Source organism: Brachycentrus maculatus, unplaced genomic scaffold (genome assembly GCF_059751285.1).
Source record: "Brachycentrus maculatus isolate JH-2025_06_01 unplaced genomic scaffold, ASM5975128v1 h1tg000633l, whole genome shotgun sequence".
NCBI classification, from domain to species: Eukaryota; Metazoa; Arthropoda; class Insecta; order Trichoptera; family Brachycentridae; genus Brachycentrus; species Brachycentrus maculatus.
The window spans coordinates 660,752-719,446 of NW_028281369.1; the positions used below are offsets into that span (position 1 = coordinate 660,752).

Consider the following 58,695-nt stretch of genomic DNA (forward strand, 5'->3'; position numbering starts at 1 on the left):
CTTAAAGGACGTGTAGTTTCCAGAGCTACAGATGTTCTCATTAACAGGTGAAAATATAAGCTAAAATTGATTTTTACTTGTAAATGAGAACATATAAAGTTCTCAAAACTAGTCGTGTTTACATCAATAAACTCAAAGATGGTATTCAAATCATCAATGAATAATATAAAAATTCCCGATAATTTCATCATTCACCTCGCAAAATTCTGTATCAAATTATCCTTCATCTGATATTCACACAAAAATAAAAACATTTCTTTTTGTATAATGTAATTTTTAATTTATTTTTGTTGAAATTGAATAAAAGTCATAAAATATAATAAACTTAATTAAAAATTGATAAAATCTCAAAGTGCACTTAAAAAAGATGGGCTGTTATTTTTATCGCAGTTTTTGTAAAACCTAAAATGTTTATAATTATGATTCATCTTTGTAACTGTGATTTTTGTTTAAATAACTTTTTTCTTGAAATATCAATAAATACAATGTTTAAATGACCACTCAAAATTCACAGTTATATATTGATGTTATCATTTCATTTAAACCACTTAGCAGGTTGACGTATCGTACCGACTTCTACATTCCCAAGAATTTAATAATTATTTTAAAAATAGCAATATTTTTACCTATTATTGGTAGCAAAATTATTATCTAATATGGCGCTCTCTGAGTATAGGGAATAAGTCAAGTTTTTTGACATACTAATTGATATCTATGGTGTAAAATACATAGATAAAAAAATCTTTAATTCAAATAATCAAAGATTTTTGTCATAGACAAAATATATTTTGACCATAAAGTTTGATATAGATGTACTCCTCAAGAATGGCATAGATGTGGACCACAGCTAAGTGGTTTAAAATTTGATATAAGATATCAAAATTAACAAATATCAAATATTTTCTACAAACAATTAACTGCTATATGTATTTCCGATGAAATATTTTTTTCAATGAGAAGAAATAAAATCTTGATAATTTTAAATTATGGATAATAAGCGTTTCAATTCATCGGCTGAACTAACAATGTGATATAGCTGGTTTCCAATTAACCGGGAACAGATTAGCCGGATAGCGGAATTTCAGGGGGATTATGAAAAATTTCAAATATTCCTCAATTTTGATGGTACTGAAAATTATACTATTTAACTTCTTTATTAAAGTTTTTTGCTGTGTATTTTAAGGTTTTTCGTCCAGTTTTATCCCGGTCTTGTCTGTATTGGGACACCGACAAATTGTCTAAAGGAAGGTTGCTTAAAACCTTAGATTGTTATAAAATATGGGCATCGATCTTCACAGTTATATGAACAATGTCAACACCACATTTTTTTGAGTGATACCATGTATTTTATTTATATTTATTTATTTATTTCAAATAGATACATTGAGACTACATTCTGTAAGGCTATAATGTGCGCTGTGTTGAGTTGGGACCTTAGTTGTAAAGAAAACCATTTAAAAATTAAAAGTAACCTTTGAAAGTGGTTAAAAATCTAACCACGCAAATAAAATTTGATACAGTGTTTGCAGTATATTTCTTCTAGCTCATTTTCCCATTAACTGGTGTATAGGGCACTGTATTCGCTTGGTGCATTGTAATGCAACAGATAATTCAGTGATGCTATTTAACACACTGTTTGCGGGAAACTCTTAAAAGCGTCTTTAACATACTGTTGGTAGAGAGCAGGAGACGCTTATAAACGCTCTATTTGCTTACTTTTGGTAGAGCGCGAGAGATGCCAAAAAACATTGTACAGATCAGACTTGGATTTGGGGTTACTTGTGATTAGTATACGACCCTAATTACCGCCCGACAACAATGTGTTAATGGAATGAATTCAATCTTTTCCACTTTTTCTATTGTCCAATCCTTAATGGTTATAATCTTTGATTTGCGTCACTGCAAACAAAAAATTTAAGAATATCATTGAAATACGCAACACAATTTTATTATATAGTAAATACGTCTTAAATACCATCCGCTCTATGGCAAGGTTTGTAGTATTTTTTGTCGGCCTTTAAAATAATAAAACTTAACGAATATAGTAAAGTGATAAGTTGGAATTCGGGGTGCTATGTAGAGGAGATGAGTAGCTTGATGACAGCTATTTTTAAATGCCGTTGTCTATATTTTAGACTGGAATACATGAGCAATTTTTAAACTTAAAAAAATACCTTGGTCATTTAGAAAACAATGTCCTACATATTTGAACAAAGCAGGAAGTAGAAACCATATTTTTGTTAATTTGTAAAATAAAATCAGTAAAAAAAACAGGAATGATAAATAATATAGCTGATGGCAATATAAAATGATTTGTATATTAAATGTTGAAATCAAACATCGATTTTTAGAGTCTACTAAATTGTATTTTATCGTTAAAAACACATAAAAATAAAATTTGTGACAATTGTTTCGTCTTGTTAGGGCATTTTCAAACTAATATCATTTAACAATTTTCAAACATTATTAATGTTTTACTTAGTAATTACCATTATGTCTTGAAATCTATTGTGACACGTCTTTCGATGCATCCCGCATCATTTTCAAACGCCAGGTCAAGGGATCTTGCATCCCTTATGTCACTGCGACCATATTAGGTCTGTTGTGACCTGCCGAAACGCCGACCTTACCCTCAACTATTGTTTTCTCCCTTAAATTATTACTGCACATGTTAAAACTATTACTAAGTACCTAGAATTGTATAGCTGCATATATAAGGACCCTCAGTCCTTTAAATCTTCACATTAGTTTGAAAATGCCATAAAGGCGAAACAATTGTCACAAATTTTATTTTTATGTGGTTTTAACGATAAAATACAATTTAGTAGACTTAAAAAATCAGTGTTTGATCTTAACATTTAATATATTAATTTTTTAATATTTTTTAATTTTTTATATTTGGAGTTCTGCAAATTAAATGCCAAATCTATAAATATAAAATGATGTTTGTAAGTTTGCGTTTCTATGGTTTGTGACAGAGATTGATGGAGAATCGTCTATGGGCTAAAATAATTGCAAAAATTTCTGTATAGTCCCCTTTTTATTTTTGGAATAATCATTAAAATGACAGAAATAGAGGGATATTTTTGTTCCAGACATATTTTATATGGCAACACGGTGTCTTCTTTATAACTGCTTCAATTTTAATTAGAAAATCGTAACGCTTTAGCTGGAGGCCATGCTCTCCCGTTCAATTCAAAACACAGTAACACCAATCACAAAATAAAGTTTAATAAATAATAAAATGTATTTAAGAAATACAAAAATGTTTAAAACTTATGACATGTAAATATATTATAAATAACACTTGATCTTTGGTTCTGTCAAAAATTACATTTTTTTATTTAGCAAAAAGTATGGATGTCATTTTCTAAATGAAAGACATAAATTCTATTAAAAAAAACTAATATTAGCGAACGTGTTTATAAAAATCTTTCTTTCTTACCCGTATCACCATCCAATGGTGCATAGGGCACTCCATCATGTAGAGGCGGTGTTATTTTGATTTATTATATATGAAGGCATGGTAATCAGTTCAGGGTTGTACCAAATAAAGAGTGAAAAATCGCCTTCATTTATCTTGACCCCCCCCCCTGGGAATCGAACCCAGGATTTCTAGCACGGTAGTCAAATACGCTAACCACTACACTACTGAGGCGGACAATAATAATGCTAACACTCTCCTTATCATTCATTGTTAACTTTGTATAATACCTATTATTTTAACACACTATGGACGATGTTTTTTACGCCTGCGGACAGCTGGCGATGGGATTTAAAAATTGTGTACGTATAAATAAGACCTTAACAAAGAGATTAGTACATAATATTCATAGAAAAATATTTAATTTCTTCTTTTATGGCTTTGAAATGAGGCCGGCGCAGAAGGTAAAAATACCCTTCCCATCCTTAAGCATCAATCGACCAAACGGGTAGAAATACCTTGCCCGTCCTTAGTGTGTTAAGTGGTATTACACAATGTGAATGATGAATGATGAGAGTGTTATATTACCATACCACAATGTTAACAATGCTAACAATGCTTGTAATATGTATAAATAATATCACTGGCCAACAATGATTTTGTAACTGAAATTTTGATGACTGATTCAGACTAAGTTAATCGTTCTTATTCAAAGTCCATATGGTGACAAGCTTGTATCACGTCAAGTTTTGATGTTACAGTCATATTATTGTTTGTATGGACCCCATACGTTGAAACCGTAATAGTGGTTGGTATCTAGACATGCTTTAGTCCAAGGTCTAAGGGATTCAAAAAAAGTATTGATAATTATGGAGTAACAGCGGAAATATATTAACTTATTAATATTGAATACGATAGCATTATATGATTGTTTATATTTATACATAAATAATAAAATAAACTTAGTCAATATCAGATTTTAAAATATCCATAGCTAAAAAAATCTGACATGCTACATTTTTATTGCTTTTGTTTTTGAATTCAGCTATGCAAAGTGCATAAAGATCAGGTATTTTCATGCCAGTTACAAAGTAAAAATCATCAAATTGTTAGCCGTGTATTTATTAATTTTATGAATAAAAAAACATGAGCTATCGTATGTCAAAGTATCTCGTAAATGGGAGCTATATCGCTCACTCCTTTCAAGAACGTCATAAATCAAAAATCGGCAATTTTCAGTTAGTCATGTTTTCGGAATGCCCAGAAAATGTACTATATCCTAGCAAAAGAGGCATATTTTTAACTTAATATTTACCCGCTACAGGGCAGAAAAAGTTGTTTTTGCATTTTGAAGAAAAGGTATAGTTTAATTATTTTTTAAATGTACTGAATATTTTTCAAATGGAAAAAAAAACCTTCAGGTTTTTACTACCTTAAAAGATCTGTGGCTTAGTAAAAAGTTCAATAACTGGCTTGATATTAATTTTTAATACATTATGTTATATTTTTTAAACTTTAAAAACATTCTCCTGAAAAATCAAGTTTTTTTTATTTATGACGTTCTTGAAAGGAGTGAGCGATATATGCCTTTTTTAAAGTCCAACATTATGTTCTCTTTAAGTCTCATATATTTTTTTTTGTTATTTGAAAATGTTACCCAATGTTTTTGTTAACTTGTTGATGTAAATAATTCATATGTATTTCTCTTAAATGTATAAAAGATATTGTTTGAAGATAATCAAAAAAAAAAAAAATAATGGTTGCTTGATTTTAATTTTTAAAAATGTACATACGAATTTGTCAATACCTTTTTGAATATTGGAAAGAATCTTTAATCGAGCGATTTGTGGCCTTAAATGTTTGAAGAATTGTTGAGTAAATTTTTTAAGAAACACATTGTTTATTTGTTGAATGATTCCGTATTTATCGGAGAGAATCAAAAATCACCTTTTGACGCAATTTTTTTTACCAACTTGATATATATATCGAACCTCTCAACCTACCGTTACAACTACATGTCAAAAATTTACCGCATATATCGTAAGCATACTGCGAAAACTGACCGAGGCAAATATTTTTTCATTAATTGATTCGGCAGTCACTTTGTGGTTACATGTATTCACTCTTAATTTAAGTTTTACTTGGTAAATACATACTATTATTTTTTTAAATCCATTGTGACACGTGTTTCGATGCATTCTGCATCATATGGTGTTTGTAAATGATGGGGAATGCATCAAAAAACGTGTCTCAATGGATTTAAAAAAAAAGAAATATTGGTATTTACCTAATAAAATTTATATTAAAAACAAAAATGTTTTTCGAGAATGATCCTATTTGCTCCAATTCAAAGAGTATCTTGCTTCAGTTTGAAACGTAACTGACGGTTAACAATTTTTTAATTCTAGATTACTAAACTATATTTGTAGATACATAGTAACTAAACATTCGTCAGGCGGACTACGCAATTAAAAATGTGAAAATTATCAAAAGTATTTATTGAAAATAGTAACTGGTTACATGACACTTAAGTTTACTTTATTAGGAATGAATGTAAGAGAAATTTAACAATAAATCAGTATTCCGTAAACAAAGCCTGGCGGGTGCGGGGTGTAGGGAAGTAAGTGCACTTGACTTGCACCCAGAAGGGCGTCGTCGCGTGGACGAATGTTTAGTTATCTAGGATCAATATATATTATTCAGATATTAAACACTGGTTTATTTACCCCACGGATGATATATCATTACATGTTATAGGTTTCCAGCTTGAGACGGAGCATCTATCGTTTTTGTACGCAAACAGATGGTCTGAGTATCCCAGAGCTGCATCAAAGTGATTACAGTTACAAAGATGCAGCTGTCTAGTTCACAAATGTCAAATATGATTGACGTACGACGCCATTTGCAAAGATTATAGCATTTTCCGATAGCGTGATTAATTTTGTGCCACCTGTATGTGTATATTTCTATATTTTTTATTTATTTAAAAACGATAGATGCTTTGTCCCAACTAATGTGCAAAGGCGAATAGCCGCAAGTTAAAAACAGTAGTTTTGAGATAAACGAGTTTAAAGTTAACATAAAGTGATGCTTTTCGCCAACACATGTATCAAATCAATACAATTTTGCGGCTATTTGGATAGTGAATATCTCGGTGAAGGAAAGAGATAGAGCAAAATCTACGATTGTATATGATAGAGGCCAGTTATAAGAATGATTTGATCGGTGTTACGCCAAACAGCCGCAACTTGAGTTATGGCTAGTTGCCTTTACACATTAGTCAAGTTGAGACACCTATGCTATATAAACTGAATGTGTTTAAGCTTTAAATTGAAATTCGACATCATTTTTGATTTGGTGTGAAAGCAAAAGGGAGCGGATTATATTTATCGAGTTTGGTAGAACCATGAAATATATATATTTATGTATCGTAAAAAAAATAGGTCCTAAGGCGTAGTAATAAATTTAGTTTTAATCCTGTTTGATTACGAATTGATTAAAACACATAAAACTATATCGAGGACCCATATTATATCAAATGCCTTAAATTTTACTATTGAGTACTGAGTTGTCACGTAGAATTACATAGTTTTACATAGTTCATACAAGTAATGAAAACTTACAAATTATTTTAGATTATAACCAATTCCGCAGCTTTTGACTGTAGTGCGGACGTAAAGAAACAGCCCGATAGGTTATTTTGTCTTTTATATCCTCTTTGTACTGTAAAAATCCACACGCAATATTTTCAAATATCAATAAGTGTTAATAGCTTTACCACTAACAAAATTCATGCGGTTTTCATTCATCAACATATCGACCCTTTTCTGTAAAAATATCGTCATTGACATCACTTAGATAAGGGTCATTTTATTTTTGCTAATTTAATCTGAATACATATTCACGCTTAAATTGAAGAATAAAATCAAATCTTTGGATATTCACAGCTCTAACCATTTACTTTTCTTTTACATATCGCTAACTCCTTTCAAGAACGTCATAAATTAAAAAACTCGATTTTTCAGGAGAACGTTTTTAAAGTTTGAAAATAAAATACAATGTTTTAAAAATAAATATCAAGATACTTATTAAACTTTTTTACTGTGCAACAGATCATTTTAGGTAAAACCTGAATGTTTTTTCTCCATTTAAAAAATATTTAGTATATTTAAAAAAATACCTTTTCTTCAAAATGCAAAAACAACACTTTCTGCCCTGTAGCGGGTAAATATTAAGTTAAAAATATGCCGCTTTTGCTGGGATATAGTAGGTACATTTTCTGGGATTCCGAAAACATGCACAAGTGAAAATTGACGATTTTTGATTTATGACGTTGTTGAAAGGAGTGAGCGATATATCGTATTTCAATCCTAGATGCGAAAAGGTGGAGTGCATCTTTATTTTATATTACAATTAGGAACTGGTTGACACCCCATTGATAGGATGGGTGTCTTATAGAAATAGTGTTTTTTGTTAGTGGTCAAGCTATACACCATAAGCGAATTCTATCGCTACCTCTCTTTATAACTTAGCAAATCTGGGCCATCTCAAATAGGTACCATAGAGAAACAATTGGATAAAGTTCTTATTTTTATACTTAAAAAGAATCGACTCTGGTTCTTTAAAAGTTTGATTTCTTTAGCTCAGTTTTAAACAATGTTCATTGATTTTGTAGAAAGGATTGTATGTAATTTTGTAATATTTAGGCGGCGTTGATAGTATTTAAATATCAAAAGAATATTTATATAACTAGAATTTAGGAAATTGAACGATAATAAGAGGGAAATATATATATTATATATAGCGAAGAAAAATAAAATGCCAAAAAATATGGTTATAAAATACATATAAATATATTTTTAAGTTTTTTTTAGGTATGTAATTATTTGGTTGATTTCTTTCTCCTTTTTTAATATATGTGAGAATGGTTGCTTCTCTGTTGTTGAAGATGGTTTCTTTATACGGAGTTTTGTTTGGTTTTCCGGATTGTTTTCCTGAAAATTTCCTTGTATTTTCTTGTTTGAGCCCCGGACAGGGATAAATAAATAAATTGAATTGTGGGATACGTGTTTCACAATGTTTAACCTGGTTATTTGTGTTTTATTACCGTGTTTCTTTTATCTGTCACCACCCTTCCTTCTTCATCTTGGTGTAGGCCATGTGGCCTGTTTTTAAGAGGGATTAGCCTCCTGCGATGTCGATTCCCAGCTGTCGATCCAACCCTTTGGTGGTCCCGATTCCTGGGCAGACCACCAAATTTTTATCTTGGGGTTGGCCGTACGTGGGAGGGGAGTCTGGTCTCTCACATGTGCATGTGAGGAGAATGGAACCATCCATTGTTGCCTTCCCCACCTAACGACACTCTTCCTTGATATTACAATATTGCACTATGAACCACCCTCCTCAGTGCAGAGGTTAGCACGATTGGCTACTGTGCTGGAAGTCCCGGGTTCGATCCCCGGATTCTGGATTATCGAAATAAATATTAGTGATTTTTCATGCTAATATTTATGTAACGCGTTAAATGCCAATACTAACATTTGTCAATTTTAAAATAAAAATAAAAACTTTTCAGTAAATTACGTATTTTAATGATATAATGTAACGTAGAACGGGGCTACTTGAACTTTGATGTGTTACTTAAGCCCAGTACAAAAAAGAGATTAAATCTGTATTTGGTCCACAATAATTCAATTCAATTTATTTTCAATTCAATTAAAAATTTTTTATCTATAGTTAATATACACATAACAAACTTAAATTTAAATTGCATACATTAACAAAAATAGAAAATAAGCAAGAATACTATTGCTAAAGGTGTAGAAGAATCCCGCTTTGGAAAACTCCTTCAGACACATGCAACAGATCAATATGCAATAAGATATTATTCAACATAGCGGTAGTTCTTCCTACAGGCATAACCATCGGCAGGTTGGTCCTGTGTATAGGAATGTGAAACAATCTATGTCGACGCTTTCTTAGGTAACTATCGGGAACATACGGACCAATGTTCCGGATAATTTAATGAACGTATCGTGACAATAAGTGTCACGATACGTTCATTATTGTAGACCAAATATAGATCAAAATTTTTAAAAAGTAACACATCAAGCTCAAGTAGCCCCCTTCCACGGTATTAAGTTTATTTAATTTTTTGATTTGACGATGGGTTCCATAGTTGAAGCATTTTGAATAAAGCTCTTGATTGAGGTCACTGGTGCTCACCATGGCGCTGCGATTCAACATAGGCTAGGTCACCGGTGCCCCCCATGGCGTTTAATGTGTTAATATTACCCTGGACTGGTACCTGAAGCAGAGCTGATCACCTTTTTTTTGTGTGTTTAATGATCAAGGTAACACTGCGTCTATGGAATGCAGTTCCTAATGCACCATTGGGTGCAGATATGGGTTAGAACATTGTTCCGCCGCGTGTGTGCTGCGGCACACTGGTGTACCGTGGTGATTAGTTGGTGTGCCGCGACAAAAAGTCTAGTTTTGTGAAGATATTACATAAACTTCTTTGATATTATATGTTTTCGCATCATATTTTGATAATAAATCAATATTTAATGAACTTGGTTTTTTTATCATTGGTATACCTCTGAAATTTCATAATTTGGCAGTTATACCTTGAACAGAAAAAGTTTGCGGAACACTGGATTAGAAAAACGTATGTATATACAAATAAGGATTCAAGCTGTACTTTGCAGACTTGCATATAAGACAAATTTATAATATCACTAGAAGAGTCACCTATATTTGTGAAATCGGGTTCGATTCTCAGGGAGGGTCAAATAAATATAGGTGATTTTTTCACTGTAATATTTATTCAATATTACCTTGGACTGGTACGTGAAGCGGTGGGCTGATTGCCTTCCATTCATGTGTTAACGATCAAGATAACACTGCATTTATATGATGCAGTGTCCTATGCACCATCATTTTTAAACCACATTATTAACTTTTTTACTCTAATATTCATTTCATATTACCCTGGATTGATACTTGAAGAGCAGGAGTAATCAACTTGCTTTCATCTAAGTAATGATCAAGATAACATTGCGTCAATACGATGCAGTGCCCTATGCACCATTGGCTGCGGATAAAGGTTAGAAAGAATTAACTTTTACCCCCTGTTTGATTTTAGTTAAAAGTACCTACTTTAAAAAACATTCTTACTGGCAACACTGAAATCAGCTGTCAAAATAAACGTCAAACACGATTTTTGACATTCGCCGATATCGCGAAAGTGTGTTTTTAGTTGCTGTTAATATCTCATTTTATGAGACAATGTCGGTTAATCTCGAAATAAAACTAAAAAAAGCCAACAGAATATACCACGAGGGGGTGAGCGCACATTTATATGGCTTCAGCCATACTAGTTTATACTAGTAATAACGTTTGCGATTTTTTTTTGTGTGAATTTTTTTATGTATATATTAGTGTCGGGTTGTGGTCTCGTGGTTAGTGTCGCGGACTTTTGAGTTAGTTTCTCGGTTCGAACCAACTCTACCGCAATTTGACACCTATTTCTAATAATGAGCCGCTGGGGCTCACAGAAATAGTATGAAATTGAAGTATTTTTGTAAATAATAAGAACAAACTTGTCGTCCGTTGCGTATACTAATTTATTATTCAGTATCGTTCCTTATTTCTAACTAACTAACTGACCATCACGCCGCTTCCCGCAGGGGTAGGCAGAGAGAATAGAACCCCACACCACTCTGTCTTTGCAAACATTCTTCGCCTCTTTCACGTTCATGCATCTCCTCATACATATCCGCCGATTATTACGAGTCCTAACCTGGCCACTTTCAAGTATTTGGCATACCTGATCGTGCCATGTTTTTCTCGGTCTTCCTCTGATCCTTCTTCCAATTAAATTCGCCTCATAAATTTGTTATACCGTTCTTTTTTTTCTTTCTTTTTTTTTTTCTTTATTTAAAATTCTTTTGCATTACATAAATTCAAAAACAAAAAATCAAAAAATATTTATAAAAAATAAAAATGAATACAAAAAAAGATCCCACAAAGGCATGGCCTGTGTGTGGGTATACAAAATAAATAGTCATAGTACAGGGTATAAGGGTATAGGGTTCTAAGTATAATTAGTTAATACAAAATACAAAAAACTTAATTTAAATACAAAAAAAAAAAAATACTTGACTCTCAGTGAGCAATTTTTTGTTCCTTATTTTACTATTTCTATATAACATAACATTCCCGAGTGTTGGTTTGAGAGATATCAAATATTTTGTATAATTTTGTATTATTTTGCAGGAGGTTGTGAGCGGTTTGGTGGTAGTCTCCAGTCCTTCTGATGTCCGACACGATGGTATATCTCTGCTCATGGAAGGAGTTGTTTCCCTACAGCTGAGTAATAAGAATATCGGTATGTTCGAAGCGTTCAGGAATTCCGTAAAGGTGAGAAAATATTACATCGGCAATCATGTATTTCTTTAAATTTTCTTTTGTGTGTATTTTACAGATTTCCAGGGCTTTTACCCCATGTAACATTGTGACACGTTTTGTGACATCATTTTCAAACACATTGAAACATGTGTCATAGTACATTTTAAAGTAAAACTTAAATTATGAATGGATAGATTTTACGTATAATATAAGTATAAGTGACATCCGAATCAATTAATGAAATAATTCCTGTGATAACCCTCTTCACCTTTCCTATGTATGCATTTTTTAATTTTTATTTATTTTAAATTCATTACTGTACATCATCTCTCTCTATGTAAACGCTTGCATGATGCGTTATTGATAAACTAATAATTACATCTACATATATCAATTCTTAAAAATAATATTACCAACAATTGTATTAAGCTTTAAAATATTAATTCTCCAAAATATGGCCATGTCAATAAATTCTTCCTTTCCCAGAAAATAAATATAAGGGTACATACCTACACCCCCCATTAGCTACTGTTGTCTCCCATAAATTATTGCTGCACGTGTTAAAACTGTCACTTAGAATTGTATAGCTACATAAGGACCGTAGTCCATTTGATCTTCACATTCGTTTGATAATGCCCTAACAAGGCGAAACAATTGTCACAATATAATTTTTTATGTGTTTTTGTTAATAAAATACAACTAAGTAGACTCAAAAAATCTGTGTTCGATTTAAAAATAATACATAAATTAAAATGGAGTTCTACAAATTAAACGCCAAATCAATAAATAAATATTTTAAATTCTTTTGCATTTCACAATACATTATAATTACAAGTACAAAAAAAGATCCCACAATGGCATGACCTGTGTGTAGGTATACATTATATTTTAGCTTATAATAAAGGCGCTGGCAAGAATACAGTAGATATTATCAGAAATAAAATTTGATTAATTAATTTATTAACATTCTCAGGAACCATTCCCTTAATTTATTTTTCTATGTTTCCACAGCCCATATCGCTGATCAACTGCACTCTGGACTTGCAACCCGGAGGGAAGTTGCCACTCGGAATGACAGAAATACCCTTCGAGTTCCCGCTCGCCACTCAGAGATCCCGACCGGCCTCCAACACCGGGTTGCCGACCGGGATGACACAGGCCTGCCTGCTGGAGACATACCACGGAGTGTTTGTCAGCATTACCTACGTCCTGAGATGCACCATGAAGAGGTCCTTCTTGAACAAGGATCTGGGGACGTCTTGCGAGTTTATGGTGCAGTATCGAAAGGTGAGAATCTTCAATGGGGTTCTTTAGGATACATTGTAATATATATCGCTCACTCTTTTCAACAACGTCATATATCGAAAATCGTCAATTTTCAATTGTGCATGTTTTCGGAATGCCCAGAAAATGTACTATACCCCAGCAAAAGCAGCATATTTTTAACTTAATATTTACCCGCTACAGGGCAGAAAGTGTTGTTTTTGCATTTTCAAGAAAAGGTATTGTTAAATTTTTTTTTTTTAATATTCTAAACATTTTTCAAATCAGGTTTTACCTTAAAAGATCTGTTGCACAGTAAAAAGTTCAATAAGCAGCTTGATATTTATTTTTAATACATTGTATTATATTTTTCTTTTCTTTTCTTTCTGAACTGAAAAAAAAAGATAAATTTTACCACAAAGTGACTGCCGAATCAATTATTGAATTGAATTAATGTGTTTTCAGTGTAAAGACAAGGTGGAGGCAAAACCTGTGAGGTGCGTTATAAGCCCCCAGACAATTCAGCATGCGCGCAGTTTGCTGGCAGGACAAGGCGACGGCACCCGGAACCACGCAATACCAAAGTTCAACATTTTGGCAGAACTCGACGCAACAGTATGTTCACTCGACAAACCATTCACGGGGCAGGTTGGTTTATTTATTTTATTTTCAATTTATAAAAATGTACAGCTTTTATGAGGTATTTAAGACGTTTTTGGGCGCTTGCCCACTACCTGGAATTTTACATCCGGCAGTCCGGTTTTGAAAAATGAAAGCGACTATGACAGTTAAGCGTGATAGAATTTACGCGCAATGTGTTCACACACCGATCAAGAGCTCCGATCCGAAGAAAGATGGACAAAAGTACAAACCAATCCAAGCCAATCATCGTTTTAAAACGCTAACTGACGTGCCGGACGGTAAAATTCCGTGTTGTGGACAAATGCCCTTATACAGGAGGCGAGTCCTCAGTCCATCAATTGGCGTTTGGGGGAGATTGTACCATAATCGTAATTACCAAGTTTTTACTGCTGTAGAGAGACTGTTTTTTGCTTATTATATTGCGATATTTAAGGTTTACAATGACATCTGTCAAATTTTCGTAAACTTTATTATAAAGCTGCTTGTGCACTACACGGAATTTGACTGTCCGGCAGTCCGGTTTTGAAAAATGAAAGCGACTATGACAGTTAAGTGTGATAGAATTTATGCGCAATGTGTTCACGCACCGATCCGAAGAAAGATGGGCAAAAGCACAAGCCAATCATCGTTTTAAAATGCTAATTGACGTGCCGGATGGTTAAATTCCGTGTAGTGCACAAACGCCCTAAGAGTATAGCTGACTGTCCTACTCTTACCATTGGTGCCTCTCTTACGCACAACTGAAAATACAAGTTTTTCACTTAAAATTTGACATTTTTCAAACCAAATTGAACGATTAACAAATACAATTTGGACGGTTTATTGTATTTTAGAAAAAAGTTGAATTTTTTAATTTATGGAATCTTTTTATTTGTATTTTAAACTTTCCGGGAGTATGGACGTAAATGAACGTCGGTGCGAATTTTCCTCAGAGTATCGACGTTAAAGAACGTCGAAGTCTATCTGTCAGTTGGTATGATGTAACTTGTATAGTAATGACATCTGTGGATATTTGTATTTAACTCATAAAAAAATACATATTTAATGTAAAAAAAACCACTCCCTAGAGAAAGTCGGACATCAATTATTGTACTCCTGGACAGGTTAAAAGCATTATTAACTTTGTGGTCTGGTAATATAACACCTCCTTATGAAATAGAATTTTCAAGTGGTAGTATACAAAGTGAATGATGAATGATAATTTTTTATTGAGGTAAATATTATGTGTTTTAACAGAGACAAAACATCTTTTAGTACCAAAGTAATATAGAAGTCTGAAGGCTTACGATCTGGATTTTCTAGCTTAAGTGATTATTGGAACATTCACCAATTTGCCTATTATAAATCCATGTTTTGCATCAATTTTCAAAAGTTGCATATATCGCTCACTTCTTTCAAGAAAGTCATAAATAAAAAACGGACATCAAAAATCATGAATTTTGAGTTGTGCATGTTTTCGGAATGCCCAGAAAATGTACTATATCCCAGCAAAAGAGGCATATTTTTAACTTAATATTCACCCGCTACAGGGCAGAAAGTGTTGTTTTTGCATTTTGAAGAAAAGGTATTGTTTAATTATTTTTTTAAATATACTATATATTTTTCAAATGGAGAAAAAACCTTCAGGTTTTACCATAAAAGATCTGTTGCAAAGTACAAAGTTCAGTAAGTTGCTTAGTATTTATTTTTAATGCATTGTATTATATTTTTAAACTTTAAAAACATTCTGAAAAATCAAGTTTTTTGATTTATGGTGTTCTTGAAAGAGTGAGCAATATGCAGTATCATTTGTGTTTTAGTTTGGAGAGCTGACAGATGAAACTGCCATCTGTTGAGAACTTTGTAAAATTAAAATGCTTTTATTATTGATTACAGGTAACAGTTAAAGAATGCTCTGTGCCCATCAAGTCGATAGAGCTGCAGCTGGTCAGAGTGGAGACATGTGGCTGTGCGGAGGGCTACGCTAGAGACGGTATGCCTCATAGCTAACTAACTATCATGCCGTTTACCGCAGGGGTAGGCGGAGAGAATAGAATGCCACACCAATCTGTCACTTAAAACCCTAAAAACGGACCATTTTTATTTATTTATGGGAATTTCATTTATTATTTAACTTGCTTATTATGTACAAGGTTTATAGATCATTAAGTGGATATTTGTTTGTTATAACTAAATAACTTTGTTTTTGTTTGAATCTGTGTTGGGAACAGGAGGGATAATCTAGTATGGGCCAAACAGGAACTTAAACAGCCCATTTATTTCGTATCCTTTCTTCTATAGCACAGGATTCCAAACTTTTTTTATCTGGCACCCCCCTATCGAAATTTCTCATCCAAGGGGAAAATAAAATGGGTAGAATGTCCCATCATAGAAAGAGGGAAGGAATAAAAGTATATATCTTGCTTCTTAGCGCTTCTAACTGTCTTTTTGGGCTTCTTATGCCCTGTGAAGTCTTCTAGAACAGAGGTGCCAAACTCAAAAGGCACCGAGGGCCGCATAAGGTATTTTGGGTATGCCAACGGTCCACATAAAAAAAAAACCTGAAAAATCTTATTTTCATTTTTATCTAACTTTGAGTGAATAATTTATTACCAAAGACAGTCATATGAGGTACATCCAATTTAATGATTTAGTAAAATAATATCAATTTTTATTTTATTTTTTAGCTTATAATTTGACCAGTTAATTCATTTGCAACATTTTGAGTGTCCAAATACTTTTCACAAATCTGGATGATCTCCAATTATAGGAGTTATTTTTCATATAAAAAATTACTCCTACAATTGGAGATCATCCAGATTCGTGAACAAGTATTTGGACACACTCAAAATGTTGTAAATAAATTTTACTTGTGTTCATTTTAAGCTGATTTTTTTACGCCTGTATCTCTCGGAACGGAACCCTGGTGTAAAAGGAGGTTTACCTGTATAATAATCCACTTTGTATGATATGTTCCAGCCACGGAGATCCAGAATATTCAGATAGGGGAAGGGGACGTTTGCAGAAACCTTCCTATTCCGATATACATGCTGTTGCCCAGACTCTTCACTTGTCCGACCACCCTAACTACTAACTTCAAAATAGGTAACATAACCAAACAATATGTATTTAAAAAAATGTTTTTATTTTTTTATTTCTTTAATTAGCTTATATTACACTAATATAAACTATTATTTACACTTAATTTACATCATAAATATATATTTACATCTTCTTACAGTAAACAAAACATTTATTTTTAAATTGTTTCAGACTCTTTTCATTCTTCATACATTCAGGCATCTCATCATACATTTTCAAACCCTTATACATTAACCTTTTAAACGCGTTAACTTTGCGCGGCGGTATTTCGCCGTTTTTTAAATGATTACTTTTATCATGTATTTAGTTAAGAAACAATTTATTTTCCTAAACAAAAATGTTCAATGGGATTCATTGTGCCTTTTTGGTACTCTATAATACACTTGTGTCACATTATTCTTGAAATATATCGTAATATAAACAAATAAGATTGTAACATAAATAAATCAAAGCATGCATCGTGTGTCACTCTTACCCACTGGCGATGCGTAGCGTCGAGAGTGAGACAGATATAGGGCATGATTATGGCGCGAACTAATTACCGACCGCAAGAAAAATCAGGGATCTGTTCTTTTAATATATCCTTGTGATGTTACAAATTATTAGTCAGATATTTCAACAGATGTTATAAGGCCAAGGATTGACGTATTATTTTATCCAAAGTTCCACACCATGAAAAAATCCCTTCAAGTTGAACTGAGGTTCGAAACTTGGAGCAAAGTTAAAATACATACGATTATGTCAGCCGCGTATGGGGCATGTTCTATGAAAACACATACGGTTATGCGAGCCGCGTGGATCCGGTTAAATAATTCCTCCGATAATAAGTGATAAAAACTGACACAAATTAAAGACACAAGTCCGATAATAAATAACTAAATAAGTCCGCCTCCGTAGTGTAATGGTCAGCACGCTCGGCTACCGTTCCGGAGGTCCCGGGTTCGATTCCCAGGGGGGGTCAAATAAATATAAGTGATTTTTTCACTGTAATATTTATTCAATATTACCCTGGACTGGTACCCGAAGCGGAGGGCTGATCACCTTTCCTTCATGTGTAAATGATCAAGATAACACTGCGTTTATATGACGCAGTGCCCTATGCACCATTGGGTGCGGATAAGGGTTTAAAAAAAAAAATACATTAAACAATTTTGTGACTCGGTTTTTTTCAACAATGGCAGTCTTATTTTATCCTTATTACTAGTAATATGTTCATGAAAATTTTTGTTTAACACTATTTTATCCTTAAAATATTTGAGTAATTTATCATTTAAAAATTTGTATAGAAAGATCAGCATATTTAATTGGAATTTGAATTTGTTTATTTCAGTTAGCTCATATTACATTTGGCACAATTAGGGTGTTTGTGCACTACACGGAATTTTACCATCTGGCACTTCAGTTAGCGTGATAAAACGATGATTGGGTTGGATTGGCTTGTGCTTTTGTCCATCTTTCTTCGGATCAAAGCTCTTGATCGGTGCGTGAACACGTTGTGTATAAATTCGATCACGCTAAACTGTCGTAGTCGCTTTTATTTTTCAAAACCGGACTGCCGGACTGTAAAATTCCGGGTAGTGGACAAGCGGCCTTAGGATGGGAAAGGTATTTCTGTCTGTTGGGTCAATTGATGCTTAAGGATGGAAAGGGTATATTTACCTTCTGCGTCGGCCTTACTTCAAAGTCAGAAAAGAAGGAATTATTTAATGTTTTTATTTGAATATTATATACTAATCTCTTTGTTAAGGTCTAAACTACTAAACAATTATCAAATCCCGTCGCCAGTGCTCCGCAGGCATAAAAATACCCATCTAAGTGTATATATTACTTTATATACTGAATATAATATGATCTAACTAAAGAAATAAAAGAAAAAAAAAGTTTTTTTTTAAACAAAGGAAGATAGAATTTAGTTTCTTTCATTTAAAACATGGTTGACATATCGCCCACTCCTTTCAAGAACGTCATATATCAAAAAAACTTGATTTTTCAGGAGATCGTTTTTTAAAGTTTAAAAATATAATAAAATGTATTGAAAATAAATATCAAGCCACTTGTTGGACTTTTTATTGTGGAACAGATCTTTTTAGGTAAAACTTTTGTGTTGTTTTGTGTTGTGAGTGTTTTTTCTCCATTTGAAAAATATTTAGTATATTTAAAAAAATAATTAAACAACACCTTTTCTTCAAAATGCAAAAACAACACTTTCTGTCCTGTAGCGGGTAAATATTGAGTAAAAAATATGCCGCTTTTGCTGGGATATAGTACATTTTCTGGGCATTCCAAAAACATGAACAACTGAAAATGTACGATTTTTGATTTATGACGTTGTTGAAAGGAGTGAGCGATATATGTAAATAAAAGTAGAATTCAATCCAATAACTGTGTTTTTTTGGATATTTTACCCAACAATTCAAAATGGAATTCTACCAACTCTCTGCAGTTACAAAAAATAAGTAATTTAAGGCGTTTTAATAAATATTTAATTTTAATGAAGCAAATAATCCAGTGATAGAACAAATAATACAAAAAAATCTTATTTTTGTCACTACTAGTCTTTGTAATATGATTACATTTTTTTTTCAGAGTTTGAGGTCAACGTGGCTATCATCTTCCAGGATGATTACTTGGTGACTGAGAACTTTCCCATAACGCTGACTCGGAGTTGAGGGCAATCCGGGCCAATGAGAACACTATAGACTCCATCACAATTATACATAGAAAAGAACGGCTGGCCGCGCCCAAATTCATCACACATCAGAACAGCAACGCACGGAATAATGGTGTCGGAATTCAATACCAAAATGTCCGAAGAATTGGAGATTAGTTGCTGTGAAACAGGCGATGACTTCTAACTGACAAAATTATGATAGTTTAATTTAAGTTGTGTCAGTTTTTATCACTTATATACATATTGTAGTCGTACAGGAGAAAGTGACCAACTAACAAAACGAAAAATGTTCAGGAGGGCCATTTAAGTCACTTTTGCTTGGCAAGAAAATAAACATCAATGCAGTTTGCCATTTTTAACAAGTGAATATATTGTACTTCCAAATTTAAAATCGCTTTGGGATTTTTACAGGGTAATATTGAACTAGTAAGATATTAAATAGTCAATGATCATATTTTTGTTATAAATGCACTTGGTCACTTTCTCCTGTATGACTACGATATATTAAAAATTAAAGCAAAATTTTTACTATTGCTGCATTAGGGATAGTCAAAATACAGTTTGAATTATTGTGACCTTTTTTTTAAATTTATCTTTTTTTAAACCTAGGGAAAATAAACGACCTAAAAGATTTAGAGGTATTTCAGAATATTTCACATTCCTTCATAGCGTATTTATTTATTTGAACTTCATGTACAGAAAATAAATATGTTCATTATTTCATATTAAAGCCTTACGCAATAAAATAATTCCGGACATCAGTTCATGACAATTTTTTTAAGAATAAATTTGAATTTTTTTTATTGAAAAAATATTTTTTATCTCCTCACCTTTCAATAATTCTTCTTTTCAATACTGTATATTTTAAAAAAAAATCAATACAAAAATGGTGTTTTAACCATGTCCTACCTTCGGGTTATTTTCTGAGTTAATTCTGTAGGAAAAAAAAAAATTCTGCAGAATTATGAAAATAATAATAATAATAAAACCCTTATCCGCACCCCAATGGTGCATAGGGCACTGTGTCTTATAAACGCAGTGTTATCATGATTGTTTACACATGAAGGAAAGGTGATCAGCCCTCCGCTTCAGGTACCAGTCCATGGTAATATTGAATAAATATTACAGTGAAAAAATCACTTATATTTATTTTTACCCCCCTTGGGAATCGAACCCGGGACCTCCAGAACGGTAGCCGAGTGTGCTGACCATTACACTACGGAGGCGGACAAAAAATGAAAATAGATAAAAGAATTATGAAAATAGATTTTTGAAAAAAAAGAATTATGAAAATAGATAGAAATAGAATTATGAAAATAGATTTTTTTGTTGCCATAATAGGTGCTTTAAGGATGGAACTGATGTACAGTAGAACAGGGCTACTTGAACTTTGATGTGTTACTTGAGCCCAGTACAAAAAAATAATTTAGATTGTGGTATCGATCAAAGTATCGTGACAATAAGTGTCACCTATCAGGAAAACAATGAATCATGTCAATACGTTCATTATTGTAGACCAAATACAGATTTCATTTTTTTGTACTGGGCTCAAGTAACACATCAAAGTTCAAGTAGCCCCGTTGCCTCTCTCTGTCTCGCATTAAATATTTTTGGCACGGGGTAGGCGCAATAGTGCAGAAAAAACTATGTGCATCACATGTGCTTCGTATGTGTAGGGGGGCTTAGAAAAAAATTCAATTACATCAAATGTTACCTGAGTTTAAAGAAAATTAAGTTGCGATTTATGGAATACTGGGCATGCAATCATATTATCTTGCAATGTAGTCATATTATCTTCTATGAAAATCCAAAAGTGTCTTTAAATTAATGTATGAAAATTCAATACATCCAATTTGAAATAGAGTCAACTTGATATACATCCTGGTTAGATACAATTTTTCACGTTTATAAGATCTTGGAACAGAATAGAACGTATACTGCAATATGTAGCACTGTATATTATACACATTTTGATATATTATTTGTATATATGTAAGTATATGTTATTATTATTACATATTATGTTATTCTCTAATAACACTGGCCAACAATGATTTTGTAACTGAAATGTTGAAGACTGATTTGGACTAAGTTAATCGTTCTTATTCAAAGTCTATATGGTGACAAGCTTGTATCACGTCAAGTTTTGATGTTACAGTCATATAATTGTTTGTATGGACCCCATACGTTGAAACCGTAATAGTGGTTGGTATCTAGACATGCTTTAGTCTAAGGTCTAAGGGATTCAAGAATAGTATTGGTAATTATGGAGTAACAGAGGAAATATATTAACTTATTAATATTGAATACGATAGCATTATATGTTTGTGTATATTTATACATAAATAATAAAATAAACTTTAGTCAATATCAGAATTAAAAATATTTATAGATAAAAAATCTGTGGTATTTTTTGAATTCAGCTATGCAAAGTGCATAAAGACCAGGTATTTTCATGCCAGTTACAAAATAAAAGTTGTAAATTGTTGGCCAGTGTTATTTATTAATTATTATATTGTGTAAATATATTTGTTATAAATATATTAATTGTATAATGTATTTTTTTAATAAAATTTCTTTATTCTATACACCTAAATGTTTTATTTTTGACCTAATAATTGACCCTACTCAGGCTTCAACTTTTTAAGTTTTATAGCCTATGCCTACCTGTGAGTGGATTTACTCTTTATGTTTAAAGTTACTGTAATTTCATGTAATTCATGAGTGAAAATTCTAGGCAAAAACACTCGCTCTCACTACTCAAATTCTTGGAACTTCTATATATATTGGTCAATTTCGAAACATAGTGCTTTAATCACTAGAATTTCACTAGAGACATCTATGGAAAAAAGTTTATTGTTGTATTTTAAGCCTATTTTTATTTAACGGGCTTTTGGCTTTAACGGACGCCCCCTCCCCCTTATTAGTCCGTTATATCGAGGTTTTACTGTATTATGTAATCCGAATGCGGTAATATTAGGAACTGAAAAAAGACTAGTTGACTTATATAAAAAGAAGGATCCTTTGTCAGACAGGAGGAATATCTAATTTAACAAACTTTACCCATAAAGGATTGTACTAGATTCGTTTTGTGTTTATAACAGCCGATATAATTAATTTTTCATTAATAATTTTCTTTTGGAAAATTCGCCTTCGAAAAAACGTTATTTTCGTAAGTTGGCAATGAATGACGTCACAGAAACGATTACAGCTCTATAAACCATACAAAATAAACCATATGACGTCATAAAACGTTCGATGACGGAAATTTGATGACGTATGCGTTTTATAAGAATATCACGATGTGTGATTATTGGCTAATAAATTGATATGAAAAATCACAAGTCTATCGGTAGCATTCTTATTGAAATCTGTAGGGAACTAAGGGAGATATGAAGGTTTTAACTTTAGATATTTTTATATTATTTTTTTTTTTAATAAAAAAAAATAGTAATATAAAAATATTTAAAGTTAAAACCTTCATATCTCCCTTAGTGCCCTACAGATTTCAATAAGAATGCTACCGATAGTCTTGTGATTTTTCATATTAATTTTTTAGCCAATAATCACAAATCGTGATATTTATCCCGATTTGACTCTAAAGCAGCGGTCGGGGAACTGTTTTTAACCATTACCCCAAAATATTTATACGTAAGTCGATATTACCCCCTCCCCAATTCGAAAAATGAATGCATATTTAAAATAAAACGTATTTATTTAATTACTTTACACGAAAAGAAAGTAACATGAAAATAGTAAGTACGTAATAGACAAACAAAATAAAATTCTCAAATTGGACGAAACGAAAATTCAGGTTTTCTGGTTTCCTTTGCAGTTTTTGGAGAAATGATGTTGCTTCATGTATGATAACAATTACTTAAAAATTGGGACTTTTTGATGTAAGAGCTATTTGAATAGTCTTCAGCGTTGAATCGCTTTCTAAATTGTTTAAATTTGTAAAAATACTAACACGTTAATGAAAAAGCAAACCAGAAATTTTTCCTTATTACCCCAAAAATTCATTTTACCCATTTGGGGTAATTTACTGCAGTTCCCCGACCGCTGATCTATGCAAATTCCTTGACTAAAGTTCACCTATGATCGCAAAGCAGACAATAAAACCCGGATTCTCCGCTCACAGTTAAAAAAGTGCTCCACAAATTCAAACTATTGAACTCCACAGTCTGCAGTTCAAGAAAACTACGGGTTTTAAAACAATGAATCATTTTTTCATAGCAATATTAATCATTTATTTCTCACGCTACCCTTTCCCATAGCCGACGTAACGCGAGCGAGCGGCGCGGATATATGCCTTCCATCACCGAAAGCACGAGAGAGAGAGAGACAGAGCGGCGTGTGAACAATATATGGTAACAGGTTTACATTACCGCAGTTGATGATACATAAGGTGATTTTTCCCTTTATTGTGTATTTATTTCGTCACGGTCCCCCGCCTTTCGTAGGATAATGACCGGTTCACAGATGAGACTCGTTTTTACTTTGGGTTAATCATAATAATCACTTGCTCATATGCGCAAAATGTCAACAAAAAACTGTCATTTCAAATCTGGCAACGCTCGGCCGCCATCTTATTTAGTTTGACAGAAAAATGCGAGGGAATTTTGAAACAAAATAGAATCCTGTAGCGATGTGCCACCTGAATTTGTGCACTGATTGGCGTTATATGACCAATAAAAAAAACAATTAAGTACCTACCTAACAACATCATTTTTTAATTTAAGTGGCATTTTTTTTAAATAAAAAAAGTTAGATAGATACTTGTAAAAGAAAAACAAGTGTTTTTTTATAATTGAGTTATATTTTATTTTTTCTATAACGACTAGTTTCGTAAGCTATGCTTCCATATTCAGATCTAAATATAAATTAAATGAATGCCGAAACAATAAATAAATAGGTAGATACTTAATTCGTTTTTTTTATTCGGTCGTTAACGATATATAACGCCAATCGGTGCACAAATATACTTGCGTATTTCTAGTTCGTAATATATTTGACAATTTGACATAAAAAAACATAAGAAAAATTTGACATAAGAAAAATATAAACCAAGAAAAAGCAACTAATACCATCACAATCGGGTAACCGAATGGTTGGAAATAGAAGCAGAGGAACACAGAGGAGAACTTGGCATGATCAAGTATTTAAAAAACCAGTCAACTCAAGGGCTATGTCAGGAGTTGGAATAATCGGCAAGTATGTATGAGGAGATGCATGAATGTGAGGATACGAAGATTGTTTGCAAAGACAGGGTGGTATGGCGTTATAATCTTTCTGCCTACCCCTGAGGAGAAGCGGCGTGATGGTTAGTAAGTTAGTTAATTAAAACCACCACCAAGCTTCTAGAAGAACCCCAGTGTAGGCAGTGAAAGGGGTTATTAGTTAGAAATTCAGTTTTTATTTTATTTTTTTATTTATTTAATATATTTACATTTTTACATACATACATATGGAGAACTTTTATATTTCGATTTGCAGAGCCTCTCCATAAAAGAGACTGTGCTCTTGTGCTTGGAGAGGGACTTACACTCGTGGTTTAATGTTTTATATTAAAAGATATAAAAGTCTTTTTTTGTATATTTTTTCAAGATTTAATGGTATAGAGCTTTAATTTTTTCTTAAGTATTTTTATATCATCTATTTTTTTTATTTCTTCAGGGAGTTTATTCAGCTAGATCCGATTCCAACCCGACGTTGGCCGGTACACAGACGCCTCCGCAGCCCCGATCAGCACAGAAGACAGACACGGAACAGTGCCGAGGCATTTGCAAAAATACGTTCAGTCATCGAATTTCCCACTCAACCATTATTCATCGACATTCTACTACGGATGCCTTTCACAAATTGGAAGCTACCTAATAACATAGTCCTTCGGAAAGGTCTCTACTGGGTCTTATGTAATAAAGGTGACATTTTACCTTCGACTGTTGTGGTTTCTGCTCTCTGGACGCCATTCGGGAGGGTCTGGAATAATTGCTTTTCTGATCAAAGGAGCGCGCTCTAATTGCTACAAAGGGTCTCACTTTGTAAAAAAGATCGACCATTCCTACGCTTCTTTCGTTAGATGTTTTACGATTGGTTTGCCCTTTCGCTTGTTTTTATAACCTTACTGTATTTGCGTACATATTAGGAATATATGAACTAGCCAACCATCACGCCGCTTCCCGGCAGGGGTGGTAGAGAGAATAGACCGCCACATCACTCTGTCTTTGCAAACATCATTCGCCTCTTCCCCACGTTCATGCATCTCTTATTAGCTTCCCTAATTTGTACTATTTTTATATACGAAGAGATACATGAATGTGTAAGAGGCGAAATATGTTTGCAAAGACAGGTTGGTGTGGCGTTTCTGCCTCCTGCTGCGTCATAGCTGATTCGTTCATTGACATCTGTCGGCGAATTATTTTACTTATATCGAGTAGATAGGTAGGTACCTTATTTTAGTAACCTACCCGGCATTTTATTTATTTAATTTTGGATGCTGTGCAATGGTTAAATCACATCAAAGAAAAATCATATTTATCTTGCGTTCATTTACCTTTTTTCTGATGCATACACGAAGGGCTTGTGTTTACAAAAGGTTTATTTATTTCATCGATCTAAAATAGACTGGATTTTAGAATATAAATAATAATATCCACACGTGTTTTCGAAAAAATGTGTGAAGACTGTTATTTCGTGGGTATACTGGCAAAAAGCGTTAACTCAAATGTTAACTAAAAATCCACTACTACTACCATCACGCCGTATCCCCGCAGGGTAAGGCAGAAAGGATGGAACGCCACACTCTTCTGTACTGACATACACTCGTCGCCTCCTTCATATACATACATCTAGTCATAAATGCCCTCCGATTACGCAGACTTTTGACACCATCAGATTTTAGGTTCTGATTGATCTGCTCGTGCCATGTCTTTTTCGGTCGTCCTCGTTCTGTTTTCCCGCTCACATTCGCCACATATATTTTCTTAGTCATTCTCTCGTTATCCATTCGCTCCACATGTCCATACCAACCTAAAGAACCCTTCCTTATCTTTTCAATTACTCCTTGTTCAGCATTACATTCCTTTCTTATATCTTCGTTTTTAATTCTGTCCTACAATGATTTTCCACACATTCGTCTAAGGGAGCGCATTTCAACAGCGTTCACTCTGCTTTCATCCTTCCTTTGCCAGTTCCATGTTTCGCTTCCATACATAAGTGTCGGTACCTTGGCTTCCATGGACATATTTTTATTTGCAATCACTCTGTTCAAAGCACCATTTATTCTACTCCCTGCATTCACTCTTCTCTCGATATCCTTATCCACTTTTCCATCCCTTGTGAACATGCTTCCTAGATATAAAATTCTTGCACCTGTTCCAGGGATTCATTGTGCACGATAATCTTGCATTCTGTCATATCTTTCTCTCTTTCAAACACCATGACCTTTGACTTACTTTCATTCATTGCCAGATCATCATCCCTATTTGAATTTACTGCAACTAAAAATCCCTGTTTGAATAATCCCTATAGAAAAAAATAACAACCATGTAATTTTTTCCATCTTAATTTTATTTGACCAGCAACCGGGTTTCGTCGTAACCGACATCATAGGACCAGTATGATGATGTCGGTTACGACGAAACCCGATTGCTGGCCAAATAAAATTCACGTGGAAAAAATTACATACTTAGTTGTTATTTCATTCTATAAAATGCAGTTCCACTAAGAAATGTAAGTAGAAAACTTATTTTTTATATTATTTTTTGACATCTCATCAAAAATGAAGAAGAATATGGAAGTCTGAGCATTTACGGGGCTGACGACCGTCACAGGCTAGTTTAAGCGATCACTTAACACACGTGTAACATTTTTTTTAAAATTACCTAACGTCCAAGTGACTCTGAAATCTAGCTACGGCTTATGCAACACCGTTTATCATGTCCCTCCTCAGGCTTCAACTTTATAAGTTTGATAGCCTATGCCTACTTGTGAGTGGATTTACTCTTTATGTTTAAAGTTACTATAATTTCATGTAATTCATGAGTGAAAATTCTAGGCAAAAACACTCGCTCACACGTGTAACATTCACCAATTCTACACATTATTGACAACCACACTACTCAAATACTTGGACGTTCTATATATATATGAACCAATTTAAAAACATTGTTCACAATCACTAGAACTTCGCTAGAGACATCTATTGGTGAGATGAGAAGCTTTTTATTTGGCAGTAACTCTTTCATTATTTTTTTTCAATAATCCCTGTTATTTAAAGCTTTAAGCCTGAATAAAATACCCGCTATTAAACTTAAAGTTGAAATTATTTTTAAACCACATACTTATATATGACATTTCAAACTACTTAGTGTATTTTGCCAGTTATATGCATCATAAAGTCAAATTTGCATATTTTCGAGTTAACGTTTTTTGCCAGTACACCAACGATTTTTTAATGTGTAGCTCTCTATGTGTTTAAGGGGATATTCGCTAACACAGAATTCAGTCCACCGAAGACTACCGGTTAGGTCATATCGCTCACTCCTTTCAAGAACGTCATAAATAAAAAATCGTCAATTTTCAGCTGTGCATGTTTTCAGAATGCCCAGAAAATGTACTACATCCCAGCAAAAGAGGCATATTTTTAACTTAATATTTACCCGCTACAGGGCAGAAAATGTGGTTTTTGTATTTTGAAGAAAAGGTATTTTTTAATTATTTTTTTAAATATACTAAATATTTTTCAAATGGAGAAAAAACCTTCAGGGTTTACCTAAAAAGATCTGTTGCACAGTAAGTGGCTTGATATTTATTTTTAATACATTGCATTATATTTTTAAACCTTAAAAACGTTCTCCTGAAAAATCAAGAATTTTGATTTATGACGTTCTTGAAAGGAGTGATCTGTTCATTCCAGATTTTTTTTAAAAAATTGTAAATTTTTTGTTTTTTAGAATATAAGTAAGTATGTAGAAAAAATATTTTTATTTATTTTTTTACTCCCTACCTTTCAATTATTTTTTTTTCATAACCATATATTTATTTTGAAGAAAAACTTATTATTATTTTTATTTATTTAAATACAAAAGGATATTTTGCTGTGTTATGGTTAGTGTGTTTCTTTGTGGAGGTCCCGGGTTCGATTCCCAGCGGGGGTAAAATAAATATAAGTGATTTTTTCAATATAATATTTATTCAATATTACCCTGGACTGGTATCTAAAGCGGAGGGTTGATCACCTTTCCTTCATTTATTGACGATCAAGATAACACTGCGTTTAATTCGTAGTCGTACAGGAGAAAGTGACCACTAACAAAACGTAAAATGTTCAGGAGGGCCATTTAAGTCACTTTTGCTTGGCGAGAAAATCAATGCAGTTAGTCATTTTTAACAAGTCAATATATAACATTTGGAGTGTGTCCAAATACTTGTTCACAAAATCTGGATTATCCCAATTACAGGAGTTATTTTCATATTATTTTTTGACAACTCATCAAAGATGAAGAAGAATATGGAAGTTTGGGCATTTACGGGGCTTACGACCGTCATAGGCTGGTTTAAGTGATCACTTTACACACGTGTAACATTCACCAATTCTACCCATTATTGACAACCACACTACTCAAATTCTTGGAAGTTCTATATATATGAACCAATTTAGAAACATTGTTCTTGAATCACTAGAACTTCACTAGAGACATCTATTGGTGAGATGTAAAGAAGCTTTTTTATTAAGCAGAAACTCTTATATTAGTATGTGAGATCCGAATCCTGGATTATAATCACACACATGAGAAACGCCAGAAAATACCATTTTCATTTTTATTATTAAGCTTATAATTTGACCAGATAATTTATTTACAACATTTTGAGTGTGTCCAAATACTTGTTCACAAAATCTGGATTATCTCCAATTACAGGAGTTATTTTCATATTATTTTTTGACATCTCATCAAAGATGAAGAAGAATATGTTACACGTGTGTAAATTGATCACTTAAACCAGCCTATGACGGTCGTAAGCCCCGTAAATGCCCAAACTTCCATATTCTTCTTCATCTTTGATGAGATGTCAAAAAATAATATGAAAATAACTCCTGTAATTGGAGATAATCCAGATTTTGTGAACAAGTATTTGGACACACTCAAAATGTTGTAAATAAATTATCTGGTCAAATTATAAGCTTAATAATAAAAATGAAAATGGTATTTTCTGGCGTTTTTCATGTGTGTGATTATAATCCAGGATTCGGATCTCACATACTAATATAAGAGTTTCTGCTTAATAAAAAAGCTTCTTTACATCTCACCAATAGATGTCTCTAGTGAAGTTCTAGTGATTCAAGAACAATGTTTCTAAATTGGTTCATATATATAGAACTTCCAAGAATTTGAGTAGTGTGGTTGTCAATAATGGGTAGAATTGGTGAATGTTACACGTGTGTAAAGTGATCACTTAAACCAGCCTATGACGGTCGTAAGCCCCGTAAATGCCCAAACTTCCATATTCTTCTTCATCTTTGATGAGATGTCAAAAAATAATAAGTCAATATATTATACTTCCGAGTTTAAAATAATTTGGGATTTTTTCAGGGCAATATCAAACAAGTAAGATATCAAATAGACAATGATCACGTTTTTGTAAAAAATACAAATGGTCACTTTCTCCTGTATGACTACGATATGACCCTTCCGGTGTTCTCCGGTAGAATGAATTATGTATTAGCGAATATCCCTTTTATCGCAGATTAGCGAAAACTTGCGATGATCGCATTGTATTAGGACGCCTCTTTAGGTGGTCAGGTGCCATTTGATTAGCGTCCCCGCGTTTGAGTACCACTGCCCTATCCAGAATACACCCCATATCCACAGGTCCCCAAACGTTCCGGATTTTTTCAGGGCAAAATATATCAGGGCTAGTAAGATATCAAATAGTCAATGATCACGTTTTTGTAAAAAATACAAATGGTCGCTTTCTCCTGTATGACTACGATATGACGCAGTGCCCTATGCCATATTGGGGTGCGGATAAGGGTTTGAAGATGTTTTATTAAAAAAATATTTTAAAAAAATATTAACCATGTATTTTGTTGATAGGTAATATGAAATTCATTCATACCTTCGGTAAGGATGTGTTGTCTCTTTCTATCAGGCAAGCAAAGTAGGGGAGAAGGTGCGACAGATGAACACCATACATCCGCCCTTCATATAACAACTGTCATCTGTATGAAAAATTATAAAGCAAATAAACATATATGGCTTCATCATATTATCAACATAGCGCAGTGGTTAACGTATTGTTTTACCACGTATAAGGTGCCGGGTTCGATATCCGGCAAGGTAAACATTATTTAACAGATAAATTTCGTCAACGATAGTAGTTTATGTAATAATTATAAAATCAAACAGATTTTTGAGTCTACTAAGTTGTATTATATTATTAAAAAATACATAACAGGACATGGAAGGAAAACACATATCGCTCACTCCTTTCAACAATGTCAAATATAAAAAAAAAGATTTTTCAGGAGATTGTTTTTAAAATTTTAAAATATAATAGAATGTATTAAAAATAAATATGAAGCCACTAATTGAACTTTTTACTGTGCAACACATTTTTTAAGGTAAAACCTGAAGGTTTTTTCTCCATTTGAAAAATATTTTGTAAATTTAAAAAATAATTAAACAATACCTTTTTTTCAAAATGCAAAAACAACACTTTCTGCCCTGTAGCGGGTAAATATTACGTTAAAAATATGCCGTTTTTGCTGGGATATGGTACATTTTCTGGGCATTCCGAAAACATGCGCACCTAAAAATTGAAGATTTTTTTATGTATGACGTTGTTGAAAGCAGTGAGCGAAATATGAAAATTCACAAATATCGATTAGCTCCAATCAGGAGTTATTTTACTAAGACGATCGTAAGCCCTGTAAATGCCCAGACTTCCATATTCTTCCTCATCTATGTTGAGATTTCAAAAAAATAACAAACGAATACTCACGTTTTTAAAAACATTTTGAGTGTGTCCAAATACTTGTTCACAAATCTGGATTATCTCCAATTATAGGAGTAATTTATCTTATTCAGCCTGTGACGGTCGTAAGCCCCGTAAATGCCCAGACTTCCATATTCTTCTTCATCTATGCTGAGATGTAAAAAAAAATATGTTAAAAAATAACGAAAACTTACATATTTATTTTATAGATTCTATGCATTTTTTATTACTAAATGAATGTTTTTTTACCAGATTTATTAATTCATTTGATGCGTTTAAGGGTTTTTGACTGATTTGAGTCTCAAAAACTTCTTCGTCTATGTCGAGATATGTATAGAAATCTTTATAAGATCACCCTATGCCCACGCAAGTACAATATTTACGACACATTGAAAATATTATGAAATAAAGATTATTGTCACATTTTGGGATTTTTCATATCGCTCACTCCTTTCAAGAACGTCATAAATCAAAAATCGTCAATTTTCAGTTGTGCATGTTTTCGAAATGCCCAAAAAATGTACTTTATCCCAGCAAAAGAGGCATATTTTTAACTTAATATTTACCCGCTACAGGGCAGAAAGTGTTGTTTTTGCATTTTGAAGAAAAAGATTGTTTAATTATTTTTTTAAATATACTTGATATTTTTCAAATGGAGAAAAAACCTTCAGGTTTTACTTAAAAAGATGTGTTGCAAAGTAAAAAGTTCAATAAGTGGCTTGATATTTATTTTTAATACATTGTATTATATTCTTAAACTTTAAAAACGTTCTCCTGAAAAATCAAGTTTTTTGATTTATGACGTTCTTGAAAGGAGTGATCGATATTACATAACACAGTGTAATAATATCGTTACATATTAAAATTATAGAAAATATATTTTTATATGGTTGACAATATTACATACTAATGTTGCAATGTTTAATTTTAATTCGTGTGTAATCTGAACTTAGAATTTTGTCGTGTCAATACCTCGCATCTCATTTAAGTCTTCTTCTTCTTCTTCTTCTTTTAGGGCTAGGTCCTGTCATTCTCGGGTCGCTCCTGGGAGGTGGAAGACCAGCTATCCTTCCATCGTTTAGGTGGTCTTCCTGGGGTCTGATCCCGCCTATGCTGCTGTCCGCTGCCACCCTCACCACTCGATCCGAACTCATTTAAGTATTAATATTAAATCAAGCACAGATTTTTTGTGCCTAATAAGTTGTATTTTATTAACAAAAACACATAAAAAAATAATATTGTGACAATTGTTTCGCCTAGTTATGGCATTTTCAAACGAATGTCATGTTGATTTAAATTTAATACGTAAATTTAAATAAAGTTCTACAAATTAAACGCAAAATTAATAAATACCTCGCGTCTCATTTATCATCAATCAATGGTAAGGTTTTTTTTTATTAATTTATTTAAATATCATTACATATGGGATCTTGTCGGATTGTGGTCCCGTGGTTTGTATCACGGACTCTTAAGTTAGAGCTTCTGGGTTCGAACCCACTCTACCGCAATAACTATTTTTAATAATAAGCCACTCAGGCTCATAGAAATAGAATGAAATATTTTTGCTAATAATAAAAACACTAATATTTCTCTTAAAAAAATATAATAAATAATGGAGTCTCTCTCTCTCTCTCTCTCTCTCTCTCTCTCTCTCTCTCTATCTCTCTCTCTATCTCTCTCTTTATATATATATATATATATATATATATATATATATATATATATATATATATATATATATATATATATTTATTTATTTAATAATAATAAAATAAAACCCTTACCGCACCCCGATGGTGCATAGGGCACTGCTTCATCTAAACGCAGTGTTATCTCGATCGTTTACACATGAAGGAAAAGTGATCAGCCCTCCACTTCAGGTACCAGTCCAGTGCAATATTGAATAAATATTAGAGTGAAAAAATCACTTATATTTATTAAACCCCCCTGGGAATCGAACCCGGGACCACCAGAACGGTAGCCGAGCATGCTGACCATTACACTACGGAGGCGGACAAAATATTTACATATTTACATTCATAAATAAATTCATGCCTTGATTTAAGTATTTGTTTGACGTATGGTGAAAAATATGAATTACATATATTTATTCTTCTATTTCTGCGTCTATTATATTTATAATGATAAACAAAAAGTATGTGAAAAGAACATCATCGACAAGATACATACATAAGGTGGCTTGGTGGGTCTCTGTAATTTTAATATTACCATGGACTGGTATCTAAAGTGGAGGGCTGATCACCTTTCCTTCATGTGTAAAACGATCATGATAACACTGCGTTTATAAGACACAGTACCCTATGCACCATTAGGGTGCGGATAAGGGTTTTAATAAATAATATAAATTAATTATGTATATGAAATTATATGTATACGGGTATGAAGTCGTACTCATACCATATATTTATTTAACAAATGAATGAAAAAAGAGTGTTTTTGAGTTTTGAATATTGTCATACCCATAGTTTCATAAATAAATAAATATATTTACATCTTTATCTAAGTATAATTCCAGACCTTGGATTTTAGTATGTTTTTTGACATTTTTATATGATACGATACGAGGTATTGCTTGACTACTGTTAGCGCCATTCGCCCAACGCGGACGAGTACAAAACTTCAGTTTCATCGTACTCGAATCGGGGGTGGACGTTTTCCTGGTACAGCGTGTCTTATAACAGTCTCGAATAACGAAAATAGTAAATTAAATAATTAAACAGTCGAACGAATTAAACTTTATATTAAATAAGAAGAGTTCAAATTAAAAATTTAATAAAAAAATGTGAAAACGGAGTAAAAATTCATGGGGAAATAGTGATTTTTTTAACTGTAATATAAACAAAAAAAAGTTCGTGTAATTTTGTGTTTTTTTTTCTCGTCTGGATCACGTGTGCTTTTTTATAGGTATGTCAATTTTAATTTATTTCATTTTATTTTATTGTTATATGATTCTTGATTTTAAAAACGTATCTGAGTCATTTTCTCATTTAATTATAGTAAGGATTTATTTATTTAAAAGAAATAAGTACATTGTCTGTCTGCCTCCGTAGTGTAATGGTCAGCCCGCTCGGCTACCGTTCTGGAGGTCCCAGTTTCGATTCCCCGGGGGGGTCAAATAAATGCAAGTGATTTTTTCACAGTACCTGAAGCGGAGGGCTGATCACCTTTCCTTCATGTATAAACAATCAAGATAACACTGCGTTTATATGAAGCAGTGCCCTATGCACCATTGGGGTGCGGATAAGGGTTTTATTATTATTATTACATTAGCGGGCTTATTGCTAAAAAGCAATATCTTGCAACCAACCAAAAACAGACTAGTGATATTGGTCAAAACGTTTGATACCATATATAGCTGTTTGTAATCAGAGGGTAGATAGTACTTGAACATTTAAAAAAACATAAAATACAAATTGATGATAATAAGGAGGGCAAAGGAAAAAGGGAGTTTAGGGAAGGAGGTAGAGGGAGAAACTAAGGGAGGAGGTTTGATGGATAGTTAGGATTCTAATGATAAGATAGTAATGTCTCAGACTTTTTAATTTATAATATGAAGAAGTTAATTTATAATATTACATTTACCTCGTTAAAAATAAAATACACATATGTTCTTCTAACCCTTATCCGCACTTAATGGTGCATAGGGCACTGCATCATATCGTCGCAGTGTTATCTTGATCGCCAACACACGAAGGAAGGGTGATCAGTCCTCCACTCCAGGGTAGTAAATATTTGAGTGAAAAATCACACATATTTATTTGACCCCCCCTGGGAATCGAACCCGGGATCTCCAGTACGGTAGCCGAGCGTGCTGACTATTACAGTACGGTCACTGAGTGGACAAAATTTATAATATTACGGTATATTAAAAAAATATTATTTTCTTAGTTTTTCATCGGGAAATTTCGGAAATACTTTATTTGTTGTTTGTTAAAATTGTATTTTTTTGGTGTTTTTCATTTTTAAATCCTATAATTTATATTTCATCCTCATTTCGTTATTATATTTTAGTTACTTTCCTCTTTTCAATAAAAAAAATCAGAATTTTCGGACCAAGATAATAATATTGAAAATTCAAAGGTCATTTTTGTTTAAAAGTTTGATATATTTTTTGTTTGTTTTATATCTTGTAACAAATGTTGAGTGGACACATCATCGAGTGGTGTCTGTGGCGGCCACATGTCGGATTTGTAAGATTCGCGAGCGTGAGACACGCTTTACATTTGGCAATCTATTCCTGAATCCTGTGTTACTCTGTGTGGCGCATGGCCCACATACACAACACCCTGTATCCCCACACTTATAGCTGCGTGGAACATTCTGCCCAATCAAGCTAGGGTTGTCACAACACAGCCTTGTCATAAGCTTTTTAAAGGTTTTTTATATTCATATTATTTTTTGATCATTTACCCATTCCTTTATTTTGCATTTGTTCCATATTTTATTTTGACCTCTAACATCCGTCGGCAACAAATTAAAAATGTTCGGAACGATATATTGCAGTGTTGGACTCCCATGTTTATTGTTAATTCTTGGGACTATCAAACCTTCATATGTAAAACAAATAAATACTTGCACATGACGTTGAGGTCTTAAATAAAAATGAACAACCATAAAATTATTGTGTAAGTAAGTAATTGATTTAAGTAAGCTTTTTTTCGTATCATAAAACCATTAAAATTGTATTTACAACATTTTGAGTGTGTCCAAATACTTGTTCACAAATTTGGATTATCTCCAATTATAGGAGTTATTTTTCATAATATTTTTTGACATCTCATCAAAGATGAAGAAGAATATGCTTAGTAAAAAGCTTCTTTACATCTCACCAATATATGTCTCTAGTGAAGTTCTATTTGTTGCGGACGTCTGGCCCTGAGCCATTAGTATTAGGAATAAAATAAGCGTTAATATTAAGGATAAAATGTATAAATTAAAATAAGCCTGTATCCTAGCTCATACATGTAATTTGATGTAGTCCGTACGAGGCAAATCGGTCGACTGAGCTCCGCTCGCCCGGAAGGGAAGGCGGGGAGCGGGGAGCGCGGTCGCCAGCAGAGAGGGGCCCGTACGGACAAGGCTCGGATAACGGTATAGTCCCGTTATCCGAGCAACGGTACTTTACCGTTATTCAGCGCCGAGAAGCGCCGACACGGCACAAAACCGTGCCGGCTGTAGAAACCCAAATTTGAATAAAGCAGTGTGAAAAAACCGAATTGGTCTTTTATATTTCTCCATTTCGCTCCTTCGCCTCAAGAATTCGCCGCCGGACTTCGCCTGACTCGCCGTCTCACTGCACCAACAACGGACCGTTGGAAAGCCTTTCTCAAGGCTAGTGAGTACGCTTCGACACACGAGTCAGTGCGATCTCCTTGTGATCCTGCTCTCCGTACCTCAGTCTGGTATCCATTAGACCGATACCCAAGTCGGAGGCCCTTTTCAGGGCCAGTGGATATTGTTCGGCTACGCCGACCGGACTGAGCTGCGGTGAGTCTCTGCCACTTACAACGGCAGAGCCATAGCTGTGCTACAGACGACGGGCCCCCCAGTGGCATAGCGAGAGTTACGTCAGTAACACTATTGATTCAAGAACAAGGTTTCTAAATTGGTTCATATATTATATATAGAACTTCCAAGAATTTCAGTAGTGTGGTTGTCATTGATTGGTAGAATTGGTGAATGTTACACGTGCGTAAAGTGATCACTTAAACCACCCTGTGACGGTCGTCAGCCCCGTAAATGCCCAGACTTCCAATGTCTTCTTCATCTTTGATGAGATGTCTAAAAATAAAATTACATTATAATATACACAAATATTTCAATTTTATATTATTTTATAAGCCTTAGTGGCCCGTTATTATAAATATTTATTAAGTTATGGTAGAATTAGTAAACTTAAACCAGTAAACACATAAAACAGAAAACATACGCAACAGATTCGTAGCCATTCATGTATTGATACGTAGTATCAATATATTGATATGTAGCATTAATATATAAATATCTCCCATGTGAACAAACCCAGCGCTGTAAACAAAAATTCGCCAAAAATAAACCCTGAAGAGGGCAACAGGTTGTTGCCGAAACTAGTTGGTTAACAAAAATGTGAGTGGATCAAAAAACAGAGTCTTTTTATTTCTCAAAATAATATATCAATATGATCCACCAAGTTAATGCTTTCAATATTCAAAACAAAAAATTACCTTTTAGTAAACTTTTTTTCGTATCATAACTAACTAACCATCACGCCGCTTCCCGCAGGGGTAGGCAGAGAGAATAGAACGCCACACCACTCTGTCTTTGCAAACAGTCTTCGCCTCTTCCACGTTCATTCATCTCCTCATACATACCCGCCGATTGTTACGACTCCTAACCTGACCACTTTCAAGTATTCGGCATACCTGATGCCATGTTTTTCTCGGTCTTCCTCTGCTCTTTTTTCCACTTACATTCGCCTCATAAATTTATTTTACCGTTCTTTCCTCACTCATTCGTTCTACATGTCCAAACCATCTCAACACACCTTTCTTAATTTTATCGATAGTGCTTATCTCAGCTTTGCATTTCATCCTTATTTCACTATTCGCACATCTATCATATATCTTTTTGTCGCGCAAAAAACCTTTTAAATGTATTCACCCTCATAAATAATTTTATTAATAATTTTTTAAATCGCGTTTAATTGAAATGTGGCAACCCTAGTATTTCCAGCACCGCTATTTCGGCGTACTATTGGCCGTGCTCGCAGTTCTCATACAATATATCGTCCGGATCAAATTTGGTGGCGCTTATTGAATATCAAATTCAATATTCATTGAAATCTTTACCGACTTAGGCGACGTGGAACTCTCAGAGCTACGATACATCTAATTAGCTATCACGCCGCTTCCCGCTGGGGTAGGCAGAGAGAATAAAACCCTACATACATCACTCTGTCTTTGCAAAGATGCCTCTTCGACATGCATGCATCTCCTCATATATCGCTCACTCCTTTCAACAACGTCATATATTAAAAAACTTGATTTTCAGGAGATCGTTTTTAAAGTTTAAAAATATGATAAAATGTATCAAAAATAAATATCAAGCCACTTTTTCAACTTTTTACTGTGCAACAGATCTTTTAAGGTAAAACCTGAATGATTTTTCTCCATTTGAAAAATATTAAGTATATTAAAAAAAATAATGAAACAATACCTTTTCTTCAAAATGCAAAAACAACATTTTCTGCCCTGTAGCGGGTAAATATTAAGTTAAAAATATGCCGCTTTTGCTAGGATATAGTACATTTTCTGGGCATTCCGAAAACATGCACAGCTGAAAATTGACGATTTTTCATATATGACGTTGTTGAAAGGAGTGAGCGATATACCCGCCGATTATGACCGACTCCTGACCTGACCGCTCTATTTTACATAATTCAGTATTTGACATACTTAATAATGCCAAGTTTTTCTAGGGGTCCTTCTGCTCCTTTTTCTAACCACATTTGCTACATCAATTTGTTATTTTTTTTATTCCCGTTACCCTCTCTTCACCATTTCATCGTATATTTATATTTATATTACATCGTATATTTATATTAACATCTAAACGCTTATTTTAAAATTCTCTCATACTCTTTTCATTCTTCATAAATTAAGGCATATGGTGAATGTTACACGTGTATAAAGTGATCACGTAAACCAACCTATGGCAGATCATAATTCCTATAAATGCCCGGTTTTTTTGTATTATTTTTCATCCGTGTTGAGATAACAAAATGGATAAAAGAATATTATTTTCTTCTTCTTCTTCTCCGTCTTATTCCTCATTACTGAGGGTTGTGACCCTTGTGGAAGCAATGACTCTTCACCAGTTTTATCCCTTGACTGCGCTGCACGTAGCGCTCCAACCACCGAGGTGCCTGCTGCTGCCTTAACTCCATCGGTTCATCGTTCATCTTGTTCTCCCTCTCTTCCCCTTGAAGGACAATTGATTGGTAGAGTAGTTACTGGCGATGTTGCCTGGGTCTTCTCTGCCTTACTCCTCATTACTGAGGGTTGTGACCCTTGTGGAAGCAATGACTCTTCTCCAGTTATCCATTGCGCTGCGCTGCACGTAGCGCTCCAACCACCGAGGTGCCTGCTGCTGCCTTAACTTGATCGGTCCATCGTGTAGGATCGTCCTCTCCCTCTCTTGCCTTCCAAGCTACCGATCACAACCAGTCATTCCTGGCTATCCTGGAACTGGAGATTCCGTTGTGTTATTATTTTGATCACCTACATTGTAGAGGACGAATGTAGAAGTAAGATTGTAGGATGAAGTACGTAAACAAAATGGCTATTTTGAGCGCTCCATGAAGACTCTATTTACATTATCTTGTTTTTATATGAAACTTTGCTTGCAAGCTAATGCATTTTATATTTAGAAAATTAGTCGTGTTCCAGTGTATATTATTAAAATAAAGTTTGAAATACAGGATGTATAATGGATAAATATCACGATGTACGATAATTGGCTAAAAAATTAAAATGAAAAATCACAAGACTATCGGTAGCATTCTTATTGAAATACGAAGAGAACTAAGGGAGATAGTAAGGTTTAAACTTTAGATATTTGAATAAAACGAAAAACGTGCGTTCGCATACGTCATCAAACGTTTTATGACGTCATATGGTTTATTCTCTATGGTGTATAGAGCTGTAAAAGAAGTAGTGTGGATTGTTTGTTTACGACTACACTGCCGTTTATGTTTTACAAATATGAGGGCAGGGGGTGGTGTTAGGGTGGACCATAGACATAAAAAATAGGGCCACCTATAATTTAGCAATGTTACCAATACTAAAATAACTCGTTTCTGTGACGTAATTCATTGCCAACTTACGAAAATAACGTATTTTCGAAGTCGAATTTTCCAAAAGAAAATGATGAATGAAAATGTTGATTATATCGGCTGTTATAAACACAAAACGAGTCTAATACAATCCTTTATAGGTTTAGTATGTTTAATTAGATATTCCTCCCGTCTGACAAAGATCCATTTCATTCACTTCAATTCAATTTATGAATTTAATTTTACAAATAATTCTTCGATTTCATACTATTTCTGTGAGCCTTAGCGGCTCATTATTAGAAATAGGTATAAAATTGTGGTAGAGTGGGTTCGAACCGAGAAACTCTGAATCAAGAGTCAGCGACACTAACCACGGGACCACAACCCGACACTAATTAATATATATATAACGACAAATATTACCTGGATTAAAAATTAAGTTGAAATTAAACGTATTTTTATTTTATTATTAAACCCTTATTTGCATCCCAATGGTGCAAAGGGCACTGCTTCATATAAACGCAGTGTCATCTTGATCGTTTACACATGAAGGAAATGTGATCTGTCCTCCGCTTCAGGTACCATTCCAGGGTAATACATATTGAATAAATTTTAGAGTTAAAAAATCACTTATATTTATTTGACCCCCCCCCCTGGGAATTGAACTTCGGACCTCCAGAACGGTAGCCGAGCGTGCTGACCATTACACTACGGAGGCGGACAATAGGGTATTATCACTCGGGAGGAATATCTAATTTAACATAATCAACCTATAAAGGATTGTATAAGACTCGTTTTGTATTTATAACAGCCGACATAATCAATATTTTCATTCATTATTTTCTTTTGCAAAATTCGCCTTCGTAAAAACGTTATCTTCGTAAGTTGGTAACGAATGACGTCACTATTACAGCTCTATAAAGCAGATTCATAAAGGGACACGCCCCATAACACACCCGATAACGTAAAATTTGATGACGTATACGGCTGTCCAAACTTAAAACACAGTAAGGGACATTTTGTTGTAGAACGTTTTTTTTCATTTTTGGACTAAGTAGAATCTACTTAGTCCAAAAATGCTAAAAAAACGTACTAAAAAAATGTCCCTTACTGTGTTTTGAGTTTGGACAGCCGTATAGTTTGTCCGTTTATCGTTTTATTAAAATAATACCGATAGTCTTGTGATTTTTCGTATTAATTTATTAGCCAGTAATAACACACTATGAGAATGATCCATTTAACGTATATCGGGCCTTAAATATTACAAGGGGTAACATTATTACCTGTATCGCTTTTTTGTTTAAACGTCTGACTACAGGTGTGTTTGTTGCATTCTATCAGTGAGGAAGTCGATCCCTCGCCCCTACGTCACGCTCCGTCGACCTCCTACTAACATCTGTCCCCCTGATACGCGATCTACCCGTTATGATCTACTCGGTACTGACAGAGGATAGAACGGCATAACGGTTATCTTTGTCTAGAGACTACTTTCACTTTGTCATTATATATACACATATATATATATATATATATATATATATATATATATATATATATATATATATATATATATATATATATATAATGTATTTTTTTAATTTTATTACATGTCTAATGTATTTTTATTTACTATTTATTTTATGTAAAAGCTCAATTAGGGCATTAATAATTAAAAAAATAAGTATCACTTAACTAGCTTATGACAGGTCATAAGCCCTGTTAATCCCCAGGCTTTCATATTCTTTTTCATCTATGTTAAGATTTCAAAATGTGCATATAGCACGACTTACGTATGCCTTACTTTATTTAATACACATACTAATACTACAGACCCTTAAACGACTCAATGGTGCATATGGCACTGCATTCTTAGATATATTGATCAACATACAACAAGTGAACAAGTATTTGTACACACTCAAAATGTTGTGAATAAAAAAACCTGGTAAAATATAAATTACATAAACAAATTGAACCGTATTTTCAGGCGATTCCCAGTGTGTAAAAATATTCTGGGGTTTGGATTTTGCATACAAATAAAGAGGTCTCTGGTAAATGAAAAAAATTTTCAATCCAACGTAGATGGCCATTGTGAACTCACATGTACTGTGTCATGAGAGTGATCAATTTCAAAAAATTTATTCGCTTTGTAAGTATTCTTTAAATAAATCTAATAATAATGAGATAAATGCCATACATTCGATTTCGATAAAAAAAATTCTACCATAAAAACGGATGGTTATATTGAAATGTCAGCATGACAGCTGTTCAAATTTGGAACCGGCGAATATCAAACTTTTATCTCGCCGCGTAAAAAGTTGCAGAAGCGGTGGTCATCTGTCAATTATGATGTCATTGGCACCACAATGACAGGCGATGTCCATTTAATGTCTTTACCTTGTCCGAACAATATAAACATGTCTGGTTCACATAAAAAAGATAATGGAAGTCGTTACAGTCCAAGGTTTTAGCTGAAACTTTACGATCAAATGAGTCAGTTAAATTTTAAATAACTCCCCGTAGTTCAACATATCGTAAATTCAGCTACGTTGTATGACAATGCGATTCTTTGGGTAATTAAGAAAAATAAATAGTTTTTTTTTTAATATAAAAAAGAGGAATAGGTCGCTCACCCTTTCAACAACGTCATATATAAAAAAACAGGATTTTTCAGGAGATTTTTTTTTTATGTTTAAAAATAAAATCTTCTCTTCAAACCCTTATCCGACCCCAATGGTGCATAGGGTACTGCATTATATAAACGCAGTGTTATCTTAATCGTTAAGGATCATGAAGGAAAGGTGATCAGCCCTCCGCTTCAGGTACCAGTCCAGGGTAGTATTGAATAAATATCAGAGTGAAAAAATCACTTATATATATTTAACCCCCCCTGGGAATCGAACCCGGGACCTCCAGAATGGTAGCCGAGCATGCTGACCATTACACTATGGAGGCGGACAATATAATAAAATGTATTAAAAATAAATATCAAGCCACTTATTGAACTTTTTACTGTGCAACAGATCTTTTTAGCTAAAAACTGAATATTTTTTCTTCATTTGAAAAATATTTAGTATATTAAAAAAATAATTGAACAGTACCATTTCTTCAATATGAAAAAATAATATTTTCTGTCCTGTAGCGGGTAAATATTAAGTTAAAAATATACCGCTTTTGCTGGGATAAAGTACATTTTCGGGCATTCCGAAAATATGCACAACTGAAAATTTAAGATTTTTGATAAATGACGTTGTTGAAAGGAGTGAGCGATGTACTATTGTATATGAAAGTAGAATTAAATCCAATAACCATGTTTTTTCGATTCAAAATGGAATTCTACCAACTGTCTGCAGTTACAATAAATAAATTGTTATATCACCCGCAAATTTTTAATTGTTACTTTGACTGTCTCATTGCCAATTTTAAAATCCACAATCATTCACGAATGTTACTTATAAAATAATAATAAGGAATAAAACATTTTAACCTCTAAGCTGCTCGATTTCTAGTGTCAAACTTTCCGTCCCGTACTGGATTGTTTCCCATTACAATATTTTTGACAAAAAAATCATATTTTTGCCTATTTTTTGTTGTGAAACTTTCGGATATCCATCATAGATGTTCACAGTACACAATTCACTTTACTTATTATGTTTTTATAGTGTATTTACACAAAAATATTAACATTTACGGACTCGCGGCCGAAAATTTGGCGGTTTTATAGAAGACGCGGCTGTCGTATAGTCCAATCGTTGCGTGCGCGCAGTTTTTTTTAAAATGCGTTATATTAAAAAATAAATGTAAATTAAAATGAAATTTAGAAAAATATTTTAAATTAAAGTTTATATTAAAAAACGGACGTGATCAATATTTCGAAATTGTGTGAAAATCTTCAAAGCAGGGATTAGAACAAAAATGCATTTTGCATGTGGGACATCAAAATTGTGTTATTTTATGACACTTATCAAAGAGAACTAATTCATCTTTGCCTCAAACCAAATTTAAGTGCAAAAAAATATCCATAGGTGTTGATATAAGTACGTAAAGTTGAAAAACGACTATGCATGCGATCCGCAGTCAACGGTACCTCCATAAAAAACGACAATAGATGCGATCCGCAGCTTACGGGTTAAGGCGTTTTAATTGAATAAACGCTTAAGGTACAGAATGTCCGATGAAACACTCAACGAATTTTAATATCGACTTTTAATTATTTTTCCCTCGAATGGAATCCTAAATAGATATTTCGGACGTATCAAAAATGGCTGCTATGTGATGGAATTATTCGACTAAATTCAATTCATTTTTCACTCCTCACTGATCGATTTTCAGATGAAACCAATTAAAATTGCTTAACCACATTTGGTGAATGCATGCGGCAGTACATTGAGGCGATGCAGCGTTATCTTGATTGTTTTATTTATTTATTAGAAGCATATAATGTCGCTTTTGGATAATATTAGTTATTGAATTATTGGTTTAGATAAAGAAATCAGGAAAAAATATTGATTTCAAAATAATTTTATTTAAATTGCTATATTTTTTATTACAATTTACGGCCCAATATACTCGTACGTTAAACTGCAAATTAATTTTCTTCAAAATTGAAACCCAGGTAACATTTAACGTAGTTAATTTAATTTCTGCTTCAAATATCGTTTTTGTATGGAAAAAATAAGTTTTTCTTCGAAATAAATATACGGTTTTCAAAAGAAAAGACTACTGAAAGATGTTGAAAAAATTATAAAAATAATTTTTCTCTATATATTAAAAAAAAATTCTATTAAATGTATATATTGAAAAAAATGTGCGCGGAGACACGTCTAACCCCTAGCGTGTCCGATCGCTTATTGAACTGGATGTTTGCGATCAGTTTCGAAGCTAATTATAAATGCTTCAAAAATTACGTTTTTTCTCTTAACCCTTATTCGATAGTGCATAGGGGACAGCATCATATCGACGCCGCGTTATCTAAATCGTTTATTGCAAAAAATCATTCCTGCGCTTCTGAGGGTGAAATAGAATAAAAATCACTTACAATAATATAGTTTGGCGATCTATCCTCTTTACCTACCCCCACGGCAAACGGCGTGATGGTTAGTTAGTCGGATCTTAAAAAAATAGACGAATTAATAAAATTACGAAAGTACCTACTCACTCCAGAACCATAGAAATTGCAAATAACCAATCTTCCACAGCGTTCTAATTTTAAATGTGACATTTGGCGCGACCACCTGTTTGCGAGAAGCGCGGGAGTTGAAACGATCTGATCGGCGAATTTGTCTGTGCGGAACGGGACGGCGCTATGCGGATCGCCGTCGCATAGAGCGAGACGGAAGATATTCAAGTTCGAATCATGCGTGAGCGCGTTCCGTTCCAAAATTAAAAGTTCCACAATTACACAGGGTTGTCATGAAGTATTTTAATAGCCAGTAGAAGCGGAAAACAGGGTGGATACAAACAATCTTTCAAATATTCAAAATACACGTTTACCAAGAATATTAAAAATGGATAGATACTACAACTACTACCATCACGCCAATTCCACGCAGGTGTATGCAAAGATGATGAAACGCCACACTCTTCTATCCTAACATACACTCCTCGCCTCCTTCACATCCACACATCTAGTCATACATGCCCTCCGATTACGCAGACTTTTGTCACCACCAGATTTTAGGTTATGATTTATCTGATCGTGCCAAGTCTTTTTCGGCGGTCCTCGTTCTGCTTTACAATTCACATTCGTCACATATATTTTCTTAATCATTATCTCGCTATGCATTCGCTCCACATGTCCAAATCACCTTAAAGAACTCTTCCTATCCATTTGTATCGCTGTTCGGCTATCCAAACTCAAAACACAGTAAGGGACATTTTTTTGTAGTAAGTTTTTTTTTTTGCATTTTTGGACTAAGTAGATTCTACTTAGTCCAATGCAAAAAAAAGGTGCTACAAAAAAAGATGTCCTTTACTGTGTTTTAAGTTTGGACAGCCGTGTTGTGTTACTTTATTTAAAACTTTTTACTCTAGATGCTTACTACATAAAGTCTAGATTCTAGACTCTCCAGCCCTTCTTGATGAATCCCCAACATGCGCCTGTAGAACCACATCTCAAACGCCTCCCTTCCGTTCTGTCGGATTCTTTAGTAGTAAGGATTTTACAGTTGGCAAACAATATCATTATCATGTATATCTTAACATAGGTTTGTAACTAGATTTTCTAAATACACTGTAGCCAAAACACGCATTGATTTTCACATATTTTAGGGTAGGCAGAGAGAATAGACCGCCACACCAATCTGCCTATGCACACAATCCTCGCATCTTCACGATTCAATCTCCTCATACACGCACACCGATTATTCCGACTCCTTACCGTCTGACTACTTTCAAGTATTCGACTTATTTGATCATGTCAAGTTTCTTCAGGTCTACCTCTGTTTCTATTACCAACCTAATTCGCCTCATAAATTTGTTTTAATATCCTTTATTCACACATTCGATTCACGTGTCCAAACCATCTCAACACACCTTTCTTGATTTTATTGATAGTGCTTATTATCTTAGCCCGGCATTCTTTCCTTATAACACCATTCGAACATCTATCACACAATGTTTTGCCGCTCATTCGTCTGAGAGAACGTATTTCGATTGATTTCAGTCTACTTTCGTACTTCTTTTGGTAATCAAATATGTATATTTTATTTATTGATTTGGCGTTTAATTTGTAGAACTCCATTTTAATTTATGTATTAATTATAAATCAAACACAGATTTTTTGAGTCTACTAAGTTGTATTTTATTAACAAAAACACATAAATTCTTCCTTTCCCAGAAAATAAATATAAGGGTACATACCTACATCCCCCATTAGCTACTGTTGTCTCCCATAAATTATTGCTGCACGTGTTAAAACTGTCACTTAGAATTGTATAGCTACATAAGGACCGTAGTCCAAGTGTTTTTGCCTAGAATTTTCACTCATGAATTACATGAAATTATAGTAACTTTAAACATAAAGAGTAAATCCACTCACAAGTAGGCATAGGCTATGAAACTTTTAAAGTTGAAGCCTGAGTAGGGACATGATAAACGGTGTTGCATAAGCCGTAGCTAGATTTCAGAGTCACTTGGACGTTAGGTAATTCAAAAAAAATAGTCCATTTGATCTTCGCATTCGTTTGATAATGCCCTAACAAAGCGAAACAATTGTCACAATATAATTTTTTATGTGTTTTTGTTAATAAAATACAACTTAGTAGACTCAAAAAAATCTGTGTTTGATTTAAAATTAATACATAAATGTATATTTTAGTTTTTAGTGTCGTTTTGTGTTTGTAGCCGTCGTAATGTTGATTTTGGCAGATCTCGGCATATTATCAAATGAGACGAACCCTATATATTTTCTCTACACATTAGCGCAAGAACAAATATGATTAAGTATTCATACAAAACTCATTTCTCTAATTTTCACGGGTCATGGAGCATTTCGAGAATACCTCTGCCGTTTTAAAATTAGATAAATATCTTCTTGTGAATATGATGAGACGTTATTGCAAGATGTCCCTCATTTAGTGTGGGTATGTCCAATTTTTTAAATAGGAAGATTCAATTTCATTAATTGATTCGGCAGTCACTTTGTGGTAAAACCTATCTATTTTTAATTAATGTTTTACTTAGTAAATACCACTATTTCTTAAAATCTACTGTGACACGTGTTTCGATGCATTCCGCATCATTTTCAAACACCGTATGTGAAGCTAATTCTAAATTTTAGAGTTGGGTCCTTGGGACGTTGAAGGTTGAAGAGGGGGTAGTAGCTGTTTCTTACTTTTATTTATTAATTTAATTTTTATTTTTAATTTTTATTTGTTATCAGAGGGAACATAGACAAAAGGGGGGAGGCTTTAGTCATTGTCATATTATCATTGTCATATTGTCATTGTCATTGGGTTTATTGTTATTTATATTCTTATGAATTTCTATTGTTTCAAAATGTTGCAGTTTATGGCTTTTCGTTTTGATTATTTTTAGGATTTCTACGTTATTGTGGTTAAATTTGTGATCATTATCTATTAAATGGTTAGCGAATTCCGAAAAATTATTATTTTTCAAACATAATTCACGTTCCCTGATTCTTGTTTTAAATTTTCGGGAAGTCATACCAATATACGAACTTCCACAGTCGCAGTTTAATTTATATATGCCACTATTGTCCAATATATTTTCAGGATCGTCTTCTTGATGATAAGTGAGTGTCCCATCACGTGTGGGAAGCTACAATTCAATCAACACGTGGCAAGGAACCCGAGACAAGATAATAAATAAAAATAAGTAACAGCTACTACCCCCTTTTCAACCTTCAACGTCCCATGGACCCAACTCTAAAATTTAGAATTAGCTTCACATACGGTGTTTGAAAATGGTGCTGAATGCATCGAAACACGTGTCACAGTAGATTTTAAGAAATAGTGGTATTTACTAAGTAAAACATTATTTAAAAAGGAAGATTTAAATTGGAAACAGAATGTGCAAAAGAGGGTGTTCAGTTGACAAAAATTGATGAGGCAATAAGACATAAAGATCTATCGGATTTAGTAGTGTCTTATTTGGAAAATATGACAAGACGAATGAGATAAATAAATGAGCTATGTGACAAATCTTGATTGATATAAGATATTGAATCCATTGTGTCTATTTTTTTGTTTTTAGGGATCAATTTATTAATTTATTGTGAAATATACACATATACCATCATTTTTAAGACATATAAACCAAATAACCGTCCTAACCTATGGCGCAGAAACAATGACTCTGACCAAGCAATCCTCCCATAAGTTGCAAGTTGCACAGAGGAGCATGGAGCGAATTATGCTTGGAATAACATTAAGAGACAAAAAAGGAATGATTGGATCCGACGCCAGACACAGGTCTGTGACGTGGTAGAGCGAATTGCTTGGCTGAAGTGGAAATGGGCCGGTCACATAGCCAGAATGACCGACGACAGATGGACGAAACGCGTTCTGGTGTGGAGACCGAGGAACCAGAGGCCTCAAGGACGTCCACCGATGAGATGGGTGGATGACATCAGGAAGTTTGCTGAAAGACAGTGGATGGGGACGGCGCAGGATCGGGAGGAGTGGAGGCGGAAGGGGGAGGCCTTTGTCCAGCAGTGGACCTCAACGGGCTGATATGAAACCAAATATGCTATAAATCCTTGTACATAATAACAAGGAGAATTTTCTGCGGCAGCTAATAAATGTAAAAATAAAAAATAAACTCATTTTTCATCTGTAATTTCCAGACATAAATTACACTGTAGTCAATTCTTACTAGTGCAAAAAAAACTTTGGCACCATTATGCGGATGTTATCTTCGTTGTATTTACGTTTGCAAGAGCTATTTAAGTTTTTTGCATCTGTATTAGAAAGTCAAATGCCATTCACTACATAATATTTGGGAAGCTTTTAGAACGAAGTGTCAACGCCTTGGAATTTTTTATACTTTCACATACTAAAATTATAACAGAGTGATCGTACATAAAACGAAATGAGAAAATCAGTTTATTTTTTACGGCCATCAATGAAACCTTGACTAGCGTATTATTTACAATATTTTAAAGTGTCCAAATACTTATTCACAAATCTGGGTTTCTCCACTTATGTAGGAGTTATTTTTACATTACTGAGATTTCAACATAGATGAAGAAGAAGGAAGTCTAAGGATTCACAGGGCTTATGACCTGCCATAGGCTGGTTAAGCGATCGCTTTACATTACCATTCTATCCATGATTGACAAACACACTACACAAACAATTAATAGAAAGAGCCACAGCGACGCGTAGATGGATACCTTCTTATCTTATCTTAAAATCCTATCCGCACCAGATGGTGCATAGGGCACTGCATCATAAAAATGCAGTGTTATCTTGAACACTAATATATGAAGGAAAGGTGATTAGCCCTCCCCTTTAGGTACCAGACCAGGGTAATATTGAATAAATATTAGAGTAAAAAAATCACTTATATTTATTTGATCCCCCCTGGGAATCGAACCCGGGACCTCCAGTACGGTAGCCGAACACACTAACCATTGCACCACGGAGGTGAGCTAAAAATATTTGTTCATTTATTGACTTGGCGTTTAATTTGTAGAACTCCATTTAAATTTATGTATTAATTTTAAATCAAACACAGATTTTTTGAGTCCACTAAGATAATTTTTTTATGTGTTTTTGTTAATAAAATACAACTTAGTAGACTCAAAAAATCTGTGTGTTGATTTAAAATTTATACATATTTTAAAATATTTGGGTAGTTGAGTTGGTAGATAACCAGTTAAGTTCTTCTCTCATTTTTTCTATTTTATTACATCTGTTTTTCTTAAGTACTATTTTCATCGCCTTAATAAAACCCTTACCGCACCCCTATGGTGCATAGGGCACTGCTTCATATAAACGCAGTGTTACATCGATCGTTTACACATGAAGGAAAGGTGATCAGCCCTCCACTTCAGGTACCAGTCCAGTGTAATATTAAATAAATATTAGAGTGAAAAAATCACTTACATTTATTAAACCCCCCTGGGAATCGAACCCGGGTCCTCCAGAACGGTAGCCGAGCATGCTGACCATTACACTACGGAAGCGGACAATTCATCGCCTTATTTTATATAATTTCTAATTTATTTAAATGTCCTTCATTTGACAAAGATAATACCGTTGAGCAGTCTATGAATATGTGGAATAACGGTTGTTTTATGGACGTTTTTGATTTTTTATTGTAATAGTCTAAAACCGGGGGCGCGAATGATGTTTTGCAAATACGGCTTCTAACATTTAAACGCTGGAATATAAATTTGAGAGTCTGCCAAGAAATTATCAAACACCGGCGCAAATAACTGATAAAAGGAGATCATAAATACCGTCTATCTTTTTTCTAGTGACCTAATAATCCATACCGATATAGCTTTACGTCTTGTCCGCCGATTTACGAGGCGTTTATCGTCTTGTAATTGGTCCATATATTTTATATTTAAGTATTGATTTTCTTCGTCCTTTTTTCGGATATAAAGGTAACTGATGCAGCGTTGTCACGCACGTAATTTGAGAGCAGAATAAACAGGGTTACCCATTTTTCAAAAAAAAATTAAATTTATTAGTTGCTTTCGAACCTGGGACCTCCAGAATGGTAGTTGAGCGTGCTGACCAAAACAAATATATGTGATTTTTTCACTCAACAATTTATTCAATATTACCCTGGACTGGTACCTGAAGCGGAGGGCTGATCACCTTTCCTTCAGGTGTTAATTATTAATATTCCAGGCCCAGAGAATGTCACGTTTTGATTGAAATTTTAGTTTATTTGTGTTATTGTTTGCTTTCAATATATTATCTTATTTTTATAGCATATATTTTTTATATTTTTTATTTTTATTTTTATTCTTTATATAACATGTAAGTAGTTTAAAACAACTTGATGAATTGATGTGCTGCAATTGACGTGTTCTTTTATTCTTATTATGTAAATGGTACAATAGTACTGTATATATGTATATATAAACTTTTATTGTCGTTTTATAACGTGGTAATATTTTTCTTTGTAAATTGGGTGTAAATAATATGTAAAGTGGGTGTATAATAATAAAATAAACAATGTGTTGCTTTGTAATTAAAGAAACGACAATAAAAGTTTATTCTTAATTAATCTTTACAATAATTTTTATATCTATCTGATTCTGACAGTTAATAATATTATATTTTTTCTATCGGATCTCTTTTGTTTAATTCTGTGCGACGCATGCGACATCTGGTGGTAGAACTGTTTTATGTAGGTACTATTTGTAAGTACTTAATAAAATGTATAGGTAGGTACCTAGTTATTTTATTACATATATCTTATATAAAAAAGTAAATAAATAATGATCCAAATAACACTGCGATTATATGATTCAGTGCCCTATGCACCATTGGGTGCGGATAAGGGTTTGAAGAATGATGAAAATCACCGTCAATAAATGGAGGTTCAAAAAAAAACTTCACTTGTACGCTAGGTAATTCAACAACAACAAATCGGCTGTCCAAACTCAAAACACAGTAAGGGACATTTTTTTTGCAGTAAACTTTTTTTTTGCATTTTTGCACTAAGTAGATTCTACTTAGTCCAAAATTGCAAAAAAAACGTACCTACTACAAAAAAATGTCTCCTACTGTGTTTTAAGTTTGGACAGCCGTAATGATCAAGAGTTATTTCTATGAAAAATTGACAACAGTTTTTTTTTCTCTCTTTATTTGTGTGTATATTAGGTTTAAATAGATAACAAAAATTTTAAACAAATGTTTATAAAAAGAAATCCACCGACAAAACACACAAGGTGGCTTGGTGAACCTCAGCAAAAAATATGTGTGTGAATTATGTTTGTATATTTTATTAAATAAATTAATACAGCATATGTATTTACATGTATGTATATACCGTAGAACGGGGCTACTTGAACTTTGATGTGTTACTTGAGCCCAGTACATTTTTTTTATTCAGATCTGTATTTGGTCTACAATAATGAACGTATCAACATGATTCATTGTTTCCCTGACAGGTGACACTTTTTGTCACGATACGTTCATTATTGTAGACCAAATACAGATTTAATTTTTTTTTGTACTGGGCTCAAGTCACACATCAAATTCAAGTAACCCCGTTCTACGGCACTTAACAAATAAATGATAAAAAATAAACAAATAATCGCCATATTTTTTTTGACATCTCATCAAAGATGAAGAAAAAAGATGTCAAAAAAATCATATTTAAATAACTCCCGTAATTGGTGATAATCCATGTTGTTAAATAAAAAAAACCCAAATAATCGCCACCTTGGTTAGCGAGAATACTCGTCAGACGCGCAAATAAACGCATTCGTAAATCATCACGACAAAATGTGATGTAATTAATTCATTTGCCAGTGAATACGGCGATTTTCCCGAAAGCGTTACATCATCTGGCAACCCTGAGCCGATTGCTGCGGCCGCAGTTGACAGTCTGCCAAGTCTAGGCGCCGCAACACTGTCCGCCGAGGCATCGCCATCAATGGACGACGTGACCACCGCATGTGGCCACCGCACTTCCTAGGAAATTTGCCTACTGGTGACACATTTATCAATACAGGGACGAAAGAAGTCGCGGAACAGCAAAATCTAAAAGCCGGTCGGGCCAAATATCAAAAAAAATATTTTTCCTTAGTAGATTAAGGAATAAATTAAATAAAGATACTGCAGAACTAATTTACAAAACAATCATTCTTCCACATATAGATTACTGCTCAACAATATTATTTTTAGCAAACGAAGGAAATTTAAATAAACTAGAAATTATACAAAATAAAGCGATGAGAATAGTTCTTAAGAAAAATAAATATAGCAATGTAAAAAAAATGAGAGATGAACTAAAATGGTTATCTGTAAGAAGAAGACTTAAATTTAATATGTTGATATTTATACATAAATTTTTTCACGATAAATTACCAAAATATTTTAAGGATAAAGTTGTCTTAAACAAAAATTGTCACGAATATGCTACTAGACAAAAGGATAAAATAAGACTACCATTATTGAAAAGAGCTGAGTCGCAAAATTGCTTGATGTATAAGGGTTTAAAAATGTATGATGAGATGCCTGAATGTATGAAGAATGAAAAGTGTCTAAAGAATTTAAAAATAAATGTCTAAGTTACTGTAAGGAAATGTAAATATATAAAGATGATGTAAATGTATATAATAGTTTATATTAGTTTTAATATAAGCTAACTTAAGAAATAAATAAAATAAAATAAAATAAAAAAATGTCACATTTCAAATTACATAGAACATCGCAAAAGATTGGTGTTCTGCAATTTGTATGGTTTTAGCCCTGGTAGGAACATTCATAATTGATTTGACCTACCACGATAAGTCGATTGACCTAGGGGAAAGGTAGTCCAAATCTGTCGTTTTGCCTTTTTTCATTCGTTTATGTATACGATACACAAATCATGAAAGACGTTCGTAGAACCAAAAAATCAAACTTGCAAAAAGGCAAATGTAACTAACTAGCTAACCATCACGCCGCTTCCCCGCAGGGGTAGGCAGAGAGAATAGAGCGCCACACCACTCTGTCCTTGCAAACATTCTTCACCTCTTCCACGTTCATGCATCTCCTCATACATACCCGCCGATTGTTACGACTCTTAACCTGACCACTTTCAAGTATTTGGCATACCTGATCGTGCCATGTTTTTCTCGGTCTTCCTCTGCTTCTTTTCCCACTAACATTCGCCTCATAAATTTGTTTTACCGTTCTTTCGTCACTCATTCGTTCCACATGTCCAAACCATCTCAACACACCTTATTTAATTTTATCGATAATGCCTATCTCAGCTTTGCATTCCTTCCTTATTTCACTATTCGCACATCTATCATACATCGTTTTGTCGCACATTCTTCTGAGAGATCGCATTTCGACTGCATTCAGTCTACTTTCATCCTTCTTTTGCCAACTCCATGTTTCACTTCCATGGATCAGAGTTGGAACCAGGACTCCGTTGTGCACTGCCAGTTTAAAAGGCAAATGTCACAAATGAAATTGGAACAACGCAGATTGGTGATTTGAAATGTCTATGGTTTTTGAGCGAGTAGGAACTTTCATGATAGATTAATAAGTTGATTTGATTAAAATCTGACTTACTGACAAAGAGGATAGATCTTGAAACTCTGTCGTTTCGTCTCTTTCTCATTAATTTAAGTAAACGACAAACAAATCATAAATGACATGAAAACATTTACGGAACTAAAAACTAAAGAAGCAAAAAAGCCGGGCAAATGTCACATTTGAAATTGGAACATGATAGAAGATTGGTTATTTGGAATTTCTATGGTTATTAAATGGGTAGGTTCTTTCACAATTGATTTGATTTTTTTACAACATTTTTAGTGTGTCCGAATTTGGAGTAAATCACCAGATTCTTCTTCATCTATGTTGAGATGTCAAAATAATGTGAAAAAATAACTCATTTGAGATAATCTAGATATGTCCACAAGTATTTGGACAATCTCAAAATGTTGTAAATAAATTAACTGGTAAAACTATGAGGTAAAATAAATTGAAAATCATTAAGCGTTTCTCATGTGTACGTAAATATTATATAATCCAGGTTTCTGTCCTCACATATAAATGGAAAGAGTCTCTGCTTAAAAGAAGCTTTCCTCATCCCACCATAGATGGTTATTGTTAACTCGCGCATACTGTGTTACGAGTTTGATCAATATGCCTAGAAGTTTCAATTTTATTCAATTTTAGTAGTGTGGTTGTCAATCATGGGTAGAATTGGTGAATGTTATACGTGTGTAAAGTGATCACTTAACGAGGCCTATGATGGTCGTACCCAGACTTCCATATTCTTCTTCATGTATGTTGATATGTCAAAAATGTAAATAATAAAAAAAACTCCTAATTGGAGATAATCCAGCTTTGTGAACAAGTATTTGGACACACTCAAACTGATTTTTTTCCTGCTATGGCCTAAAAACTACTTACTTACTTTTAAAAACCATTTTCTTTCATTTTGTTCCAGAAACCCAGCGGAAAATGAAGAAATATTGATAAAAAAAAATATTTCTTAAAATGAGTGTCGAAGAAAAATAAAATAAACGAATGTTTTAGTGACAGAAAAAAGGTTCCGATAATTTCGAAAGACGCTCTGTGAAAACTGGTGAAACATGATACAAAGAAAAAAGTGGTGTTGAATAAAGTAAAGTGGTATTAGAAATATACAAAGTGGTGTTGGATATCCAAGATGGCGGCGGTGTTTAAAGTTTTGGCGGTACTTTTGCTGGTCACCATTGCTGGGAATAATGTACTAGCAGAAGAAGGTAAGTCAAATGAATTATCCATTTTAATTAACATGCTTGGGAAGTACTTCAATAATCTTCTTACAGATATAAAAAAAGATATTAAAATGCTAAAAAGTAAATTAAATTTATTATATACGTGTTAATCTAAGAGAGAAAATAATAATAATCATAATAATCATCAAACCCTTATCCGCACCCGAATGGTGCATAGGGCACTGCATATAAACGCAGTGTTATCTTGATCATGACACATGAAGGAAAGGTGATCAGCTATCCGCTTCAGGTACCAGTCCAGGGTGATATTGAATAAATATTAGAGTAAAAAAATCACTGACTCCCCCCCCTAGGAATCGAACCCGGGACCTCCAGAATGATAGTCAAGCGTGCTGACCATTACACTATGGAGGCGGAATAAAAGAAATTTATATTGCCAATAAAAAAAAACAATCAATAATAAGTGAAAGTCCCTCTCCAAGCACAAGAGCTAAGTCTCTTTATTGGAGAGAACTGCGTTATTAATTTTAAAAATTATAAGATATGAAATGTCTAGATAAATAAATTAATTAGGATTATTAAAAAAAAAACTTTTCTAACCATACAAAATAATGATAATAAAAAAATGTTGATTCTCGAGTACGCGGTAGACGTGTTCTGCCGACATTTCGTTAAGTGCCAATACGCGTTTGCCGCGTTCATTGTGTAAAAGTGATTTATGATAAAATTCATCATAGCTAGACGTATCAACACCTCAGCCGAGTGCAGTGTTGTATTGATTGCGGTCACAGGTAGTTGTAACGTTCATTTTCTAAAGACAGCACTTGTGAGGGCATATATTCATATACATAAATGTTTATAATACAACCAATACCATACCACCATTTATTTACTAAGGAAAAAATACGATTTCTCAGACGAAGGTATGTCAAAAAGATACATGATAGAATGATTTGATATATATTTATTTATTATTTTAATTTTATTTCTTTAGTTAGCTTATATTAGATTTAAAACAAACTATTTTTTACACTTAATTTACACCACACACACACACACACACACATACATATATATATATATATATATATATATATATATATATATATATATATATATATATATATATATATATATATATATATATATATATATATATATATATATATATGTATATATATATATATATATATATATATATATATATATATATATATATATATATATATATATATATATATATATATATATATATATATATATATATATATATACATCTTATTTATTTACATCTAAACAGCAAACAAAACATCTATTTTTAAATTCCTTGAGACTGTTTTCATTCTTCATACATTCAGGCATCCTACATATTCAAACCCTTACACGTTATTTAATTTGGCGACCCTGTTTTTTTTTCTTCAAAAATGTCAGTTTTATTTTATTGTTATTTTTAGTACTATGCTCACAATTTTTTTGTTTGTTTAAAACCGTTTTTATCCTATCTGAACTATTTTATTAAATATGGAGATAATGCAAGGCTGAGATAAGCATCTCAGTTAAACTAAGAAAGGTGTTGAGATGGTTTGGACATGTAGCACGAATGAGCGAGGAAAGAACTGTAAAACAAATATACGAGGCGATGGAAATAGAACCAAAAGAAGTCCGAGGAAAACTTGACATAATCTTGTATTGTAAATACTATGGCTTGGTTAGGAGTCGTTATAATCGGCGATGTATGAGGCGATGCATGAATGTGGAATAGTTAAAGAATTTTCAAAGACAGAGTGGTGTGGCGTTCTATTCTGTCTACCCCCACGGGAAAGCGGTGTAATAATTTTTCACTTAGTCAGTTATATATATTCAGTTTTTTTTTTAAATGGCATTATTCAAACGGCCGTACCTGAGTTGCTAAGAGTCTGCAAGTTACCCCACCTCTTGTCTGTAGTATCGATATATTTAACCCTTCGTTTTTCTTGACCATTCCATCAAACGCGCTTCCTTTGAGTGATGATACATCAAACTGTCTCTGTCGGGGTAGGCAGTGAAGCGTGACACTCGATTCAGATGTAAGGTATTAGTATATGCATAAGTATTTCGTCCCGACACTCATTGACATATTATCGTAGTCGTACAGGAGAAAGTGACCAACTAACAAAACGTAAAATGTTCAGGAGGGCCGTTTAAGTCACTTTTGCTTTGCAAGAAAATAAATCAATGCAGTTAGTCATTTTTAACAAGTCAATATATTATACTTACAAGTTTGAAATACTTTGTTTTTTCAGGGCAATATTAAGCTAGTAAGATATCAAATAGTCAATGATCATGATTTGTAAAAAATGCACTTGGTCACTTTCTGCTGTATGACTACGATATATATATTGTAAAAAATAAAAAATAAGTATCCAATTCATATCCTTTAAAAAAATCGGGCGTGTAAAGACGTGTCACCTTTTCGGCGATTGGCCGGCGAACAGTGTTGCCATATCGCTCAC

The 58,695-nt window shown here is 33.3% G+C and overlaps 1 protein-coding gene across 1 annotated transcript; it reads left to right on the forward strand.

The window, feature by feature from the left end:
- Window positions 1-10,637: 10,637 nt before the first annotated feature.
- Window positions 10,638-20,774, forward strand: LOC148300938 (vacuolar protein sorting-associated protein 26C). The gene is made up of 7 exons (XM_088274101.1): window positions 10,638-10,771; window positions 11,705-11,848; window positions 12,848-13,123; window positions 13,565-13,747; window positions 15,617-15,713; window positions 16,700-16,825; window positions 19,409-20,774. The coding sequence occupies exons 1-7, from the start codon at window positions 10,715-10,717 to the stop codon at window positions 19,489-19,491; spliced, it is 966 nt and encodes a 321-aa protein (XP_088130227.1). The 5' UTR covers window positions 10,638-10,714; the 3' UTR covers window positions 19,492-20,774.
- Window positions 20,775-58,695: the final 37,921 nt, after the last annotated feature.

Excerpts from the sequence above, each read along its gene's own strand:
- LOC148300938 (XM_088274101.1), top strand. The coding sequence starts at position 10,715 with ATGTCGGTTAATCTCGAAATAAAACTAAAAAAAGCCAACAGAATATAC. Across the intron at positions 10,772-11,704 it reads ACAGAATATACCACGAGGGG|GAGGTTGTGAGCGGTTTGGT; the intron begins GTGAGCGCACAT and ends ATTATTTTGCAG. Across the intron at positions 16,826-19,408 it reads AACTACTAACTTCAAAATAG|AGTTTGAGGTCAACGTGGCT; the intron begins GTAACATAACCA and ends TTTTTTTTTCAG.